Below are 72,089 nucleotides of genomic sequence, written 5' to 3'. Positions count from 1 at the left end.
TTTCTTAGACAGTTTTCTAAAGATCAAACTTACCATGGTGAAATACTGTGACTAGGTTTGGACAACATGACAGACCAACCATGTATTGTCTGAACCCAGCAATTATTTCACTGGTACCCCCAGATCTGATGCAGTGGTATTTTTCGTGCAGCAGAGGGCAGAGAAGAAAAGGGCCATGCCTGGTCAAGACACACCAACCCCTGAAGACGTTCCAACTACCCTGTGCAAACCACACTGAGCACAGTTCTCAGTAGGGATGTGCAAGGAATCCATCTGGGGATGGGAACGTGTTGGAGTCCCTCAGCTTGGCTCCTATGCAGCAGCCCTGAGTCTGAGTTCCTGGGAAGCGTTCCCAGCATTCATGGGGTGCTCGCCAGGAATGCAGCCCCATGTGCTGTGCAAGCAGCATCCTTCTGCCATGCCCAGTGCTGCCAGCAGTGAAACCAAGCAGGGAAGAAGGCAGGTCACTGGAAATGGAGCCCGGCATGCCTGCTGCGTTGCCCTTCTTCCACATGCTGCAGCTGTCAGATACACTATATATAGATATAGATGACAGAGAGAGAGAGAGCGAGATGAAAGAGAGAGATATACTATATATAGATATAGATGGGGGGGGGGGGGCGATATCTGACAGCAAAGCCTGCCAGTTGTCCAGCCGGGCTCTACAAGCATTTCTGGGCTTCCTTTTGGCTCAGCTCACTTTGTGAGACTGGGCCAAGCACAAGTGGAAGTCTGCAGATGCTGGAAGGATGGATTCTGCAAGGGTTTGTCCCAACCCTAGTTCTAACTGACTGACCTAACTTTACCCCCAAACTGCGATATTTCAAAGGCATTATGGCAGGACGGAGGCATCCCTTCTGCCAAAGTGATAGCAGCATAAGAGCAAAAGCCAAGCAGCGATCCAGTACAACGATGTGTCTCTGTGGGACCGGAGTTTTAGGTCATCATTTGTAATTGGCACACATACCATTTATTGTCTGCTATTTTGGACCCTTAATGAGCAACCCCATGAAATAAACCAATTGTCTGAAATCCTGGTGGCTTAAATATCAAAATAATGAAGTCATGAATTACAAATCACAAAGTCATGAATTAAAGAAGAACCTAGGATGCTAGTTCCTGCGGTGATGAGAATTCCGATTTAAACAGGGAACACTGTGGGGCCAGGGGAGGGAGGATGCTTAGGCGCAGGCACAGTTGCTGCAGGAGCTCCAGCAGAGAAGCTGCTCACCTGTTATTCCCTTTCCATTGGCGTTAACACAGGTGGCCCAACAGGGAGCATGAGGTATTGTTGCAGTCAGGGCCAGCACCCAGAGCAGGCATCACTGGGCACCTGCTGAGGGGCGGCACTGCAGCGGGGACTCACTGCCCAGCACCCCCTGGGTGTGCACCCCTCTTAGCCACCTGCAACCTGCTTGCTCGCCCGCCATTGCTCTGGCCCAGGTAACAGGGCTGGCAAGAGGGAGGACCAGAAGATGCCACAGCCTACCAATTACTGGATCTCAGTCTGTTAAGCCAGGAAATGATAGCAACAAAGCAAAACAGGCTGAGGAACAAAAGCAGCGGGCAAGAAAGTCAGCTCATGGGGAAGAGTGTGGTGGGTGTTGTGCCCTCAGAAACTTGGAGGCAGCACCAGTGGCACCGCTGGTAACAATGAAAATCCAGTCCAGCAGGTTTTAAAGTCTCTGGGCTGATTTATACCTGCTTTAGAATATTTGAAAGTTGACTTGCATCGTGTTCCCCCTGCTCTATGCAGTTGTTCCACTGCAGGGCCACTTCACAGCTTGGTTTCAGAAACTTTACAAGTAATGCTGTTGCAAAGCAAATTCTCCCAAATCCCCACAGCAAGATTTGAGCTGAGCCTCAGCTTACGGTGAGTAAATAATACAAATGCGCTACTAGGTATTTACCTCCAGGTTTTCTACCACACACACACATTTTACCATCGACTGCTAGTGAGCTTACATGTTGCTTCAGCCATGCCATGCTATAATTTAAGACGTGGCTGGCATGCAGCAAAGCAGCGGATCAGTTGCCAGAGCAATCAATGTAGCACCTGCTCCAGTCAGTACCTCTGTCTGAAGGTGTTCTGTCTCTGAATTCTGGCTTGCACTCAGCTCACCCATCGCTGGCAGCATTGCATGAGAGATCATGAGTGCGCTTGTATCTGGCCCGCTGCAAGGCCAGACTGGCTGGCTGAAAAAATATGATCCCAGCCTGGCATGAGTATTTTTAATGGCATGAAAACAGAATGCCAAATTTTTATAGAAGGTGCCTTCCACCTACTCCCCCACCCTACCCCCATGCACTTCTGTAACTTTCTGAAAGTAGACAGGTGGTTTGGCCAGATGAAGGTAAGTACACTGCTCAGGGAAGGTTCATCCCAGGGAATCTCTCAAGAACCTGCTGTCCTTCCAGTCCTGACAAAGGCCGTTTAATTATCCAGGCATATGGTCGCTAGGTGCAAAAGAAGTCAGGGCTCTTGCAGCTATCAGAGTTGTGTAAAACAGGGGGTGGGCAACTTGTATGCCCCCCCCCGATGTTGTGGACAACTCCCAGCTGCACTAACCACCACGGCCCAATGGTGAGGGATGATAAGAACCGTAGGCCGAAACAGCCAGAGGTCCACAGATTGCTTACTCCTGGTGCAGAGGAAGGAGTCTGGCAATTATCTCTGGTATTTTTTTGTAGCAAGCTGAAGGCTGTAAGGTCTTGACAAGTCTTCAACCCAGTATCCTGGCTTTTGGACAGTGGGAAAGTCCACTGTACCACTTGTTGGACCTAATAACCTCCCTGCCATTCCTCCAGTAGATCCCATTTAATGCATCCTTCTCCCATCATAACAACAGACATTTTTGCTAGTTCCTTACATACAAACCCTAATTCTATGACACTCCAGTGTGACCAAGAAATAGAATCCAAGGTGGGGCTGTGCTGATTGAATCAGGGCAGGATTTCCCATGATTGGGATCACCAGGGGCAGCACAGGGTTTTAATCCCACCCTTTATTTTATTTTATTTTATTTTATTTTTTCACTATCCAAATGAATGGCTTCCCTATAGTGCCATCCAGGCCTATGAAGAAGAGACTTTCTGGTGGAAAAGTCACCCGGCCACCTTCAACAGGAGCAACATGGAGGGCTGTGATGCTCAGACTGATGCACTGCACATCCCACCCCTGTGCAGGTGTCCTTGCAATATATTTGTGTGCATTCTCTCTTTCCCTCCCCACAAAACACAGACACGTTCCATCCATCATAATGATGGACATGTTGCTAGTGACTTGATAAAGGTTAAAGCAATGCTGAGTTTCCCCCTTCTGTGGGAGAGAAAAACGTTTTGATCCACGTACCGGTGAGGCTGACTATTATTAACATGCACAAAGAGAAGACACCAGAGGGCACAGTGGAGGGAGGTGGGGAGTATGAGCCATTAAGTACATGAAGCTGCTGCCTTATAGAAAAAGTCTGATCATTGTTCAGCTAGTCCAATAGTGCTGCTCTAACTGGAAATGGCTCTTCAGGGGCTCCACCAGCCCAGCAACCCAAGTCGCTTTTAACCAGAGATGCCGGGGATGGCATTTTGGCCCCTTCTGCCACATGCAAAGCAAGTGCTCTGCCTTGGCAGTCAAGTTCGATCATTCCCCACTGCGTTACTTAAATAATTGAATTAGGGTGCAGTCCAGTGGGGATGCCCATAACACTCCAAATGTGTCAAGCGGGGCCCAGCTTTCACATGTTACAGGTTGCTCAGACAGATTCATCTGATTCTGAGGAGGAGCGGGCAGACAGGAGCAGTTGGCTTAGCAGCTTCCAGGTTACATAGTGAAGATACTCAGGCAAAGCATGAGAAGTGGTCCACTTTGGAAAGGGAGAGCACACTTTCAAAACTGGAGGTGTGGGGACAAGATTGAGGGGGACCTTGTGAGAGGACCAGTTGAGAAGTGTCTGGCATTCCCGCCAACTAGCCCTGAAGCCACCCTGGCGTCAGAATCTTTTCTGAAAGGGAAAGAATGGAAAGATTTAGCGTGAATCGAGCTCTTTGCATGGGCAGATGCGTTTCCCACATCTCAAAGTAAACGCTAATAAGCTCTAATGAAAGGACTGTGCTCCTTAAGTCTCATCTAAGTCTGTTGGAAAGAAAAGAGGGAGGGAGAGGCTTGCTTAAGGTGGGCAGGAAGAGTGCAAACATGAAGGTCACCTCCACACTGCTCTTGTCCTGCAAAGCAACTGGATAAATGAGTTCGGTGCTTAGTGGTTAGAGGCTTGGAGTGGGATGCAGGAGATCTGGCTTCTCGTCTACACTCAGTCATGAAGCTCACAGAGTGACTTTGGGCCAGTCACCGACTCTCAGCCTCATAGGGTTGTTATGTGGATAAAAAGGAAATGAGGAGGACAATGTAAGCCACCTTGTGTTACTCACAAGAGGAGAAAAAATCAAGATATAAATGTCATGTAATAATAATGCTAATAGCCGCCGCAGCAGAGGCATATGGCGGAAGGGGGCGTCAGTGCTGCCAGGATCCCCGCTTCCCTGGCAGTGCTGGTCTCCACTATACCCCTTCTGAAGGCCACTCTTGTGACCTCAGCGTAGTTCCTTCTGCATCGCCTCTGGTGTTCGGGGGAGAGTATGCCAAGCATGGAGCCTCAGCCATGACACTTAAGTTGACTCTGAAAAATCCTAGGGCCTTTTAGAAGGCTTCTAGGGGGCATGGGGTTGCTCTGCCAATTATATTAAATCAAGCCAAGTATTTCCCCTTCTCAAACCAGAGATGTGTTCTAATGGCCAGTCTTGAGTTCATAACTCATGATAGACAGTTTATTGTGGCTTTCCTAGATCCCTGCACTTCCACCAAAGGTTAGAAGATGCTACTCTTCTGTCTTAGCATGAAATCAGATGTTGCATTAATAGTGCAAACACTGTAGGACACCATTTTTTCAGTTATCATACTTGCTTTTCTATATATAAGATATACGCAGTGAAAATATGCTTGCAACTGATTTTGCGTTTGCCGACAAGTGTCCGATCATGAGTCTCATGTGGAGGACCTCTATGCCATTAACAAAAATATTAAGAATGACTGGGTTCAGACAACAGGATAGCCCGTATTTAAGCACTGAACATGAGCTGCGCAATCAACAAGAAGATACTAAATGCTGGCTGAGAAGATACTACAAGAAATAGTATCTCCAATTGGCATCAATTTGGACTTTGACTAGTTAAGAGAATAACCAGACAGTTTGCCAGAAGGGTTGATCAACTGCACCAAAGTGGGAATGGGCAGCCAGAGTTGCAAAAGAAAAAAATAACAAGTCACCTCTATTAACAATAAGAGTTATTATGGACAATGCCATGAATATGAGAGTTCCGCATAACAGCACATGTCAGGGACTTTAACCCCAATGGCCCAGTGGGTTGTCTGACTGCAAGAGGCAGACAGATACCATCAAAGTTCAGCAGAACAGCTCTTTAGTGAACCAGGCATACAAACAATAGAGAGCAGCCCACTCCTCTGAGAAACCAGCAAACAAACCAAATGTTCCTATACCTTTAAGAACCAACCCATCAATCAGCGTCATCTTGATCTATCCAGCTACACTTTGATCTTGCCTTCTGCCTGTTGTTAGCCTTTGAAGGTGGGTCATGCTGTTTTACCACATTCCACATTTATCCTAATGGTGGACAGACAAGCAGACAGCAAATCTTCCCAATACATGTCTCTTAGTTCCACTAGGAGACCAAGATTATGAATATTTTGTCTCAGCCAAATATTTATTTATTTATTTATTTATTGAAAACATTTCTATGCCGCCCGCATCACAAATTTATTTATTTATTTAAAACATTTCTATGCCACCCCCATCGCAACAAAGCCTCGGGGCGGCTCACAGCATAATTAAAACATATAAATAACAATTGATACAATTAAAGATTAAAAAGCCCAGTAACATCTTGGCTTAAAAATTTAAAATCCTATAAATACATAATAAGTTAACAATTAAAATAAGTCTTAAATAAAAAGGTCTTAGCCTGGCACTGAAAAACAAATAACGATGGCGCCAGGCGAACCTCTCTGGGGATAGTTTCTGTTATACTAGTATTTCATTCACACACAAAAATTGGAATTTTCTATCCATCACACACATCAAGGATTCCAAACTTAAGACAGATAACAATGGATAAAGCAAACACTCCTGTCTAGTCCCTTTCCCAAGTGGGAAAAATGGCAGGGAAAAACCCATTGGTCATAACTTGGGTTCTGGCTGGGGGGTTATTTTTTATTGTGCAATGCAGAAATAATCAAACCACACCATTAAAAACCTAGAAGAGAAGGAAGATGAAATGGAAGGATGAAATGGGAAAGCAATATTTTAACAGCATTTAAGAAAAGAAAAATATGCAAAGCACTGGTTATATTTATATTGTGTATCCCTATATGCTAGTATAAGATCATACTATCATATTTGAAATAATTCTGCATATACTTCAACAAAGGCACCTCAAAAATCCATAAATTTATCCACTTGTAAGTTACACCAAAAGGCTACCTTGTCAAAAATCAGAAATTTCATTAAATGCTCCACCCATGGCGTTATTATGGTTGGTCATTTATCCTTCCAATGTTTATTCATTATATTTATATCCCACCATTTTTCCTTCTCAAGGCAGCTTACATAATTCTCCTCCTCCTTTCAATCCTACCTTCACAACAACCCTGTTGGGTAGCCTGGGCTGTGGCTGGCCCAAAGTCACCCAGTGAGCTGAGTGGGGACTATTATTCTCAGACCGCCTGAGAATGATAATGAGTAATCGTGTATAAGTGCAATGTATAATCACGCGCACCAGGATGCAAAATTCTCCAAGCATCCACCAAACCAAATAAAGACAGCTAGGACTGGAGTAAAAGCTTTGCTGCTGTTTGATGTTTGAGTGCCAAACACGCTGCAGTCCATGATTAGACCTGAGTTCTTAAGGTCCCCACTACCGTAATCAAGTGATCACAGGCAATCTCAAGCAATCTGCTAAAGTGACCACAAAACATAAAGGGATATACATTGAAAAATAAATAAATAAATTACTTATTTGGGCCATACACATTAGTCATAACAATGACTTTATCATTGTATTTCTCAACTAAAATTAAAAAGTTACTCTCGGGATCAGTTGTCACTTGTTGCACTAAAAAGGAGTATCACTTGTGGTATAAAATCAAAACACGCTTGATCCATGTTGATATGTCTCTTATGTAAGACTCCCAACCCAGTCTTCTCTCAACAAATGATCATCAAGCTGCATCAAGTAGGTTTCTTGAAGCAAAGTAACGCCAGCATTAAATTTGTTCAACTTATTTAAATTACTTAGCCTGTTGACATCCCAGGAAATCACATTAAACATGGAAAACAACATATTTATAGTCCCTCCATACATATAAATCTTATTAATTTTACATGGGTTACCTATCCTAGAATGGTACAACATATAAGTCATCATCACAAGACATTTCAGTGCATGGCTTTCAACACAACTCAGACAAAGATCTGTTATACCGAATCATACTGAGTCTATAGAGTTGGCAAGGATCCAAATACAAAATTGAAAATAGGAAGCCAAATAAATGAAAATCAAGTAACTGAAATGGTGTCCACATCCCTCATTCAAAATGGAATACCCACCAATAATAATAATACAAAATCCACCACTCAAGAATAAATAATTAAAAATTATAGGAAAAAAACCACTTTATACCTTCTAGTTTGTGTATAAACCTAATCATTCACTGCTGATTTCCATTCATAAGAAAAATAAAAAGCAAAGATGCAAAAGAAAAAAAAATACAAGTTAATATGAAATATAGATTTAAAATATAATCACAATTGTATCAAGTTTTTCCTCAAGAGACCATTTTATTTGGTTTATCTATATTATCTGCTTTGTCCAGTTAACTATTTACAATCCACAAATTATTTGTAAAAAGCACGTAGCCTATATTAAATAATTATAAAGTAAATAAAAGTAAGACCATTTTAATGAAGAAAAATGTATAGCAATTGTAAGTGTATTACACAGCTAGATGATCAGGCTTTGGAGGTGAGAATCTGTCAGGTTCTCTCAGCTCGGTCCCACTAGACTGCAGCCCACCTTCTCATGGCCCTGTGTCTGACTTGGGGCTGAACGTGCAGAGCCTTCGCAGGGGCAGCCACCAGGAATGGAGCCTGCATAGACATTGCACAACCGACATCCCCTTTCTGTGCATGTGACTTGCAGACTTGGTGCTGCATGTGCTGCAGAGGAAGGTTGCCAGGTGGTGCAACTGGTGTTCCACTAGTGTCCACAAGCATTTCCAGGCTTCTTCTTGGCTCAGCCCACTTCCTAAGTCAGGGCCATGCACAAGAAAGAAGGCCGACAAGCAGAAGAGGGATGGATTCTGCAAGATCCTCACAACCTTCTATGCAGGTATAAAGATGAGTGATAAAGAGTAAAAAAAAGTTTTAAAATGAGGAGCTTTTTAAATTAAAAAATAATAATGATTTCCCCTTCTTTCTTAGATAAGAAATGGCTGAATGCCCAGAAAATTATCATTGCCCGGTGAGAAAACGTAAGAATTAAACTAGGGTTCTGTCAATTCCATGGGATCCAGCTTGCCTTAGTTCACTGGACTTCTCCCCTACATCTACCTCAGCTTCTGTAAGCAAGCCAAGTTGCAGCCTTTCAGGATTGGAAGCAGGCCCTATTTTGGGGAATCAATGACCCCTAGAGTTAGAGACTGGGCCTAATGTAACTGAGTGTGTTAAAGTTGGAGTAAGCTTCCAGTTAGAGTTGGAAAAACCATGGACCATGTGAATATTAGCATAGAATGGGCAAAGTCAGTAGTCAACAAGAATATCCTGAGTACTACATTTGAGCAAATTGTTATGGCGAGCCTGAAATGGTCCACTCAGCCAGACCATCTTACCCAAGTCCAAGAGACAGAAATCTCCCTTAGAATCGCATTTAAATGTCTACTAAAGCTCAAGGCCGGGCTTCTGGATGCTGGCATTCCAATACAGATGTCCTGCCTGAGGTCATCTCAAGGTCAAGTTCTTCCACGTAGCAAATCTGTTGGTTCACAAACTGTCCGGGTGTCTCCACGTGAAAAATCCCCTATAATCCATCTCAGAGCTCAGGATGAGCGATCACCGGAAAGCCAACAGGCAAAACACCAGGAGATTCGTTTGGAACCTCCACCTGGACAAGTAGGGAGGACCGGAGCACAAGAACTGGAGATAAACATAAGAGCCCTATTGGATCAGGCCTAAGGGCCATCTGTCCCTGCAGTCTAACCCTCAGTGGCCAACCAGCTGCCCACAGGATCCCTCAAGCAGGGTAGGAACGCAATAGCAACCTCCTGCCCAAACTCCCCACCTACAGGTGCATATAGGCACACTGCATGTGATGGAGAATATAAACAAATGTGGACAAGACAAGGGGCCCAGGTTTTCCTAACTATAAACCTAACCTGAAGCTTCAGCTGAACTGTAGTACACAAGCATAATCCTAGTCCAGCAACTCAGCACCCCAAAGGTAGCACTCAAGGAGTTATTTCAGCTGGCTCACTCTTTCTACCTAATCAAGGTGAGTTCCAAACCCCCTGACATGTACAAAACCCAGGTTTTCTTCACCCAGCCGTAACCTGAAGCTCAATCCCACCGTGAACATGCAGGTATGAACCCTCTATATTTGAAGAACATGGTCAAAGCAGCACTCAGTGTGTTTTTGTCGACTGTTCCCTTTGTCTGCCCAATTTAGGATAGTCCCAGGCCCCTGAAAATGCACATGGGCCCAGGTTTTCCAATGAATTACACTTTTCTGAAGTGAAACCATAATCCTAACACAGAATGTAATTCCATACCATCAAAGGCTTAGCATGCTCCTTGAAGTGGCTCCTTGAATGTGTACGGACTGGCATTTATTTTATATTAATTACATTATCTGGCCAACCCCGTGCCTCCAGCTTTCCCCAGAAGACCACGCCCCTTCCTTGGCCCCACCCCGGGGCTGCCCGGGGCATTTTGTTGCCTGAGGCGGAGGCAGGATGCTTCCTGTATTCCAGCGCAGAAGCCCAGTGCTGAACCCTGGCATGGGGCAGCCTCCTCCACTAGGCCCCAGGCCAGTGAACTAGCCGACAGGGGGCACTCCAGATCCAAATGGCACAGAGCACTGTCCTCCCAACCGCACGCCCTGCCTGTGCTTCTTCTGCAGAAAACAAGCTCATTCCCTCAGAGGGCCACCCTCTCCGGCCTCTCCGGTGAAAGGAAAGGATGCCCATGGGCAGCTGAGTTGGCACTGGCCTTTCCTCTGGGGTCTCTGGGTGCCTGCCATGTCCCAATAACCTGCAGGCTCTTTCTTCTAATTAACATGGGTTCCAGAGGCCTTCTTCCCTCCTCATTTCTTTCCCTCTAATTAATCCGCTGTTGCTGCTCATTAGGATCAGCCTGCAGAGCTTGCTTGGGATGCAGCTCCTCTGGTGGCCCCTGGGCTGAAGCGGCAGCAGCTCCAGTGGCTGGTCAAAAAGTCCTCTTCCCCCTCCACCACCCCTCAGCCACAGCAGAGCAAGGGAGGAGGGGAACAGCAAATCATCTTTAGTCAAGGTGGAGCTGAAGATCAGAGAATCGATCCTGTGACAATCCCCTAGAATATATTCTGCTCAGTTGTCATGCGGAGGAAAGGGAGGAGGGGGTGTAATTTGCTGCACAAACATTGCCAGCCCTCTGTGTGTGTTTTTCCTTTTAAGAATTGCATTGATCCTAGTGCATAAAGCACCCATAAATCCATCTAATATCTTGGTTTGATTGATTATTGCCCTTTGAAAAGACTCTGTCCAGGACTGCAAATTTTAAAATGATACCAGTAAATTACACATACAATTGGAAAGGTGGAGGAAACAGGGCTGCTCAGATGGGACAACAAGCAGAGCCAGGGACCATAAAGGCATATGTACACTGACTAATTTTAGGAATTATCAATGTGCCGGAACCTAGATCAATTGCCATACCTGTGTGGAGGCACAAATAATTTAGCAAGAAATGTGATCCAACCAAGGGTACATACAGTTTAAGCACAACAAAATTTCACACACAAAAGCCCAGCAAGCTAAAGAAGGGGCATATACCAACAAAAAGACAGGCATACAGAGGAGGCTGGAGCTGCAAGAGACAAAAAGAGCAATGCAACATGACAAAGCATGCATAAATAAAAAAAAATGTGGTATCGTGTAACTAATTCATCCACGTCATCCCAGGGGAAGATTTACTACAGACCCATGCAAGGACATGGACAGAAACACATGGCAGCGAACATATAAAATCTCTTAAGAAATCTGACCCCATACATAGGGGGAAAGTATTTTGCAGGAAGACTCTAGTGCAAAACCCCAAGACAAAAACCATTGAACAGTGCACAAATATGATGATGTTCTCAAGGTAACATACAGCTTGACAAGAGAACATACACAAAGACCAGCAAGTAAATACACATGCTTGTGTGCACACTGAAGTTAACACACATGGGCTAAAAGGTACATGCAAAGGTTCAGGCAGGAACAAATACATTTCTGTTTCTGCACAGAGGCAAGCACATATATAGAGGCCCCCACGAAGCACACCTATCGGTGCAAGATGCAGCTTCATCTCTTGTTTCAGGAAACCTTCTAAGTGTCTGGATATTACCTTTGCGAGTGCAGATATCCCTTCTCCCTGCACCCCCCAAAACAAACCTGCTCACATCTGAACAACTATTCTGAGGAGAAGGTTGGCAAGGCAGCACACAGTCTTGTATTTTTCTGGTTTCTTTCTCTTTTTAAATTGATCAGAAAATGCAGATTATAATCCATTTTGAAGGAAATTCAGGCTCCTGGGAACTCCAAGGGCAAAAGCTAAATTTTGCATAAAGGAGCAATATTCAGTAAAGAACCTAAAATCCAGTAAAGATAGCAAAAGAGCAGCCATAAATCAGACAGCCCTACTCCTCTGTTAAGAAAATGTGGGAGAGTAAATGACAGCACCTAGGGGCAGGGACATGTTGCTATTGAGATGTATTGGATGCTTTGGGTTGTTGCCTTCTGGGTGAACTGCAGCAAAGGAGAGTTCTGAGATGACTTGGTTTTGTCACAAACAAGAGAACAAATCATTGTTAAAAAGTTGTGCACAGAGACATACATTGCCATGAACTGACCCCAATACACACAGTGCGTGTGTGTATGCCTACAAGTACCTAGGAGGGTTTCCTAAAATAAATTTTAAATAAAAATAAAAGAAATATTAAAATAAGATTAACACATATATCCAGCTAGCAAGAACACAGAGGCAAACATGTATATCCATATCGCACAAAAATATGGATTTACACACACACACATAAACATGCACACATGAAAGCTAATCAACAGCACATCACCAACACTGATAAACTCACAAAGATCCTGACAAAGGCTGGTTGTCTTGGCATTTAAATATTTGAAATTCTTTTTGCACAATGATAACATCAACCCTGCGCAACAGCCCTTCAACTAAGACAGGCAAGATAGAAAAATTGAAGACAGTTCAGAGAAATGCACTAACATGCATACAGTGACACAGGCTCAGTATACAGGATGGAGTTGCACAAGGCACCCTTTGGGGAGCGGGGATCCAGCGGAGGCCCCTAGCCACACAGTGTTTGAACACCCAAGGGTCCCCTGCCAAGCAGCACTGCAAACAAGGGGCTTTCCCACACTGCAGGGAGATCTGTCTGCAGCACCACCCACCCTCCCTCCCTGGCCCAGAAAGGCAGCAATGCTATTCTAGCTTTCAAAATTCCACAGGTGCATTGACCCAATACCCCAAGACTCTGCTTCTCTTTCAGCTGAGTTCCTTCCAGATACAACTGAAGCAAAAGCAAGGATGTACCTAAAAAAATAAACAAATAAAAAAACTTGAAAAGTACACTGTGCAGTAGAGAGCAAAGTGGCTTATGTTCTGGAAAGGCATGCTGTGAAATTTCCATCTGAACCCCACATTAGATTCCTCGCAGCAACTGACGAACTCAGAATAGAACCGAACAGGAAAGAAAGGGCAGAACAGCGCCTCTGAAACCCACTCACGCCCCCTTATTCAGAAAAGTACCTATGTATTGTAGTTCGATGCAAAGAAGATGCATAGGGTGTATTTGTATTTGGTATATATTTATAAAACTGGCTGCCATCGTTCTCTGACTCTCACTGACACACAATTTTGCACATTCAGATTTAAATAAATCCTTAAATATGTCCATGAAAAAGTATCTATTCAAATATTACTGTGTTCACAAATAATATTTCTTTCTAAGCAGACATATGAAATGCTGGTCACATTCTCCTAGATATTTTTGATGACCCATGATTACATAGATTCAGCATGAAAAAATTCCTGTTTTTCTATTCTGCTGGTGGACTACTCCCCGCATAACGTCTAACAAAAAATAAAGTATTGCACTGGATTGTCTGCCGATGCAAAAAACTGTGGACAGACAGAAAGACAAGAGAATGTGCATCCAGTGTCAACACCTACAAAGAGAGAAAGCAATTCATAATATCTCTGTAACAGCCTAATGACAGAAATGCTAATTGCAGCCTCATGGTGAAAGGTGAAATAGGTTTGGCCCTTTTTTGCAATATGTTTTTAATAAAATGCACCCCTGCTATGGGGGCCTGATCCAAAATCTCTTACAATCCATGAAGCAATTCAACTGGCTTAAATTTAAACTGTTTCTCTTTTTTACACACAGGTGTGTGTTTAAGCAGGTGTGCATATATAATCCTTTCCTCTCCTTTAAAATTTGTATCTCCTGATTGTGAACACGAGCCCTGTGTTCCCGCACAGCCATACATCAGACAAGCATATCCATAACCCACATGCTTTAAACATGCATGCATCTCTCAGCTGATACACATATGCAAATGCATCATTATAGATTGACACAAAGACATGACAAATGTCATCTGCTCTCTTTGAGGTGTGTGTGCACCTTAATTACTCACACATCCATCTTCCGTGTACATTCATTAATGATAGCCACATACAAGGTACTAGCAGTTACAGAGAGAAAGAGAGAGCAGGATGCACAAAGAGGACTCTCTCTTCCTTCTGCACATATTGTTAGTTCATCTCACCCCTTTAATTGGTATACATCTATAAGTTTCAAATATGCGTCCTCACCCACCCCATCCCACTCTCTATATCATCTCACAAAACTGAATCACTAGAGCATATGGCACCACTCGCTGTACAGTGTGCGTGCGTGCGTGTGTGTGTGTGCGCGCGCGTGGATGTGATGGGTGTTTGGGGAGAGGGGGGAATAATTGATTAATTAATGAATGTGAGAGCCTGCAGCCCCTCCAGGAGATTCCTGCTGGATCTGTCAGCTGTTAATCAATCTCCGCTGAGAGAGGCAAAGGAGGCACAAAGGTAAAGCACTTAATTGCATGGGGGAAATGATACAACCCCAGCATATAAAACACATCCTTAAACATGACTCTAAATGCCAGCGGGGCTGGGGGCTGCTTGGCTGGCTGGCTGGCTGGCTGGCTGGCTGGGATGCAGGCAGAGTGAGCACAGTCCAGGGGACGGACGGACGGACGGATGGACGGACGGACAGACGGGGGTGAGGAGCAGTGTGAGCACCGAGTCCAACTGCTGTCATTCCACGCAGCGATGCAAGTGCCCAGGCGAGGCAACTGACAGTGTGCCCATCTTTCTGGAGGAGTGCTTTTTCCTCACAGAAAGGTGACAGTGATGCTTGTCCACATGGATCCCCGCCAGCGGCAACTGAGGATGGAGGCCTCTGGCCCCCCAAGCTCCCGACCAGCCGCCCCGGCTCATGCAAATGCGAGCAGGATGCCCAGCTGCTATGGATGGGATGAGACACTTCCAGGCTCCAGGCTCTTCTCTCTCAGTGGCTGAGCCTTGCCTCCTCTGCAAAGCACCAGAGGTCGCTCTGGTCGACTTAGAGTTACTTTTTGCATCTTGGGCAGCTCAGTCAGATCTTCTCTTCTTGAGTTTGTGGGAAAGGTTTTGCATGTGGTGGGGAGGGGTGCTGGATGAACTGGTTGTTGGGAAATCTCTCTCTCTCTCTCTCTCTTTCTCTCTCTCCCCCCCCCCCCCTCTGGTTTTCTGTTGATGGCCATATGATCTGGCACAAGGAGCCTGGAGCTGCTACACGGTCACCAGCTGAGTTCTCAAGTGGAGAAGAGAAAAGAAGGCAAATATATATACTACTTACATATTCACACACACACTCTTCCTTCCGAGCCATCTCCACCCCTAACACATCTTCTGCTGCTGCTGCTGCTGCTGCTGCTGCTGCTGCTGCTCTCAGTGAAGCATGAGCCAGCCAAAGTGTCTCCTGTAAAAAGAAGCCGATACCTCGTGGAGAAAAGGCAGAGAAAGTAGCAGAGCTGGGCAACTTGGGACGGAGTTTGCCTTACCCTTCAACAAGTGCTTCCTTTCCAAAGGACACAGCATCACAGTGGAGCATCACTCAAAGCGAACTCAAGCCGGGACCTCCATCCGGGTGATTGTGGACCCCAGAGAAACATCCACCATTACCTCCAAAAGTGAAGACGATTTCTTAACCCTGGCCGCCTCCAGGCTGAGCCGGAAAAAAAGGGTCATTGGGGCCGCCATTGGGGTGGCCATGGTGCTGGTTCTCCTGGTGGCCATCCCCTTGCTGGTGCACAGCTCCAAAACCACTTCCCACTATGAGATGCTGGGCAGCTGCCGGATGGTGTGTGACCCCTACACACCCCAAACCCACGGGGCAGCTTCGGCAGAGGCAAGCCAGGAGTTGGCCGTCATCTCACCGCCTCCTTACATCTCTGGAGGGAAAGGAGACCCGGGCAGGAGAGGCAAGTCTGGAATCCGCGGGCCACCAGGGCCACCAGGGCCACCAGGGCCCAGAGGGCCAGCCGGAGAGCCAGGGAGGCCTGGACCCCCGGGCCCGCCTGGTCCGGGGCCTGGGGGTTACATCCCATCCTTCTACAGCCCTAAGATCGCCTTTTATGCAGGACTGAAGAAACCACACGAAGGGTACGAGATCCTACGCTTTGATGACGTGGTGACCAATGTGGGGAACTACTATGAACCGTCCAGTGGCAAGTTCACCTGCCCTCTCCCTGGCATCTACTTCTTCACCTACCATGTGCTCATGCGTGGTGGCGATGGCACCAGCATGTGGGCAGACCTGATGAAAAATGGGCAGGTAAGGTGATGCTCCCTCCTACCCTCTAAGCCGGCCTTCCTGAGGCCATCCTCTGCTTGTTTCTCTCTCTCTGCAGATATGCCTGTGTCCCCTCCCATGCTGCATGCAAGCCACACCCTTTCACTTTTCCTAGCCAACCTACCAAAACTGCCCTCTGTTTCTTCCCATTTCAACTGCAAACAGAAGGGCCAATTTCATCTACAATTTCATCTACATTCACAGTATCACTTCTAGACTCTCTGGTGACTGTGCCCCACTTCCCCTACTGCTCCCCATTCTACCTGACTAAACATCTGGCCCCTCCCACTTCAATTACTAACCACACCCACCCTTGTTAACTCCTCCCCTTTAATGCCCTTGCTCCACCCACTCACCTTTAAATTAATTCACCGCGTATCTCTTACCCCTTGCATGCAAATACATAGCAACAGGTCCCCAAACTTGGCAATTCCTAAATTTTCTATTTGTAAAGAACCTTCTCAGTAATGTGCTTGGGCCATATCCCATCTAATTCAGGGACAGACAGTGAAATCCTACACATGTATACTCAAAGTTTCATTGAGTTCAATGGGGCTTCTTTCCAGGTGGAAGTATGTGTAGGATCGCAGTATGAATTAGTAGTTTTTCAGAAAGACCAAGCAGGTAGCCTTTACTCAGAGTTAGAAGGGGGTGATAATTCCTCTAACTACAGAGTACTTTTGAGCTAAAACAACAATTCTGTGCAGTTATTACTTCCCAGGCAGGCTTTCTATTAATTTAAACAATACCAGTATATCAGTATTACAAAGCTTTACATGATTTATTCATCAGAGGCACCACAGAGTTTTTAAAATAACCCTGTCTTTATAAACAGTCATTGATTCTAATATAAAGTGTTCTCGGAGGAAAAGAGAGAGAGAGAGAGAAGGCTTAAATGAAAAATGCATATCAGGTACCATTTCCCACTGAGATTCATTTAACATCTCTTCTCCCATTAAAAAAAAAGAAAAGAAATCCCTTTAGATTTGCAGTCTAGCATTGCTGTCAGTCAAATAATTTTTCCTTGAATTGGAAAAAGCCTTGGGATCCAAATACCTGCCCCTCCTCTTCATGCTTTGAAGTGGTTGTTCTTTTTTCTCTCTCTCTCTCTTTAAGTAAGGTTTTTGAAATTTGTGGATATAATAAAAAGCAACTGACTATATGGAAAACAATTCTATTCACAATTTTAGGATGGCAGAGAGCCTCAGTTCATAAAGGATCAGAGCAAGCTTAACGAATTGTGATTTCCATGTACATATATCTCTAGTTTGGGCAGGAGGGGCAGCTGTTTCCTTTTAAATATTGCTTATGTGAACCCAGTAAGAAACTTTACTTCACAATGTTATAACTAAACAAATACGACCTGCCAGCTTGCAGTGAAAACTGAAATGCCAACTTTGCACAACATCACATCCACCAGCCAGAGCAGCACTCTCCTAAATTCCCCTAAATCCTGTATCTCTAGTTAGTGAAGTTTGATAGGATTTGCACGGATCATGAAAGAGGAAGTAGAATCTATCCGATTTCTGAGAATTATGTGAATGGAGCTTATGAGACTGTAAGTAAATAAGTCAAAGATATAAAATCATTTTTTCCTTCTAATTATGCAATAGTGGGTGAACTTTAAGTTTACTATAATAAAATTATAAGAGGCATTCATTGAATGATGCATTTAGTAAAGTTATGCATGTTCTCATTCTAAAATGCTTGCTTAACAAAATATATAATTGTACTATGCATGAGTATTTTATCACATATTGAAATTGCCACTGCATATCTTTATTTTCTAAAAATATTACAAATAAATATGTGTTTACCTAGTTTCTTATACACACATATATTAACATAGTGCAATGGATGCCAGTATGTACTGGAACATAAAGTAGCATTTTATTACCCAAGATCTATAATGAGCATAATACTAAATACACAAACATGTTTAATTTATATGTTAAATGCTAAATAATCACACACACATATCTGCATTATAACCATGAAGTATTCAGTGATGTGAAGTTGCTGTACTGAGAAAGTGAGTCTTATATTTTATCCTTTGCATATAGAATGTCTCATGGGCTGATTTTAATTCTATATTGAGCAGTAAATATATAGTTATCTAGAGATAATATCTTTATAACCACTGTTATCTACATAATACATAACTTGCCTAGTCATCACGCACACACACCTCATACTGAGAGAGAGAGAGAGAGATTTTAATATACACATAGGTATGTTACTCTTGCCAATTGGTGTGAGTAAACATGATTTACTTTATACATAAATATCTGTAAGATGAAATGTCTGCACGAAGAGATGCTCACTAAAATCCTGATTCACCACAGGGTTATGAACCTGAAAAGGAGGGGTTATTTTTAAAAATGCCAAATGAATGCCACATGTGGACCAATTATTTCAGTATCCTCTTGCATGCAAAAGGAATCCCCCCCCCCACAAAAGCATTTTTCTGCACTTCAAAAACATCTCCGTATTGTTTTACTTCTTCAGTTAGCTTTCAATAAACCAGCTTACATGACCTTTGCCTCATCTTTATATTTATTAGCAACCATTCTGAAGCTGCAGGTAGCTGGAAAGTTTTCAAGAAACTCCCATCTTCAATTTATTAAATTGAATAAATAAATTGTTAGAAAATAGTCACTCAATTCTCATTTTATTTCATAAGTCCCAAAGGCAGGAGTTCAGTGCTATTCATTGGAAGAGGGCTTTCAAATAAAATTTTACATGCTCTTTTTTAAGTGCCTGCCCAGGTTACCCAATTATTAAATGGATAAGGTTAAACTAGACATGTCTCATCTCAGCTTTTCCTGCATGATAAAATAAATAAGCCATTTATCTGAAGTTTTAAAAATGCATCCCTGTTATCCTTCAACAAGCCACCCATTCTAATAAAAACAGTATCTCAGGAGAAAGTAACTGTCAGCTCTCTTCAGTGAATCAATATGCATATTTGCATATTGATCCAGCAAAATGCTTTGGAAAACACTACAATTAAAAATTTTAAATGGTGCATGTGTGTTATATGTACACACACTGTTTTACACCCTATGGATGGAACACAGCTCAACATGTGCAGTATCCGTAATGGGTGAGTTTGTCCTAGTGGCATCTTGGCATGTAGGGCAGAACTGGGCTCTACAGAGTTAAACTGCTCCATAAGTGATTTGGGCCTGCTTTCTGAACATATCTAAGAAAGCACGTGCTGCTAATTTCATCCTTCCATTGTTCTAACTAAAACCTACTTGATAAACTAGAATAGGTTATTTTTGTCAGTTTTGCCATGAAACTGGCCAAAATAATCTATTTTAACTGTGCCAGGTGTGGGGGGTCCGCAACACAATGAATCTTGCCCCACTGATCTTAAACCAATTATATTTGGGGGAGTTCCATTTGCCCCTCATTGTGTTGATTGTAGTTGTTTTGTTGGCTTGTTATTGTGTAACACAGCCAATTTCACATTGCCCTTCAGTGATTTTAATGTTATATCACTGTTCTATCTCCCTTGCCACTAAAAACAAAAACAAGAAACCCCACCGACTATTAATTAACTGTAATATTTGGATAGTAAAAGTATTCTCAAGCATAAGTTCTAAGTTTTTTCCTCACTGGTGCACAAGTAGAAAACTCCATGGATTGGGACACTGACTTCTTTTAATCTGAATCTTTTCCTCCTCTCCTCCAGGTAGTGCTTGGTATGACTTGTGCTTCATAATGCTTTATTTTTTCCTCTCTTCCCCTCCCCTCCAAGACTAGAATAAAGATCTTCCTCTCCTTAAATAGCAGTATAGATTGTAATTGGAAAATGAACATTGGAATAAAAGGGTTAACTCCCCCTACCACTCCACACACATACGCGCACGATACTTTAAAATAGATTAGACACCTTCACAATTTGTGCTTGGCGAACAGGAACAATTGCCTGTTTATTAAATAATAAATAGTGGGAAGGATAGAAACTGACATGGCACCTGGCAATATTGGTTCAGTCAATTCATCCCCTGAGACCTGTTTGCAGTCAATTTGTCAGCAAGGACCTTTCTTTTTTTTAGTTTTAATACCAAAATACCGCCTGTCAATTGAGATCAGGAGCGAGCAATAGCCATATCTTTACCTTTACTCCCTGCCCAATAAAGCGGCCTTCTCTCCGCACTCCTCTTACTCCTTTCTTAAATTTATGTAGTTTATTTTACCAGGAAATTAAAATAGAAAGATCACTGCAGGACTGATGTATAATTTGCAGCTGCCACTATAAATCCAGCAGCAATTTGAGCAAGGATGGGAGGGGGGGCAGGTTGGGGGGGGAATGCAATCTGAAAACAGCACAATGAGACCTCACAACACACACACACACACACACACACACCTGCAAACTGTCCAAAAACATTGTCACAGATGCCAGACGGAGTGAAACATGTTCAGACCTTTATTTGTCTGCATCTCTGAATTTAGTTTCAGCCTACCCCATTCTTAGCCCAGAGTTAAGCGAGGTACAAATTAAGCCTAGGTTCACTAGGATTTAGCACCAGAACCAGTGCGTATGTGCCTGCGTGAAGTCAGGGCTCAGTGCTGCAACATGGGCTAGGATCTGGAACCAAGCACCTTGCCTTTTTCTCCCTTATGTTCATACTGCCAGATGCTAACACCTGGCCTTTAGGGAACAAAAGCTTCAAAAACCAGAAAGCATAACTCTTAGGCAAACTTAGGCAAAGAGTCACCAAGGCACAGATTACTCCAGAAATTAATAGGAAATGTATAGAAATAGCTATTGAGTGGTATAAAATGTAATGAATAAATAACTCAGTGGGAGAGTGCATGCTCTGGATGCAGAAGGTCTTAGGTTTAACCTTCTCTATCTCTGGATAACACGGGGTGGTCAATGTAAGCAATGCTGGTCTAGAGGGCCCAACAGTCTGACTGATTGAAAATAGTTGGACCGATTAAAATCAGCATGATTTTCAGCTCTCCATTAGTTGCCCCAATCCGTTTCCTCATTGCAACACCCCCAATAACTCTCCTACAATAATATCCGTAGAAGTTCACTACGAGAGTGATTCATGCAACTAGTATGTGAATGAGGCCAGTAAGCTTTTGGCTGGCATTGAAAACTGACTGGAAATTCCTATCCCTTTGATGCAGGGTAAGAACTGCACACACACACCCCATTTTGGAAGGATCCAGATGGCTTTTCTTCCTTGGCACTGTTCTATTGGCTGGGAGAAGTACAGCATCACCTCTCTCCCAGTCAGACCCTGGAGCGCTCCCAAGTAGATCAGACTGGCTCTTGCCTTCCTTGGCCAGTCGCTCTCAATATCCATCAATTTGTCAGTCCCAAATTCCACACACAGGGACATCTTCTTGGCTTCTGTCCCTGGGCTTCATGCATGTTTAGAGTTTGCCTTTGTTTTATTTCTGCTCAGCCTCACTTACAAATTTTATATCCACTTCTAGAATGCTGTGAATAATAGACAATGTCAGGTATGGTTTAAAGATGGATGATCAAAGTAGTCCAAGGTTTAAACCTGCCTGGCTACTTGAATCCAGCAGATCTTCCCTTTAATGTCAGATGCAAGGCCCCCGGATCTGGGCATTCTGCATGTGCCTAGATGAACTCTGCTCTTTAATTTGTCTCCAAGCACTGACCACAGAGGCTAGGTCTTGGACCAAATTAAGTCTTTAGATCCATGCAACTCAGAGTCTGGTTTCATTGGCCGAAGGAATAGTGTGACTCACTCTTCCAGAACAGTGAAAAGCTTCCATGTGATCAGCAACGATTGCCACAGTAGGACCTGCTGGGATCTGGACCCCTGCCTTTGGCTGTAGACAGGTGTCCATACTGACAGAACTAATTGGCAACTAGCAGAGGGGAGACGGGGATTAAACAGGCCATGGAGAATTAGTCCTCCACAGTCCCCTTAGACTGGGCCCCTGTCAGGGTCATGGGTGTCAGCGGCTTGCACAGCTGTGCCAGTTCTGTGGACAAACAGAGGAGTCAGCTGTCATTCGAGCATCTTTTAGCAGCTAGGAATCATTACATGTTAAAAGAGAAAGGGCAACACATAAAATTCCACAAGGGCAGCCTGAAAGGCATGGTTTCCCATTTAAAAATATTTTTAAAACCCTAGGAATAGAACTACAAATGTTGCCTTTTTTTCTTGATAAGTTTTTTGATCTCGTGACATTAAAATTCAACAGGTAAAGTCATCCCACTGCTGTTTCTTTGTGCCCAGGAAAGCTTTGTTTGTTTTGCTTTCTCTTTGTTGTAGAGTTTTTAAGGGCACAGAAGCTCTGCCCGAAAAGGAGATGGGGAGATGGTAATCCTATTCTTTTTTAATAATAACTGTATCCCGTACTTTCCCCAAGTAACTCAGGATTCCATGCGTCATTTTATCTGCATAATCACCATGCAAGGTACCCAATAGTAGGTCATCCAATTTCTGTGCTCAGCAGGTCTGTGACCAGCTCCCCATGGTCTAAGCCCAGCTCTTAGTCATCCGCAGCTCTTGCTCAATATTTCAGGGACCATCCTGGTGATTAAAATACCTCAATGATCATCTTCCTTTAGGAGTTGCCCATGTGATTAAAAGGCATGATGCAGTGGCAAATTTAGTTGCAGAAAACCCAGGCTTAATTATATCCCGCCTTTCTGTGGAGTTTGTTTGGGCAAGCCACTTACTTGCAAGGTTCTAATGAGGGTAAGCAGGAGAATTTTTAAGCATTTTAAAATGTTCACAGAAAAGTTCTCTAGAAATCATCACTAAGGAAACAGAAAGTGCTGCAGGAGTTAGAACTCTGGTAGAAGAGGGGGCTCTTACATGCCTAAGCTTGTTCTCATACCAGTAGCATTACTAGAAGAATGTGGGCACAAACAAATGACAACTGGTATGATGCCCCCAATTTAAATTGCATCGAGTTGTCATGGATGACCAGAGATAATTTTAATGAAGAGACTAAACTCCCCAATTTAAGCTTCTGGGACACCAGTTCTGATATTCAATGGTGCATATACACCTTCAGAGCCTCCACTCAGAAGACGCACACATAAAAATGTTGGTATAATAGAAGCCAGCAAAAGCCTAAGGAGGACATGGGAACCCATGCTTAAAAGCAATTCTTAATAACGGCACGTTTCTCGGCAAGACTAAGAGCTTCTTCCCAAAGGACCTGAACTTTGCTTCATGGGCCAAAAAAATCAGAAATGCAGAAACTGAGGTACAGAAGCAGCAGCTGAGAGAGTCAGTGAAGCTTGCATAGTTAGCAGTTCTGACTCTGTTAGGACTGCAAAAATGCTCCTGCAAACTCCTAACTGCCACAGACACCTCTTGCCTCCTGCCACCCCCTTTCCCCAGCTTTACCACAACACTGGGCCTTTCCCCCCTGCCTGTATTTAAGGAAAACACAAGATGTGGGCTACAAAATGGTGGTTACAAACTACCTCACTTGAATGCTTTCCTAAGCATCAGTTCCCAAGACTTGGACCAGATCTACACCAAGCTGTTATTGCAGTACTTTATCATCTGAGTAATTCCCACAGCACATGACACTGCTCATTTTCTGTCCCCACCACATTGCCCTTTTCCCTTTTTCCAGCATATTCATAACCGGCTTTATTCTGACTTTTCTACTTCTTACATTTCAGTTATGCGAGTGTTTCCCCTTTTCTAGTGGTTTTCAGATTCATACTCAGATGAGAGTACTGGAACCCTACACACCCATTCACCTAACACACTCACTTAAACCAGCCTTCCACAGCCTTGGGCGCTCCAGATGTTTTGGGCTGCGACTCGTAGCATTCTCAGCTGTTGGCCATGCCGGCTGGGGCTGATAGGATCTGAAATACAAAGAAGCTGCAAGGCACCAGCTTGGGGAAGGCAGTATTAAACTCAGGTCCTCTTTCAGAGTAAATATTGCCATCCAGCCCAGCCAGATCTGCCCTACCCTGATACATGCTAAACTCCAAATTGTACTGCCCATCAGAAGATGAAGGATACGATCCTCCTTTCCATTGTATTTATATTGCATCCCCCCATTCCCACTCCCCTCCGTGCCTCATTTTAATTGAAATCTGCCCTCAGGAGTATTCTCTCAAGTCTCTGTCCTTCACTCAGGGTGTATGTGAGAAGCACTAGAGGAATTATGGTCAGTTCATCAACAGACAGCAATTCCTTTTGACTTCTCTCCAGAGTCATTTATAAAACACACATACATTCCTGGGTGCTGCGCTGCTCACAAACACGCTGTCATAAACACCCTCATCGAATGCAGCCCTGCCAGCTCTGGCTGTGATCCTGTCAGCTCATCCAAGCTTAACTGCCTCCCGAATTGGACAGGTGGTGCTGAGGAGTCCATGGGTGATCAGCAGGGGGCGCTCTCCCTTGCTGGCAGCAGGGGCTTGGACACTCTGAGGATTCTCAGAGCTCCAGGGGTCCAGGGCAAATCCCTGCTGTTCTCTGACCACCATACTGATGACCAAGAGAGTCCCCTACTTTAATGCCTTCTGGCGGTTCAGAAGTCACTAGACCCCAGTGGAGAGTCAGGTGCATCTCTGTGTCAGAGGATCCATCAAAGAAAGCTCATTCTTAAAGTTTTGAAACGGGAAAACGTCCCTTCTTAAGTGACTCCCACACCTCTGGCAGCCAAACAAAATGCCATTCGTATTAAGATTTCATTTGTTTTATAAATCCGATCTCTGCAAGAAGTTCAAGGATATTTGCAAAGAAACAGGAAGATGCAGTACAGACGGTACCTGGAGCAAAATGTTGCAATGTATTCTCATCTCCTGCTAGCCTGACAGCCAGACAGCTGTGCCTTCAACCAGTGGGCTAACCCATTCCCCCACCCATTTCCTGTTTCCGTTTCCAGCTGTCAAAGTTCTACCTACCTTGCATGCCCTGCCCTTGTTGGGCTGTTCTTGCCCTGTAGGGTTGTGGGATTATAAAAGATCTTTTGTACTTTCAAAACAATGATGCTCCTGCAAGCACACCAAGACCACCCTCTTGTTTCCTAGTTTTGGTTCCATGCCTGCCAGCATTCCGCATATGGATTTACTATAAGAAGGAGTGATGTGCCATTAAGTTCCTTTCTTTTCCTCCTACAGATTTAGGTATCTATGTTGTTCTCCCCAATCCTTCGCTTTCCAACCTGCAATTAACATTTTAACATATTTGCTCCATGAGAACACACACATTCCATAGTCTTCTCTCTGCATATCCCCTCCTACTTTCTCCTCATGTTTCTCAAAAGCTGTATTAGGCAAGGCAGATCCCTTCACATCACTCCCTCTAATAGCAAAGTCAGTTCAGTGCCAACAGGATGGCAGCCAAGTGGGACATGGAGAAACAAATATGGAGGAATTCACATACAGTACTTCAGTAGAAAAGATAAATTCTGGAGATCTGTAAAAATGCAGTAGCAAAACAAACAAGCAAACAAAATAAAAAAGCAAAGGAAGGACAGAAGGATGGAAGGAATCATTCTACCCCAAGGGATGTTAACATGTTAAAAAGCCACAGAAATTCAGTGCTAGTTGGAGAAGAGTCACAGAATATAGAGGGAGGAAATGGAGTGGCTTGCTTGCGTTCGTTACAGTTTAAAGCAGCAGGGATAGGGAAACCGTTTGCGTGCCGTGAGCAACCCCATTTGGAATGATGAATGGCGCAAGAAGGCAGCTCACTCAGCTGGTCAAGCCAAGCACCTCCTTTGCATGCTGCTTGTAGGAGGCTCTTAATTGGCGTTAATCCAACATATATGCTCTTAATCTCAGAATTAAGATCCTAGCATGACAAGAGGGGCATTTCCTTTTCTACTGTTCTGCAACATAGCCTCCAGGTGGCACTATGGTACAGCAGAATAGTTCAAAGACTCTAGAAGAAATGGGGCTTTCTTTCACTTTTACAATTACAGGCCACATTTTTCCTGCTCCAAAAAAACACTGCTGAAAGTGCTGGTTAGACACAGAAGGGCCAAAGAAACATCAGGGTCACATTGCCATCTAAAGAAACTATAAACAATTATGAGCAGAAAATGACAAGCATATCAGTGCTTTATGAGAAAAGCCTTGATTGGATTGGTGAGCAATGTGCAAAAGGTCCAAGTACTGGCCAACTCCACAAGTTTGTGTACGATTTGTTATCCAGAGTAGTACAAACAACACACAATTCAGGATCCCTGCTGTGATTAGAGAGAACAGCAAGGATCCCTACAAGGGCTGGGGGAACAGGGTAGGGATCATGAAAATCAAAATCACTCCCTCTCAAGGAATCCAAAGGGGCTGCACAGACAAGATGACGAACTGGATAAGGCTGGAGATTCCCCATTCTGGTTTACAGTATCCTGCAGGAAAATGTACCCCAGTGGCTGGAACTAGGGAAGGATACGCTGCAAACATTTGCTGCAGATCACACTCATCTATATCCTATTTGCATCTTGATTTGTCCAAATGAGGAAGACTAAAGTGGTAAATTGTGGTGGCCGGGGGTGGGGGTACCAACCAGAGCCAGCTGGGTTACCAGCAAAGACCAGAGATTGCAAAGCCTCTCTGGCCAAGAGGCGGAGAAAGCAGGAGAAGCAAGACACTCAGATCAACAGTGGGTCCTTGGCAAGTGTCCAACAATGTGAGCCTCTGATGACAGTCATACATTCTCCTCCATATGAAACTGCATGTAAGGGAGAAATGTTTTAGCCTGTACTTCTCATTTAGAAGCCAGTTTTCTAGGTAAAAAAAGGTTGTCGTTCTGTGGAAAGCCATCCATTTATGTGCTCCTCCATACCACTGAGGCAGTGATTGATTTTTTGCACGGGAATAACTCCCCTTCCCCATGCAATGGAAACACAGGTTTGCTATCTGCATAGAACTAAGCCATTGGATGCTACAGCTGTTCCATTTTAGCGATCAGGAGCTGCAAGCCCCCAGCACCACCAATCTCTCCTTAACCCACCTCCCATGCAGATTCCCAGCATTCCCAGGCTACCTCTCCCCCACACAGCCGCTTCTCTGTTCCCCACTTTGCAGCCACGCAGATTCTCAGGCGGCATCTTCCTTGCAGCTTGTCCCATTCTAAAGGGTTGAAATGGCTCTCCCAAAGGAGAGCCTTCAAGTAGCATAGCTGGCACTGGAGAACCTCCCCCTTTTCCCTTTGGCCCCACCCATCCCTGGCACTCAATCCTCAGGAGCTTTTGATCCAACAGACCGAAATAGGTTTGGCTCCACTTGGCTAACAGGACTTTGAGAGATGGGTCGGTCTGTTGCTGCACAGAAGTGTGCTGCCCTGTGGAGAACGCCTTCTTTCAGCCAGCTTTGCCAGTCTAGGTGTTCAGGACACGGTATTGTTGTGGAACACAGTGAAGGTGCAAGAGCACGTAATGCTGAATTACGGTAGTGTATTGTATGTATATGCTGCTGTATAAAGTTGAGCAGTCTCTGCCCCAAGTACCTGGTGCAGGAGTGCTGAGGGAGGCAGGGATGGCACAAGAGGCTCTCCTGCCTGAGGCAGAGCAACGAGTAGCAGCCGCCATGGGCGTCAGGCGCCCTTATGTCAAGATGCACAGGATCCTTGAACTTGTGCAGAATGGCCCATCACTCAAATACATACTTTGCCTGGTTCGGTTCTTAGCATCACCAGGTAGGGGAGGAAAGGATCTCACCTGAAGCCCAGTGAGTCCCTGGCAGTATTGGGCTACTAGACTGATGGATGGTTTGGTCCAGTACAAGGCAGTTTCCTGTGCTCCTGCCATTTTATAGCCGAGCAAACCATTTGTCTTGCTATGGCTCCTGCCTCCTCTTCCCATCAGGCCACAGGCATGGATCCTCAAAAGCCAAACAGCTGAGGCAGAGCCAGAAATAAATACACCCCCGGCCTTTGCTCATCTACCCACACGGATTTGCTTGTGCGGCCTGATCCTACCCATGTGGTGGAGGCTTAGGAGAAATGGCTGGAGCAGCTGTTCCCCCCAGCACAGCCTCTGAAGGGACAGTCCTGAGCCTGTGAGCAAAGCCGGGAAAGCAGCATGTGCTGGGCCTTTCTTCACATCCATGCCAGTTCCACCTGTGTTTGTGCATATTATCGGAGGGGTCTGCTTTCTCCGAGGCTGGTGTTGGGTGTGCAAGGACAGGTTTGTGATCCAGCAGTGCAGCCCAGGGTGTGAACTCCATTAAACAGGTGTGCCTGTATTTGAAGAGCAAGAAGTAGGTGCAACACTCAAATACTGATGCCTCAGTTCAGTTGTTTGTGCACATCGGTATTTCCTGGCAGTGTCTTAAATAACTCAGGAGGAACCAAAGCCAGGCAAAAAATGCCTTTCCGCCCATTTTAAGTTGGAGAGGTCAAGCAATATCCACTGCAGTTCTGCCTCTCAGGGTGCTTCCTTATGCTGTAGCCTTTCTCTGACACACGTTGGAGTGAGACAAAATGGTGCCTTGGAGGTGACAGTGGGGTGAGAGGGGTGTTGCAGTGGATTTTAAGTCTATTTCACAAAGGCAGCAGAGCTAATTCCCCAAGCAGCCACCTGGGAAGACCCGCCACCAAGACAACGCAGCAGACTCCCCATCAAATCCTGCCCCACACCCAAAGGCTGCTACCCCATATTTATGGCACCAGCATAAGCCTCCTATGGCAGGTTTATCCCTGTCCTTGCTGAAACAGGCAGCATTTCATCTCGCCCGGTGACAGCTTGATCCGTGTAAGAGCTCACTCTATTGCCAGAGATTTGTTTGGAGAGGCCCAATGCTGGCCTCTTTTGATCTGTCTATCTAGGACATTTATTACCTGGACACGGTCACTATAGCGTCTGAATACTTCACATCATTGACATATCTGTCCTACAGACACACACTGCAGCAGAGCACAGAGAAACAGGAAACTGCAGCATGAGGGCTGTGGCTGACAGCTTTGACCCTTCAGATGTCTAGGCACATGGTCCAGTTGTTCCATGTGCAAAAGGCTGAAGACCGGCACCCACCCAGATTATTCTAAAACCATCCCCACTAAAGTACTTCTAAACGAACCTGCACAGGATCCAGAAGCACCAGAAGTTAACCTCCGAGCTTGGGTGCATCAGCAGCTGTGCCTCCCACAGTTCATGTGGGCCTGTGTATAGATTACTGGTGACAGATACACTGATTCAGAGCCACCTCTTCAGTTTGTCTCCTGTCTTTTCAAAGTACCATTGTGTCTGGGGAAGGAGAAACTGAAGTGGACGAAAACAACCTCTTGACTGGAGGACAGGATTACCCTTCTTCCGCACGGTGTGCCATGGCTCACTTGCCTGAGTGATTGCCAGTGCAAGGCCATACTGTACCTCCTCTGTGCCCACATGTTCAAAATCACTTTGAGCATGATGTGTGTGTGCGTTAAATAAACAGAACCACCACGTCACTGTGGCACAGACTGCAGTTTGTCTGGTGGTGGTGAGATGATTCTGCATCAAGAAAAAAAGATTGACAAGCTGCCCTCCTGCAGGGCTTTCAAATGAGATAATTCCAGTTCTAATGTCCAGAACACCCTGGTGGATTCTGGTTCCTCTGACAAGTATAATTGCCCCTGGTGCTGAACTGAAGTATGCAACTACTGGTCTCTGAGGACAGGCTGTTTGCATCCTGTTCAGCGATTTCCTTGAAGAAAATTTGCTTTTTAAGTGGAATCCTATGTATGTTTAAACAGAAAAAAATTCTACAACTTGGGGAATGCTGGGAGTTGTAGAACATTTCTTCTGTTTAAACATACATTGAACATACATTCCAGGGGAAATGGGTATTATGCACAGGGACTTCAGGGGTTGCTGGCAGGAGGAAGCAAGCAAGAAACCAAAGAGGCAGGTAGGTTAATTTTAAGGGTCACTACCACACTAGATAACTCGGGGAGCAAAACCAGTGTTTTCCTTTCCAGAGTGAATGAAAAGTCTACAGTTTTAAAAAGTTTATTACAAATTTGTCTGTTTAACATTTTCAGATTTATTAAATATCCCTTTTTAAATAAATAATGCCTTTTAATATGAAATCTGACATGAACATAACTATACATGTTTAAATGTAACATTTTAAAACTGAATTGATGACCTTCAATGAAGCACATTATGAATAAGCCCTCTTGACTAATACTCTCTTTGAAGTCATTAGTCCTTTCCTGTAGAAAGGAGTGGGGGCTAAATACAGCCAACCTGCAATGTATCATTTACCAGCATATACAGAAACACAGTTCTGCCTGGAATCCAGCAGCTCCAGATTATGGAGGGTCCTGGGTAACTTGCTAGTCTTGCTTTGTGTCTCTGCATGACAAAACACGGAGAACCAAACAGAGATTTCTAACCATCATCATTACTCCTCTTGGGTTGGATCCAGCCTCACTCACACTCAGTAGACCTACCGAAATCATCAGAAGTAAACTAGTTCTGATTAATGTCTATTTATTTCAGTGTATCTACTGTATTTTGGATCTATCCAAATTTCTCTAAGTAATTGTGTAGTGCTCAGGGCACGTGTACAAAGGTTTTGGATTATGCCCACAGGATGTACAAAACTTCTATTTTGTTGCAAACCAATTTGTTTTTATTGTAGCAGCAGCCAATGACCATGCATGCTTTAAAATAATTGATTTAAAACTGGTCTTTTCCCCTGCTGCAAACTAAATTGCTTTGATTTAAACCAATGTGCCTTGCCCTTGATCACAGGCACAAATCCACTAGCTAACCAACTACATTCCAGCACTGGTGTGAGCGGTTGTAAAGAGAGGCAGTGTGTGCACTCTGCGTCTGCATAGCCATTCAGATGGATTCCACTTTCTGCCCTTTGCAGGTGACTAATCATTCCCAGTGTCTGTCTGTTCTATTCCAATACATGCTTTTTAACCCAACCTCAGCCAAGGATGTCATATCTTTAGATCAGGATAATCCCACAGAAAGGTTAAAAACCACAACATCCTCCCACTTTGGACTCTGAAAATGTTAGCCAGAGTCTCATGCAGCTGTTTTATATATTTTGTGTAATTTAAAATACTCATAAATGTTATTACAAAGACGATGGGGTTGGCTTCCTCTTTTCCTCTTTTAATTTTCATGGTGGAAAAAGAAGGTGGTTCAGTCAGAAGAAGGAGGCAAATGTCCTGCGAATGTCATGTCTTCTTGTTGGCTTGTGTGACAGAAAGCCTGGACAGGTGTGGATGCAGGTGTGTATAACACACTGGTCTGTGCTAGCCCCTGGATATGAGCAGCTTGGCAAAAAGCTGTGTTGAAAGCAAGTGTGGGAAACCACCAGTATTACTGAAAATTTATAATGCAAATATAATTAAACAGAATTAACACAACATGCCCTAATTGCACATCATATAATTTAACAGAGCAGTGGGATGGAATCACTGATCTGCCTGCACAACATTTCCCAAGCTACCCAAACCCATCCGTTTTACTGAAAACTTTAACCTTCACTCCTCAGAACACACACACACACACTTCATGGGTAGTGCAAAGAAGACATAAGGGAAGCAGACAAAGCATACCATTCTATACCAAATAAATAAATAAAATCAGCTTCATTTTTTTAAAAGAGGAGAGCCAGCTTTTCTCATCCAAACTACATTTACTTTTTTTGAACAGAGCAAGGATTCCCATCAAGGACAGGAATTCTGCAGCTTCGTATTAGTTATGCTATTTCAGTCATGGGTAACAAAGAATCTGGATTCCTTTCTTAGACAGGCAACAACAAAAAGTTAATGCACTTTGATTATCTACAACTGGTTTCCTCTCTAAGATCCCCACTCCAGGAAAAAAAAAAATCCTCTTCCTTGGCTTCCAGCCCAGTACCATGTCCTTTTGTCCTAGACTTCCAAGAACCTCTTCAATGGCCAGGTCATCTCTTCATTCCCGTGGTCCCTTCTGCATTTACAATACTGTTGTCTGCTCTTCATCAGTCCTGTCTTAACCCTGCCACACCCAGTTTCCCAATACTCTGTTGCTATCTGTATTTGTTAATTAATTAGTTAATATTATACTATCAACTTCACTTATTTATATTTTTATAAGTTAATTCTGTTACAACAGTAACAATATATATGTTATATATGAAACACTGCATGACAGGTGTTTGCAAATTATACGAGGGGCGTTCAATGTATTCTCAGTATTGGGTTGACTTGTTATTGATGTGGGTAATTTAATTATTTCATTAGCTAATGACACTATCTGAGGGTATACATGCAAAATTTCAAGTGTGATCATTAGTTCCCTAGTAATCCTCAGTGAAAGACGACCATGATGACTGACGTGACAATGTTGAAGAAAATCGAGCGCTACGCTGTAATTAAGTTCCTTACAATACAGGGAAAAAGTCAAAAATCATTCATGAAGAGATGGTGGCCATTTTCTTGGACTCTGCACCTTCATTATCTCCTGTTCAAAAGTGGTCAAGTGAATTTGACTTTCTCTGTCATTTTTAGAGGAAGCATTGAAGACGACCTTTGCTCGGGTGGGCCAGTTACAGCCACTACGAAAGAAAATGTGAAAAAAATTGAGAAACTTGTATTGGAAGATGCCCAAATAAAAATCAAAATGTAAGCAGAGATGACAACCCTATCTGTTGGAACCATATTTACTATTTTTCATGACCATCTTAACCTTTCCAAGGTCTGTGCAAGATGGGTGCTGCGAATGCTCATGGCGCCTCAGAAACAAGTGCGAATCAAGTGCTAGGGAGTTTTTAGAGCTCTGTGGTGAAGATCCATCTAGTATTTTCGATCGGATTGTTACTGGCAATGAAACTTGGGTTCATCACTATGACCCTGAAAGTAAGCAGGAGTCCATGCAGTGGCATAAAAATGGTTCTGACCTGCCGAAGAAATTCAAAGTCACTCCACTGGCCGGAAAAATCATGGCCACAGTGTTTTGGGACTCAAAGGGAATTTTATTGACCAAGTACATGAAAAATGGTGAAACCATAAACGCAGCATGTTACACAACCACTCTGTGTCATTTAAGAGAAGCAATTAAAGAAAAAAGGCGGGGAAAACTGACCGCAGGTGTGTTGCTTCTTCACGACAACGCGCCCGTTCACACAGCACATGTTTCGAAGGCTGCTGTGCGAGACTGTGGTTTTGAAGAAATAAACCACCCACCCTATAGCCCAGATCTGGCCCCCCAGTGACTACTACCTATTCCCTAATTTAAAAAAAGATCTTCGTGGAAAGTGATTTTCTGACAATGAAGACCTCAAGGCGGCAATTAATGCACATTTTTTAGACAAGGAGGAAGGGTATTTTTTACAGGGAATTGAAAAGTTAATTTCTAGATGTAATAAGTGTATTGAAGTTATGGGGGATTACACTGAAAAATAAAAATCATTTCAATTTATTATTCCTTTTTCTTCATGCTGATACCGAGAATACATTGAATGCCCCTCGTAAACACAATAAAATAGAACAACAGGATACTTCATTAAAAATACCTCAAAAAACAAAGCCACCACAGCAAAATAGCCATAAAACATGAGTTGGAGCAGTCAAACTTGAGTTTTCAAACAAAAGTTAAATAAATAGGGTTTGTCTGGGGGTTTTTTTTTACCTATTTACAGAAAACCAGCAGGATGGAGTTTGATAGAATTTGCCTTATCTCACATCAGGTCCTTGATCCATCTAGCCTAGCATTGTTGACACTGGCTGGCAGCAGCTGCTTGAAGTTCCAGCCCTACCAGGAGATGCCAAAGGTTGAAGCAGGGACCCCCTGCATGCAAAGCAAGGGCTCCGCCACTGAGCCATAGCCCCACCAGGTAGTACAGATGTCTCCTGGGAAATCTTACTCTGTAGGCCACTGGAGAAAAGGTAATGCCATCCTAGAAGATGGGCTGTAAAACATAGTTGCACCCACTTCATGCTGGAGCCTCCCTTTGAAGATGCTTTGTTCGTGAACAGCATCCTGGGGGGCTGAAATGTTCTCTGACTGGTGTGATTCATTTTCTAGTATCAAATTGGTGCCATGACGGATCTGTATGTCCCATGCAGAAGTGCATTGCACACATTAACAGAAATGTCTGGAATATTTCTCCATGAAACTTGGGCTCAGAGAAATCATCTGATTTTTGCCAAAGTCCAAAAGAAATTATTTGGAATCTGAACGGGGTAGAGCACTTTAAACCAGCTCTATTTGTCTGCACAGGTATCTGCAGGCAATTTTCCTTCAAGATATATTCTAATGAGGCTTTCAACAATAAACCGCCAAACTACCCATCACTGTTGACAGACGTTAGCAGGAATTAGTCCATACCAAAGGAATCTATACGTAAAAGGACACTATTACTCGTTTGCATGACACATCAAACCATAGTGGGTGTCAAGCCATCATGGTATGCTGGGTCTCGCAAACCTGGATTGATTCTATCAGGGTGGCTTGTTTGAGGTTAATAAGCCATCCTGGCAACCCTTGGGTTGTTGTATGTATGATAAGTTGTCATATCATCATGGTTACTGAGAAGTGGCTAGCAAGTACTGACAGTCCTGGTACCTGGGGGCAGCTAACACTGGCTTGTTGCTGCTGCCCCCACCAGGATCATGAGCCATGGTCCTCCCCGCACCCCGCCGCTTCTTCCTCCCCTCCCCTCAGAGACAGCCATTTTTGGGTTTACAGCAGGCTTTTACAATCCTCATTTTTGACAACCACTAACCACCCCTTTGACATGCCCAGGTAGTTCCTTGGAGGGCCTGTCTATGCTTGCAAACCATTCGCAATTGTACCCTATAATGTGTGCAGATGTATTGGCCTTTCACAAGAGTGCACTTACAGAGACCCAGGACTGTGCAGACTTGTGTGGGCTACGTTCGGAGAGGTACCACCGTGCAGCATGTACCAACCCTGGACGCATATCTAGACAGACTCCCAACAGAATCCTCTCCCTTTGGTTTGCTTTGACAGCTGTCAAAAAATGAGCTGTCAAGTCAAACCAAAGGTGCAAGGGATCTGTGCCTGTGAAAATAGTATGGTGGCATTAATACTCCGTTTGTAACAAACTCCTCTTCTAGGGGAGGGAAGACTCCACTGCCCTAAGGGTCCTCTCTCTTATATTCATTCCCAAGACTCTCACTGCTCAGGAACACTAATTTTTTTTAAGGAAAAAATCACTCAGATTTGCTGCAATCTGGACTCCACAGTTGATACTGTTCCAGTACGGGAAGTGTCCAGAGCTCCGTCTGGTCCATCTTTAATGGATGAGTTTCAGTTATCGCGGCCTGATGATGTGGACAAGGTGCTTGGGATGGTATGTCCTACCACCTGTCTTCTTGACCCTTGCCCTTCCTGGCTACTGAAGGAGGCCAGTTATGGGATTGGTTCCTGGGTCCAGGAGGCTATTAATCGCTCACTGAGGGAGGGCCGGGTCCCAGCCCCCTTGAAGGAGGCTGTGATCCAGCCTGTCCTGAAGGGGGCATCCCAGAGGTGGCCACTAACTTTAGACCAGTGGCCAATATTCCATTTTTGGGCAAGGTGTTAGAGCAGGTGGTGGCAGGACAACTTCAGGCACTCTTGGATGAAACTGATTATATGGATCCATTTCAGTCTGGTACTGAAATAACAGTACCCAGTTATGGTACTGAATCTGCCTTGGTTGCCCTGTATGATGACCTGTGTAGGGAGAGGGACAGAGGGAGTGTGTCTCTGTTGGTTCTCCTGGACCTCTCAGCAGCTTTCAATACCATCAACCATGGTATTCTTCTTGATAGGCTGGCTGACTTGGGAATAGGAGGCACTGCTTTGCAGTGGTTCCACTCCTATTTGGTGGCTGATTCCAGATGGTGGTGCTGGGGGACTTTGGCTCTGCGCCATGGCAGTTTTGCCATGAAGTTCTGCAGGGCTCTATTTTGTCCCCCATGCTATTTAACATCTACATGAAACCGCTGGGAGAGGTCATCAGGAGGTTTGAACTGCGGAGTCATCAGTATGCTGGTGACACCCAGCTCTATCTCTCATTTACATCTGCTCCAGGTGAGGCGGTGGCTGTACTGAACCAATGCCTGGCCGAGGTAATGGGCTGGATGAGGGCCAATAAACTGAGCCTCAATCCAGATAAGACAGAGGTCCTGTTGGTGTGCAGTGCAGGTCTCCAGGTGGGTGGTTTTGACCCAGTTCTGGATGGGGTAGCACTCCCTCTAAAGGACAGGGTCCACAGCTTGGGGGTACTCCTTGACCCAGAGCTGTCACTGGAGTTCCAGGTGGCGGTGGTGGCAAGGAGTGCTTTCCTACAACTTCGACTGATCCATCAGCTGCGTCCTTACCTGGATGAGCACTCCCTAGCAACAGTGATACATGCTCTGGTAACTTCCCGCTTGGATTACTGCAACGCGCGCTATGTGGGGCTGCCCTTGAAAATGGTCCAGATACTTCAGCTGGTACAGAACAGAGCTGCCAGGCTGCTAACGGGGACCGGCCGTTATGTTCACATAACGGCCAGTCCTCTATCAGCTTCACTGGCTCCCGGTTGAAGTCTGGGCCCAATTCAAGGTGCTGGTTTTAACCTATAAAGCTTGGGACCAGGATACCTGAAGGAGCGCCTCTTCCCTTACATGCCCTCACAACCCTTAAGATCTGTGGGAGAGGCTTTGCTCTGGGAGCCCTCTTTAAAGGAGATAAAAAGAACAACTCTCTGGAGCAGGGCCTTCTCTGCAGTGGGACCCAGATTATGGAATGTGCCCCCTGGAGAGGTGCACCTGGCACCGAGTCTATATCCTTTTCAGTACCAAGTTAAAACCTTTTTATTTAATGGCTATTTTAAAAATTAACTTTATAATTAACAGTCACTTTTGTGTTTTTTGTTTTTATATAATCTTACTGAATTTGTTATCTTATCTAATTTGTTATTATTACTGCCTATTGGACCCTTGCCCATCTTGGCTACTTAACAATGCCAAACACGGGATAGGGACCTGGATCCTGGAGGCTGTCAATGCCTCTCTGAGGCATGGCCGGGTACCTGCCACTGTAAAGGAGGTGGTAGTCCGACCAGTCCTAAAGAAGGCATCCCTGGATCCAGAGATGGCCACCAATTACAGACCGGTGGCCAACATCCCGTTTTTGGGCAAGGTGTTGGAGCGGGTGGTGGCGGGACAACTCCAAGCACTCTTGAATGAAACTGATTATCTAGACCCATTTCAGTCCAGCTTCAGACCCAGGTACGGTACTGAATCTGCCTTGGTCGCCCTGTACAATGACCTGTGCAGGGAGAAGGACAGGGGGAGTGCGTCCCTGTTGGTCCTCCTGGACCTCTCAGTGGCTTTCGATACCATCGACCATGGTATCCTTCTGGATAGGCTAGCGGGACTGGGGGCTGGAGGCACTGCCCTGCAGTGGATCCGCTCCTATCTCAATGACCGATTCCAGAAGGTGTTGCTGGGGGACTATGGCTCTGTGCTTATACTTATAAGCTTATATATACTTATACATATATATACACACACACACACTCACACACTTATATACTGCGGAGTCATCAGTATGCTGGTGACATCCAGCTCTATCTCTCATTTACACCTGCTCCAGGTGAGGCGGTGGCTGTACTGAACCTGTGCCTGGCTGAGGTAATGGGCTGGATGAGGGCCAATAAACCGAAGCTCAATCCAGACAAGACGGAGGTCTTGTTGGTAGGCGGTTTGGGCTTCGGGGAAGGGGACTTTGACCTTGTCCTGAATGGGGTTGCACTCCCTCTGAAGGACAAGGTCCGCAGCTTGGGAGTGCTCCTTGATCCAGAGCTTTCGCTGGAAGCTCAAGTAACAGCGGTGGCGAGGAGTGCTTTCTTTCAGCTTCGGCTGATTCACCAGCTGCGCCGTTACCTGGAGAAGGACTGCCTGGTGACAGTGACTCATGCATTGGTAACTTCCCAACTAGACTTCTGTAACCTGCTCTATGTGGGGCTGCCGTTGAAGACGGTCCAGATACTTCAGTTGGTGCAAAACAGAGCTGCCAGGTTGCTGACGGGGACTGGGCATTGTGTTCACATAACTCCAGTCCTCCGTCAGCTTCATTGGCTCCCCATTGAAGTCCGGGCCCAATTCAGGGTGTTGGTTATCACCTATAAAGCCCTTAACGGCTTGGGTCCTGGTTACCTAAAGGAGCACTTACGTCCATATGTGCCCTCCCGCCCCTTGAGATCGGTGGCAGAGGCCCTTCTCCGGGAGCCCTCCATGAAGGACATTAGGAGGGTGAGTACCTGGAGGAGGGCCTTCTCTGTGGTGGTGCCCAACCTATGGAATGCGCTCCCCAGAGAGGTCCGCCTGGCGCCGTCGTTATTTGCTTTTCGGCGCCAGGCCAAGACCTTTTTATTTAAATGGCATTTTAATTGTTGATTTTATTTACTGATTTTAACAACTTTGGCCAGGATGTCTCCAATTGCATTTTATCGTATTAATGATATTTATTTATTTGTAAGCCGCCCCGAGGCTTAGGCAAATGGGGCGGCGTATAAGTCCGCTAAATAAATAAATAAATAACACGTAAAAGTAAGGCCACCCTTTTTAAAAGAAACCACTGTTTTGACAGCTAGCATATTGCGCTTTGAAAAAAAAAATGAGGAGCCCTATCCAAAAGAATAAAAGTTTTGGAAGCTGACCGCAGGGATGGCTCATTCTTTTCCATGTTTAGAATAATTAGAGTCTTGAAACAAGTAGGAAAGTGAGAGAACCCTTAGGGCAGTGCAGCATCACCCCAGAAAAATTGAGGATCTTGCCTCAAGGGGGATGTACATGCCACCATTTGCTTCTTGCAAGCATGGATCACTTGTATTTTGGTTTGGCTTGGCCGCTGTCAAAATAAACCAAAGTGTGGGGGAGGTTATTGCGAACCTCTCTGGGACAATATCCAGCACCGATATTTGATGAATCTTGGAAGCAGGTACCTCCCTGGACATTGCCCCAGTGAGCCTGCCCCTTTTCAGATGTCTGTAAATACTTGGGCGCACTCCTGTGAAAGTCCAAAATAGTTTTTTAAAAATACTGTGTGAAAACATTTGTGTACATTAGGCAATTCAGAACAAAACTTTAAATTGGTTTGCAATGAAGGACAGCCCCTCCAAGGTGCCACACGTGAAGGGGTTGTCACTTATTGTCAAAATGGGGATTGTAAAAGCTGACTGTCAAACCAGAGATTACAATCTCCAGGAAGAAAAGGGGAAAGGGGGAAAAAAGCCTCAGCGAGCTGAAAACATTTTGTAAATACAGTGGAAACGGGAAGACCAGCCAGTCCTGCTGTTATCTCTCCTGCAATATCCAGGAATGACTGAGGAAGAAAGAGGCGGATAGAGAGGGCAAACAACCCACCGTGATCTGATTGTCTCTTGGCCACACTATGGGTGGTTCACCCAACAGCCTTCCCACCCTGGCTTCTTGTGGGCATCTCTGTCAAGTGAATTTGTCTGATGTCTCATAGCATCTGCTTCTTACCTATAGAAGAGGAGGACTAAAAAGATCTGGGTCCGTGTGTTTGGGTATAGATGCCCAACAACTTCTGCTGATTTGCAGTTTTTCTAAACTGCCTTTCCATAAGTAACTAAAACACTATACAGCAAAATAATAACATGATTAAAATTAAAAACAAAGTCCTATTAAAACATGAACCCAGCAGAAACAATTTAAAATGCTAAAATAAAAAGATACTTCTTCACCACTTTTGAAAAATCTGAGAGAGAAGGGTTGGGGGACAATCCTAGTTCTTGAGGGAGCACATCCCATGGTCTCAGAGAGCAATGCAAAAGAAGGCCTTTCATGCATGCACAACAAAAGACCCTCTGCAAGCCACAGTGCCCCCCAGGAGGCCTTTCCTGCTGATCCTAGAGCAAGTTCACAGCAAGACAGGTGGTCTCTTAAGCAGCCATGCCTTCAGCTGCTTAGGGCTTTACAATTTAAAACCAATACCTCGACTCTGAGCTGTACGAAGTAGGAAGATGAAACTTTATCTGCAGGCAGTTATAGAGGAGCAATCTGATTTGCACAAGGATACCACCCAAATTCCTAAGAACCAGTTCAGTTCAGCCCTCAGAGTTATAAAGTACATCACTCTTCAAGATATCAGTGGTTACAGCTTTACAGGCAGCTACATAGAGAAGGCTAAAAGCAGCCCCGGCTATCACAAAGGGCTCAGCTGCAAGTATCGGACTCACCTGCAAAAACTCAGGAATGCCACAGACCTGTGGCAATGGGTTCCAGTTCCAATGACATCTCCCTAGTAGGGAAAAACCTTAGTGCATTGGGGCCGGTTGCATTATAGTTCCATCAAGCATTTCCTCTTGCTTTGCAACTAAATTTCAGGCCAAGAAAATGTGACTGCAGCTTTAACCACTCTGGGTCAGAAAAGAAGGTTATATGAGGAACTTTGTCTCTTGTCCTTGGGTTTCTGCAGCAGCACACCCTCTGCCACCACTTTCTGGCTTGTAGAGTAGGCAGGGCTTCAATCCCCCCCACCCATAATAGTGGAGGCATAGGACTGGAGGCCATCACTCCTATATCAGGGGCAGCAGTCACGCATGCTTGCTCTGCCCAGCCCTGCAATGGAAGTCTATGCAAGCAGTAATTTTAAAAAAGCTCTTCAGAGCATGACGACATGGAAAATGGGAATTTCAGAACGCTCAGGACACCCAGGTCTCCTGTGGCATCCAAGGACAGAGAAGATACACCAAACTGATGAGAGGCTTTAAACCAAACTTGCCCAACCTTGTGCCTTCCGAGGGCATGCTGGGAATTATACTCTTCTACATCTGGAAGGCATGAGGTTGGAGGAAGCATCTTGAAATATCTCCCAGTGTGTCCTTCTCATTTGGCTTTGTGAAGCTATTGCAGCCTCAGCTTGTGTTTGAAGCCAGGCGGTTTTTATGCTTTTTGATCAAGTCCCCTCTTAATTGTTTTCTCACTTAGGTAAACAGCCTTGGCCATCTTAATCTTTCTTCATGCTTTATTTATAAGTCAGAACAACTCTGAGAATCTGGTGGGCTGGTTCACTTGGGCAAGAACACTCTGTTCATACACATTATCTGATGAATGAAGCCTTGATTTGTGTCTCTGCTGAGGAGAAAGCGGCAAACCAGCAGGCATCGGTATAACAATTAAGGCTGCATGAAATCTTGGAGGGAAGAGGCTGCAGGAAAAACTAAGCAAGGTACAAAACTACCCTCAGGCACCCGATGCAGTTGGGAAAATGTATCTTTACCAAATATGCCGTATCATATTGCTGAAACAGATTCCAAAAATGCCAGTTGAAAGTTTTCCCTTCTATAACAGCCCTGAAGCAAAAACCTTAAAGACATGAAGCCCAGCTCTATGGATGCTCTCTCAGAAGTAGGTTTTACTCAATGGAATGAGACTTTCTTCTAGATCGGGGTGGGGAATGTCTGGCCCTCCAAATGCAATTCCCAGCAGCCATAGCCAGCATTGCCAATGTTGAGGGATGATATGAGCTGCAATCCAAACATCTGGAGAGCCAGAGGTGCATAGGCTTGTGGCAACAGCCTGATCATCTTTACACATGTGGCGGCCCATTTTGCTTAGATTAATTGGAATGCAAACAGGAGAGCTACATTGGCCAGAATAGGTAATCCCGCCTTCTGAAATTATCTTGTGCTGTTGTGCAGATGCAGCAAAAATAATGCTGTCTGGTATTTGCAGGTGGTTATAGGAAAAGGATCTCAGGCAGACGTTCCAAGAATGACGTTTCTAGAGGCCTCGGCATATGTGGGACGGGTCGTAGAAGTAATGGCCATTTAGGATGTACAGGCAGATGCCTGAACTCGCCCCAGCTCTTGCCACTGCTTCTCATCATCAATTTACAATTATTCTCTGCTATTGCTAGATTAATAGCTGCTTGCTATGCTCAGAGCTATATTAGTTACACAGGTCTATGATCACACCACCACACAAGTGCGCTATATTATACCTGGAACAGAATTCAGCATCCTGAGCATGTCAGCATTAATGTTTGTGGTTTTTCCCCTAAAGCATCTCAGGCTATCCCAGTGAGGAGAAAAACCTCAAAAGAGACAGAGGCATTGACTGCTTCAAAACATTTCAGAAGCCAGCAAACTGGTCTAGCCGGATGCCAACACTCAAAAGAACACATTACTTCTTGTCCTTCCATAGCACACTGCACAATAAATAGTGGCCCAATGGTTAGCTTGCTGGACTGAGCGTCAGGATAAGCTGGAAGCTCACTGGGTGTCTTTGGGTCAGCTGCTGACTCTCAGCCTAACCTACCTCAAAGGGCTGTTGCTGTGGAGAGGAAGATTCTGTAAGCACTTTGAGTTCCTTGTGAGAAAAGTGGAGTATAAATATAATAACTAAAGAAAATAAATATGTTTGTATTATTTAGCTGTGCAGGATTTGGCTTGTTCAGTTGCACATCACACATGCCCCTGAGAATACAGCACCGCACGGCAGTCTCGGTGCATTGACCGCAGCGGCCAATGCAGGTGGTGGGTTCAGCCATATGCAATAACAGCAGAAAGATGTTGTGATGGAGAAACAGGCAATTATGCCTTAATCTTATGGGTGGGGCAGCAGCTAGGCAGGGCCTTGAAGTTTCTGCTCCTGAGCCTGAGAACATTCTATGCAACCGTCCCTCATTTAGCCATTACTTCCGATTGCAGGCCCCACAATTATCCACAAGATAATTCCAGGTTGCAATAGGAAGCAACATGGAACAATGTGCATTTTCTCTCATGGATTGGTAACTCATAACATATGCGGTAGTGGTTGGAGGTGCCATACTTTAGGAGATGAATGAACCATTTGTAAAAAGGCAAGGTTGAGGCATGATTGCTGGGCAAGGTTAGACATGGTTGCACCATCCAACAGGCTCTTAGATTTGAATGGGCTTGGACAGTGCCAGGTCAGATCTCAGAAACCAGAGGGGTGGCTGCATTCAGTGTTCCCATGTGAGGAGTGGAGACCTCAAGGCCCTGCTTAGTTCCTGCCCCACCAGTACAATTTGAAAGCTCGATTCTACAGCTTGCATTACTAAGGAAAACCTGCATGATTTATCCATAGGATTCAACTTTTCTCCATGTTGAAAATTTCACCACTCCATGCAAGCCATGCTGGTACCTACTAGCCTCCTAACAGCCATAGATTGAATCAGGAGCTAACATGAAGCAACCAAGAACTATACAAAAGCATAAAAAGCACTCTTCAAAAAAGAAAAAAAAAGTACCTTGGGTCACCTTCCTCTTTCCTCTCTCATTTACAAGCTAAGGAAGCTTGAGTGGAGAAAAAGATGGTGCCTGGGAGAAGCTGGGCCTTGGTACATTTCGGCAAACTAAAAACAAGTTTGATATGTGCTCATCCCACTACTTTTGCCTGTTCAAGACCTGTTTAGCAAGAGGAAACAAAGGCTTAAAAGAAATACATGAACACATGCCAAGGGAAGCAACACCTTTCTCAACCTACTTCCAACTCTCTTGAAAAATATCATCCATCTCCCAGGCTGAAGTCTAGGAGACTGTGGGGGGTAGTCAGTGGCCCTCATTTCTACGCACTGCATAGTTCTGTCACTCTCCCCATGGATGGCAGGTGCAAATACTTGCTATCATTTAGCGAGGCCGTGGAATCTAGCTTATTGGCAGGAATGTTGGGATTAACGTGGTTAAAACAGACCCTGCAGCGCCCCAGCCCTTGAAAGAGCTCTGCTCCATTGCCGCCTCACCCCCTCTTCTCTTTCATAGGTCCGGGCCAGTGCCATTGCACAGGATGCTGACCAGAACTATGATTATGCGAGCAACAGCGTGATCCTGCACCTAGATGTGGGCGATGAAGTCTTCATCAAGCTGGATGGAGGGAAGGTGCATGGGGGCAACACCAACAAGTACAGCACCTTCTCGGGGTTCATCATCTACCCGGATTGAGTCATCCTGGCTCCTGTTTTCTCCCCTCTTTTGCCTACCCAAACCCTTCCCCCTCTGGGTCAGCTTTTATTCTCCTTGGCTTTACCACCTCCCTGGACCTCTAGGGGGTCCCTTCCACAAGTTCCAATTAATTAAGGCTGGAACAGAAAAAACTGTGGGGAGGGGGCAATTCTGTCTCCTCCCCCCACCACCATGGGTCAATGTGATGCTAAGAGGGTGGGTGGATTAAGGGAATTATGGTGCATGGGGAAAATCAGGGAGGGGGTGGATACAGGGTAATATCATACATTGTGGGTGGGGCCCTAGTCCGTAGAAGCTAGGGATGCTTAAGATATCCGCAACGGATTCAGATGAGTTTACTTTTCTGAGAATCCAACCTGTGGATTCCACAGTGGACCAGCTTTTCCCAAGATGTGTGGATTCTACAGACTTGCAGACCAGTTTTTCACTTTTGGGGAAAATTGGTGCTAATTCGAGATAGAGCTAATGTGCATTAGTTAATGCACACTGGCACTCATGCAAATTAGCATACACAGAACAACATTCTAGTTTAAAAAAATGTCTGATCCCATCAATGAGTGGATGATGGATTAAATGATGCCTGGAACTCCCTCAAAGGCAGACAGAATGGATCTAACAAAATCTGTACATCCCTAGTGGAAGCAATGCCCCTGAATGCTGCCTACTCGGAAGAGAAAAGCAATGACTGTAGGGTGGGGTCCATCCCATAGCAAATTGATGGTGGGATTCCGATATTTTATCATCTCCTTCCTGAGGCAGTTCTAATGGTCAAAGTTCTGAAGAGGGACAGTTTCACTAGTGCCCTCGCCACAAAAGACAGTGTTCACAGAGCATATTTTAATTGATTTATTGCTTTGTACATCCCACCCGTCCTCCACAGAGCTCAGGGTGGTTTGCGTGGTGCTCCCCTCCTTCACAGGATCCTCACAGCAGCCCAGCTAGATAGTTCAGCCTGGGAGCGACTGACCCCAGAGCTGCAGGTAGTTTCATGACCAAGTGTCGATTTGAACTCTGCTCTCCCTGCCCTTGCCCAACACCCAGGCGGGCTCAAGAAGCCTTCGACATACTCGTATGCACACACAAGTGGAGCTGCACGTATGCCTGCACCCATGCATTTTCCCCGAGACCCAAATGGCCATTCATGGAGCTGGGAATCATTGCTACACAGACCATAATATACCTAATAGAAAGAGCGCATGGGACGGTCTTTCTGTAACTGGGGGGTGCAGCACTTATAGCAAGGGTCTGTGTTTCCCTACTTCCATCTTCCAGTAGAGCTCGTGTTACCCTCGGCTAGCTCATAATCAGAGTAGGAGAGACATTCTTGACTCTGGCGGTGTTGAGAATCAACAGTGGGAAGGGACGAGAATAAAACCATTGTCTGTCTGTTCACCCATTTGTCTGTGTTTATAATAGCAGATTCACAGTCCAAGCCTGCTCTGTTTAATCCGTGGGAGTGAAAAATTATCCTCTCTCATTATTCTCTAGCCCCTTCCGTATAAAACAGGTGCACCAAACCATTCTGCGCACTAACTGGGCTTTTCATTCCCGATTCCCTCCTGCTTTGGAATGTTTGTCCCCGGGTTATCCTGGTAGCTGCCCACATGATGAACCTTTATTCCCCTGCATGAAGATATACAGGTCGCATCCCTACAGGCCTCAAGTAGGGACAAAAGGCCGGGGGTGCTGCACCTTCGTTGTAAACCTCTCTCTGTAGGCAGCATGCACTGGGGACCATGGGGCTTGTGCAATGGCCCCTCTGCAGTCACAAGAAATGGTATTCAGCTGGCATACAAATGGCAGAATGTCTCAGAGAGGGCTGTGATATCAGTTACACCACTGCTGCCAGCAAAGGGACTGGGAAGGGTTTGATGGGCAGTGGGATCTGGTATGTGCCAAACGACCATCACAGCCCCCTCCCCATATGCAAAGCCCACATCATCATTCCGATATACATGGCCAGAAACCGTACTGGTCCAATAGGTGCTGTATCAGCTGCACCTTCCCTGAAAAGCTACAGCATCAAAACATTCCACCAAAAGCAGATCTTGTGTGCTGCCATTCGCCAGCAAACCTACCCCTGCTCCATTACTGCAGCAGCATCAACGAGTGCATTGCACGTCTGACTCCCCATGCCAAATCCCAGGACCTGTGCTCCAGGCACACCCTTGGAGTGCCTCAAGCACCTCAATATGCCCAAATGCAACTCCAGGCAGCACCACAGCCACGCCCCTCCCCAAGAGCAGCCCTGCCACGCAGCAGGCAGGAGCATCTGCCTCAGGCAGTACCATGAGGGGGCAGGACAGATGAAAGCACTATTTGGGCTACCGTTGGAGCAGCAAAATGTCTTGCATCAGGCATGTGTATGGCCCTTAACTCTAGTAGGACTCTAAGTGTTGTAAAGCACCCCTCAGTCAAGTGATGACATCTCTTCTTCAAAGCACATCCAACACACGAATAGACACATGTGCATTCTTAATCCCTCAGCTCACACACCCAAGCACGTAAAGCCTTGTCTTTCTTGTACATCAGAGGCTAGTGCTCTAGCTGTGCTGGGGTTCAGGAGGAACACAGAGCTCCCCCAACACACACACACACTGAACTCCCATCATCAGTTTTCCCAGCAACAGCCTTCCTCTCCTAATGGCAGAAGAAAACACATTTTCATTGCACACATCTCTGTGTAAATCTAGATGCTTATTTCCTGCATGTGGCATTTGCACATGCAATTACACATACACTGAGATGTGAACACAGGCATTTTCATGTGTATATATATTTGTACATGATTTTAGATGTGTGCACATATTGGCAGATTTGTGCTTCCCGCAGGCCTATCCAATTATGCTGATGCTGCTAAACTGTAATCCATAACAGAACTATACCAGTATGGGTGCAAATGTAAATGTGTGTATAAAGCTGGTCACAGTGAAGAGAAGAAATCCAGTGCTTCAGAATCAAAGTCAGATCAGAACTAGACCTGCTTGAATCCTTTATTCAGCTTTGTATACCAAATGGCAATTTTCTGAAGACTCTATGACTGCTCTGGGATTTTTCCAGGCCAGTAAGTATGCGTAGGTGAGCCTGCTTGGGATGGTATTCAGAAGGGCACACACCTCTTCACGCCGATTTGTATGTGCATACAAGTTTGGATTTGTGTGTACATGTGTGCACAGATGCTCTGTATTGAGTTGAAAGCATTGGGAAACGATGACACTATGATGGAAATTATACATGAACATACACAAATTGCACATTGAAACTTACGTGATAAAATATGTGCAAAAATGTGTGCTTGCCTGTGTAAAGTATTCATAGCACATCCATAAAATGAACAGACATGCATAAATATGAGTAAGCATGTATCAGCACACGGACTTACAACACACAATTGATTTATCCATCTATAGGAACACCATTGTATCTTGCACTTAAATATTTCCCTCCATCCTGCTTCCATCTCCCATCTGCTGCTTCAATTCCTTGTCCTTCCAGGGACAGAGAAAAGCTCCTCCACGCTGCGGCTGCGGCCCGTACCCCACTGCAGCCTTGCTATTTTGCACAGTCCCTGCCCCACCCCCATTGCATGCCTGTCCTTTTGTTAGTAGTTTTCAAATCCATTGAGGATCTGGACAGTGCCTAGTACATACTATAGACAGAAATCTGCCAGAGAGGCCCCAGGGCAGGAGTATAAACTCAGCATCAGGATGGCTTTGCTACCAGGTATATGAATGCCACTGGGACCACTTGACTCCGTGTCTTTAAATGATCAGAATCTGTGTTTTATCAGCTAATAAAGATATTCTGGTTTTGGACTCGCATCTTGTCTTTTGCTGGTGTCTGTTCAATGAACATCACATTGGTTGGATGAAAATATTTGTATTTACCAAGCAGTAACATATTTATCTGTGTACATATAAACAATCCAGAAGCACTTACAGACACAGGATCACATGGAATACTCTTTTATATACGGATAACTCCTTTACATACAGAATATTTCCCTCAGCCTATTTCCACTGCTACAAAATTCTTCAGTGGATGTAGGAAGACCCAAACAAACAAGCAAACAGAATTTTAGACTAGGTATGGAATTCAACTTCTTGATAATCTCAACTTTCTTTCATTAAAAAGAAAATCAAGTTTGTAGGTACATATTTTGGAAAGAGTACTATCAACATAAGTGACTGCGAGTCTCTGTGATTGCATGTGTGCAAGTACCTGCATTTTTTACCTTTCCATCCAGAACTCTCACCTGCTGCATGCAACCTCTCTCAGGTATGGGCTACACATGCGACAGAATGAAGTAGTAAAATCTTGAGGAGACAGAGGGGGCGGGAAGAGCTTTTTATTGTTGCCAATGCTCATGTTAAAAATAAAACCAAGATTTTGACAGGGGTGAGGAACTAGTCTAGCCCAGCCTTCTCTTCATCGTTGTTATTCATGTTGCTGTTTTAATGCGGGGGAAGCATTCAAAACATAATTCCCTTAGGCAGCCCAAAGAGGTATGGTCCATCCCACTCTGCCGCACATACAGAGCAGGCTTCATTTCATGCAGTTGGAGGAGGAAAACAGAAAACTCAGAGTCAAATTTGCAGGGGCAGAAGCGATGTCCCCTTAAAATGCAGGTAACACGGGCATTAATGGACCACTGCCCACTTTGCAGCAGGAGCCCGGACTGAAGTACTGGAGCTGCACAGGAGTCAGAGGAGTTTTTCTGTGCCCCACCTGAAGATACTGGACACAGAACCTGGTCCCCCTGCATGAAAGCACGTGCCACTGAACTATGTCCCCTCCTCGCAATAGGGATATTTATGTATATACCATATGTATATCCTATTGATATGACCTGTGCAGAGAGCAACCAGGCAGGGGAAAAGCTACCCTTCTCTATAAATTCCCTCCTGGCTTACCACCTCCCCACCTTGCCCAACCCCATATCTCTAGGGTCCCTTAGCATCCTGGTCCGACCCGACCCTCCTGCCTTTCCTGCATTTTCACGGTCACACACAGTGACGATCATCTCCCTACACACTTTCCACCCAAAGGCTCTGCATCTTGATTGGTGGGGAGCCCGCACGGAGACACATCTCTTTGCATACCCATGGCTTGTGACCGCATGGCAGCCTGTAGGCGGGCCGTGCGCGACCTGCCGTGGGTGGCCCAGCTCACACACTTTCATCAGCATGCACTGCGTGGCCTGCATTCAGCTACTCCAGAAGAGCCACACCTCATACAGAAGGTCTCAGGTCTGGTCCTTGACGTCTCCCAACCCAGGTAGTGTTGGGAAACTCCTCCCCGACACCCTGGGGTGCTGCTGCTGACCAGAACAGAGACAGAACCAAGGAGAAAGCTGCTTCCCAGGTCCCTAAGCCCACAGGCACGTTCCCATGTATGCCCTCCCACATATGGTAGCAAGACAAGATGAATGTGCCTTGCATTGGCCTCTCACTGGAGCATCCTGGCACATGCAGTCATATATACAGCAGGAGCGCACTAGTGTGGATGCACGCGCACACAGGCACGAGAGAATGCCAGGCTGCCGAAATGCCTGTTATGAAGCTTCCTCTGTGTGGACAGAAGGGCGCTAACACCCAGTGGATGCTGCTCTCCCCGGCCCCCTCCGTGTGAGGCGTCCCTCCCCCCGCTCCCCCCTGTCTCCTGCAACCGATGGCGGCTGCGTGGTGCTGCTGCCGCTGCTGGCCCCCTGTCACTGTGGTGACAGCTGATGAGAGACGCGCTTGCCGTAATGAGCTCCCCAGCCCAGCTGAGGTGGGAATCTGGGGATTTAAACTTCCCGACTGATCAGGCTGGGGAAGCAGCTATGAGAAGCAGCCAAGGGCCAGGGAATCACGCAGTGCCTGTTGGGACGAATAATTCAGCAAAATTCATCAATATGATGGCAGGGGCCGGGGAGGGAGGGAAGCTGGGCAGAGAACTCCCTCCAGTCCTGACCCGGCCCCTGCCTTCCCTCTCCCCGCATCCCCGTCTCATGGTCAGAATTTGGAATAGGCAAACGGCGCGCTTGCAGAGTTGTGCAGGGGGAAGGCAAGTACCGTGACAACTTGCAATGAGCGGGTGCCGAAGTGAGACACAGGCTTTCAGGAAGGCTCGTGCGGGCTGCAGCTAATCTTAGAAGTGCAAATAGGACAGGTTATGGAGGGCTGCGAAAGCACAGGGGTGTGCATCTGAGGCAGCGACATGTGAGTGCGATAGACAGCGTGTGAGCAGATGTATTCTAATGTATATGTATGAGCGCTGTGGGGTATGGAGGGGTGGGTGCAGTGCCCACACTCCCATCCTGGCTGTAATGAATCCTGCCACAACCAGAAGAACTGCTCTATAATTCCTGGAAGCACATTATTCATAAAGGAAGTAACCCATTTTCCAGGACTTCCAATGGTGAGGGTTGCCAAATGACCCAATGGGGGGGGGGGGGAACCTGTTCTTTCCATTCCCCCCTTTTGGGCCAGTTGCCAAAAGCAAAAGGGTCAACAGTGCCTTTATTGTACCAACCAAAAGATGACCAAAAAGCGTGCAACCTTCTGAGATCTGCAGAGTTCTTCATCAGACAAGATGTTACAAAAGCAAGAACAGTAGTGTGGTGGGGAAGAGAGAGGAGGAAACTTACTTGATGGTGAAGTCACAGAATCAGCATGCTCAGAGTTCCAAAGTGGGATGGAGGAGCAATCTGCAAACTTCCGCATGCTGTAGGTCAGGTGATGGTTATAAGGTTGGACCTGGAGCTGCTGCTGGAGTCACTGGGAACAAGAAAGAGGGAAATGTTGGATTTCTTCATTCATGTAACACATCAACTTGCTGCATAATAGGATTCAGAGCCAAATTTGGATCTGGGGGCTGAATTTTACCCCCAACAGGTTCTCTGCAGGCTGAATGACATCCATGGTTTATGACAGGCAATAGCTTTTTCCAGGACATTAAAAATAGTTATTTTAATAACACTTCCCAAGGTCAAGGAATATATACAATCTTATCTCTTAAACTGTATAAGATGCATTGACTCCAACACTTCTGGTCTGAGGAGCATCTCAGTAATAAAAACAGTCCCTTTGAACAGCAAAATGCAGATTGCTTTCTGTTAGGACAGTCTTCCCATGCTTGCAAAGAGCAGACTATTAAATGGACAAAGGAGGCAAATGCATGGCCCCTTTTAATTCAGTGCTGTACTGACTGAAGATTGGAGCAGATGCTGCAGAGCGACGTGACAGCATTTCACCTACTTACATAGGAGTAAGTCCCACTGAACTCAGTGTGGGTTACTTGTAAGTAGACAGGTCTGGGATTGCAAGATAAATCTTTTATATACAAAGAAAATCAAATTGAAATTGTGTGGCTTGCTGTAGGGTACACTGTTACATTAATTAACACGGCTACTGTTTGTTCTGTGAAATAAAAGGTTATTGTCTTGCTAAGGTCCAGTTCAAATTCAGCACTTACTTCACACACATCACCTCTTACTAGAATATAAAAGTGCTTCGAGAGTGTCTGCAGATTATTTTCCTTTACAACATGAATCGTTCCCAAACTCCACATTTCATCTGTCATTGAACACCCAAATGCTGTATTCTTGCCAGATTGTCAATGTCCACTTTACAGTTCACTATTTAAAGCATTTTTTCAAAGTGAAACGTTCCATTTTATGAAATGTTACTATTTCCCCATTCAATCAAACCCCAAGCAAGCAACAGGCAGTCTTTTTGTTTGAAATGTTGCTTTTTAAATTAAAGTTGCAGCAACTGAAAGAGAAAACAAAAAAATGGCTCCAAGGCACCGTATAAGTACTTTTATAAGCGGTACCATAATGGCAAGCATACATTAATTCACTACCAGATGATTAAAATATGGCAATCCTTTACAGTGATTTGTGTGAATGAAATGGTCTATTTAAAATGCTTGAACTAATAAGAGACCAAGCTATCAACCAGACACAAAAACCTGATTAATTCTATGGATATTTACTCATAAATATACCCCTATTTACATTAGATTAGAAACAGGCAGAGGTAATTGATCTCTAAGTTAATGCAATAAGCAACACTCAAGGACCGAGTGTGGGTGTTGTTGAAACATGTGTTATTGTGTTGCTTGAACACAGCTGAGATGTAAAGCAAAACAAAAGTTGGTGAACAGCCTATAGTTCACAACCTAACACAGATCACAGGTTGTCTTCCTAAGTTGTTTGCAGTTAACAAGCCATGGCTTGTTAGTGCAGCTGGGTTCAGACCTCCGAGTGTGAGTTATTGAGTTGTCTAAATCCAGTCATTTATTGATTTGCACTAGGCTGCTGAGGGCTTTTGAGTTGATTAACAATAGTAAAAAATGAAAAATATTCCTCCCACCCAAATTACACTGCTACAATAAGGATTTGCAAGAAAGGAAAACCAGATTGGTGTGTGAAAAGAGCTGTGAGCTCACTTCTGGTGCTGGAAACCTACTCTGGCCAAGTGTGTGCTCCACGGAACCTGTTACTTAGTTCTAAGGGTAGATCTGGCCCCTTCTAGCTGGTGTATCTTGCAGTTCTAGCAAAAAACCTAACACAAATCCATAAACTCATATCCTGGTCCCTCAAGTTCCCTGCTTTCTCCACCCATCAGAACACTTTCCAAGGTCAGTTTTCCAACCTCAGCCAGCCAGTACAGAACTTTCCACAGAGGCTGCAAGGGGGCAGTGAACTGGGGGCAAATCTATGTATTTGTGTAGTTTTCTGCCTTTCTAAAAAAAACCCTTTCCAAATTCCACTTCAGAATAACTCTTCCTGTAAAAGGGGTAGCTCATACTTTTGCCCTTTCATGATGTGCCCAACTAAAACAGCTTCATTTTAATCATTTTTGTTTCAAGAGAAAGTTCTGGCCTGATTTAATCTTGGACGCACTTGTTCATCTTTCTCTCAATCCAAAGTATTTGGAAAGCTCTCCTCCGGCACCATATTTTGAATGCATCAGGAATGCACCAACAGCCAACAGGGTGTGGTGGTCAGAACATCGGTGCCCAGGGTGTGGGCAGCAATGCTGGGACCAGGGCACTGGTGCTAGGTGGGATTCTGAGACAAGAATGGGGTGGTAGCCTGCTGGGGGAATCACACAGTCCACAAAAATAGCCCGGGAGTCAAGTACTAGGAGGGCAATCATGTTCAGAAGAAGGCAAGACCGGGGCAGAAGGACATAGGTACCTGGAGCAGCCGGGGTGGCTGGAAACAGGAGCAGGGAGGAACACACAGGGTCAGACAGAGCCAAGCAGGAATGCCGTTCGAGGCACAGTGATGCAGAGAGCCAGAGCATCACAAAGACAACTTGCATCACTGTGGCAAGGAGCAGCAGTGCAGAGAGACCTCTTATGTTGCTCTCGCAGGCCTCCAGCTGCACTGCATAATTGCCTCTCATGCCTGCAAAGGTGTTCCTGGTTCTGCAGACACTGCAGGGTTAGCCAGGCCCTGGTTCTGACAGTCGGATTGGGGAGCTGGGAGACCGGGACTGTCGATCCCACTCAGCCATGAAGGTTGCTGGGTGACTTTGGGCCTGTTGCAGATTCTCACCCCAACCTGCCTCTTAGGGTTCTTGTTGGGAGGAAAAAATGGAGCTATGTAAGCTGCCCTTGGGCTCCTCACAAAAGGAGAAAAAGGTGGGGTATAAATGCAATTAATATTTTTTTTCCTCTCTTCTCTGTTTTCTTCACAGTCCTGCGTTCACACCGATACACAGTGATCAGGAAATCAACAGATTGGATGATCTGGGTCTCGATCTCCTATGAAATGTCCTTACACTTGATTATCTTTTCTAGTTCCTTCATTCCTACCCTTCTAAGTCTTCAGATTTCTTGCCTGCAGGTTCCCTTTGACTTGATGATTGAACCAAGAGATGTAGCACCTTTCACAACTGAGCTACAGCCATGAACTTACTGTCACGGACACAAGGTTTTGTAGGGGAGATGTAACAACAGTGTAGTTTTGCACATTCCTGAGGTGGCAAAAGTGAGGACGTGCTTAGGACACACAAGTAAACGCACAGACGTATATGAGGCTCTTGCCATAGAGGGAGTGAAATAGGTGCCACCCCTCTTTTGTGAGCTGAGATCCCTTTTGCCTTTGGGTTTATCTTTTGTCCCTGTTGAATGGAACCAAGGGGAAAAATAAACCCACCTGCAGCCTCTGCAGGGTAATGCTCAAGGGGCACCCCAGAACACCTGAACATTGCCCTACAAGTCTCCCCATTCCCACTTCAACTGCAAACTTGCAGGCAATACATTAAAGATACATTGTGAAAGTTTGGGAGAACAAAATGGAAAAAAAATCTTGGCACCTACAAGAGGCCCCTCCAAAGTCTTGCCGGGGCACTTTGAAAGAAATGTCCACAGCTGTCAAACTGGAGGTACTAAGTTCCCAGAGGGCAAAAAGCTTGAAGTGAAAAACGGTTGTGGAAAGCCCAAAACAGCTCATGTTTGTGGCAAGGAATGGGAGACACAACTCCATCTTCCCACACAGGTAGACCAAGTGGGGCGAAGGGGGCTGGAGGATTCCAGTTGTCTGTTGGGTGCACCATGAGTTGTCTGTACAACAAGCAATCTGGAATGGCTAATTACCATGGAAGGTTGGTATGGTGTACAGACATATACAATATCTAGGGCCATAGAATTGCTCCCTAAATGTAACTTTCAAAATTTTTCAAATCATTCTATTTATAATATTTCAATAGGAGGGGTTGGTTTTTCTGTTTGTGAAGGTCGAATTTATTATGAATTTGTGCAAGAAAACTTGCTCATTTATAACAGCCTTATGTCTGATGATAGGTCTATTAGATTAACATTTAACTCTATATATATCTTGTGTTTAGGTGGTCTGGTACAAATGCCCATTACTCATTTAGCTTTGGATATAGTGATAGTATATGGCCAGAGCAGAAACACCCTTAACTGAACATGACAGTGCAGACCAGCATATCATATGATCATAGAGTTTGAAGGGAAATCACAGGTGGTATCACACCTTATAGTAGCAAGATTCCCCAAACTGCACCTAACAGGCTGACTGCTTAACTCAAAGCATCCAGGGAATCTGGTAATTCCACAACTTTCCCCCAAAGCAGCATTAAGTGGGTTAGGAAACACGATGCACCTGATTGTGTGGAGAGCTTAATTTCAACTAGAGGCCTCGGTCTTGGGAGCTTGCTGTTAATGCTGGGTCTCAGCCCTGGAACATGTGAAGAGCACTGCTTCTGAGTAAGTGACAACAGTGCTTTTTCTTTCTCAATCAAAGTAATCATTGCAAATTAGAAGCACTTTGACAATGCCATGCAGCCCAGAAGGCCATTTCCTTTCGAAATATGGTTTCTGCATTGATTCAATAAGGAGTCTTGTGGCATCTTAAAGCCCAAATTTATTATATTTATGAGCTTAAATTGCTGCAGGACTCCATTTTTTGCTGAGATAAGACTAACTTGGCTAATCATTCTGAAATCATGAGCATGTTTGTTCAAGCATTTCTAGGCTTCCCAAGTTTAAAAAAATGGCCTATGACAGCTCATGATACACACAGATCTAACGATATCAAATTTTAGACTAAAGTAAATAAACCCAGGAAGTTAAGGAAGATAAACCATATTATGGTATCAAAAAAAGTTGATAATCAAAAGCTGTCTTGAAAAGGAAAGTTCAGCATTGTTTTCTGAAAGCATCAATATTGTAATCCTGTACACACTTCCAAGTAAGTCCATTGCACCCTGTGGAATTGTCTTCCAATTAAGTGTATATAGGATTAGAATGATAAGGCTGTGTTTGGCCAGTTTTCAAAGGGCATTCAGTAATATGGGGGCCACCAGTGAGAAGGCCATCAACTTCAACCTGCTGACCCTGGGAGGGATAAACAAATGATACCTGGAATAGGATGTCACAAAAGGCCAAAGTGGACAGGGAAATATGTACAGAGAACATCAATCTTCAAATGATGCTACCAGTAATGAGCACAAAACTTTTTAAACAGATGCCCTTTCTTAGACTTCTCAGAATTATGTATTAGAATAGAAGCTACTGGATGAGAGAAGCATTATTAACCCATAATTCCCAGAACCCATGTGGAACAGAATGGCCCAAAATGCCAAAAACAAGCTAGCCAAGCCAACCAAATATAACTGCACAGGAGTAGAATAATGATAAATATTCCGCTGTGGCTATGTTTTGATACCCATTTCAGGCTGCAGTCCATGTTTGTGGGGTGGGGGAAGGCCCAGAATGGCAACTTCTAAGTGAGCCAACCAACCAAATTTACCTGGTATGCATGACTAGACTAGACTGGGTTGATATTATAAGCTACAAAATTTCCGCAGAAACCATGTTTCAGTAGCTGTTCTGGGCAATTGTGCACATTCTGGAAAATGGCAAGGCCAAAACCAACTTCCAAGTAAGACAAATTAACTAAATTCATCAGCCACATATAACTGCATGGGAAGGATGGAATGAGCAAACAACAACATGTTCCAATGCACATTTAAAAATCACACAACTGGAAGGGGCAGGATGCAATAAGCTGCAAAATTTCTACAGAATTCACATTCTGAGACAATTAGTTCAAGGAAAGCAATCTGGAGTGCCAATCACCAAGAAAACCAAACCTCTACCTTTAAGCAGAAAGGACTCACTGGAGAAGACCCTGATGCTGGGAATGATTGACTGCAAAAAGAGAAGGGGACTACAGAGGTTGAGGTGGCTGGATGGGGTTACTGGAATAGTGGGTGTAGGCTTAGGTGGACTCCAGCGGTTGGTGGAGGACAGGAGAGCCTGAAGGAGTGTTGTTCATGGAGTCGTGATGGGTTGGACATGACTTTGCAGCTGAACAGAACAGAATGCTTAGGGAAATAGATAAGATTTATATAGCAGCCTTGAATAACACCCACAGAAAACTTGTTGCAAACACCCATTCTGGAGAATAATACACATTTCAGGAATTAGTATGGAACACCAACTTTCCCGTCAGCCAAACAAACCAAATTCACCAGGCATAGCTGACCAGGTGGAATAGATCCTACAAACCAAGTTATTTCCAAAGAAGTGATGTTCAGGATTCTGAGCAAATGAACCAGAACATCCATGCCTGAAATAACAACCCTATCAGTCATAAAGCTTTTAGAGAAGCCCCATTTTGGTTTTCCTTTGGGACAATAATATTCTAGAAAAAAGCAACCTGAACACCAAGTTCCCGGCTAGCCAAACCTAGCTAATTCAGCAGTCACACCTGACTGGATGAGACTGATGTAATAAATCACAAAACTTCCACAGAAGCCTTATTGACAAACTGAAAGCTTATAAATCATCAGACCCAGATTATATCCATCCCAGGTTTCTTAAAGAACTCTTGGGAAATTGCTGATCTTCTAACAAAAATATGCATCATGACCCTTAGATCAGCCTCTGTAGCAGAGGACTGGAGAATGTCTAATGTAAGGCTAGTTTTCACAAAGGGATCCAGTGGTAAACCTGGAAATTACAGGTGAGTTAACATAACTCTTTGGGGTAATTTATTGAAAGCATAATTCGTAAGCGTATAAAAAGACATGCCCTCCTGAAAGAATCAAGATGGATTCTGCAAAAGTAAGCCACACCCCACTCACCTTTCAGAGTTCTTTGAGAGTATCGATAAACATGTGAAAATAACTTGTGACACCTTAAAGACTATCAATGGTATTGTGTTTATCACCCAGGAACTTTTGAAAATAACAACTCCTAAGGTAGTTACCATTTCCAGTACTTTTTGCATTGTCAACACTGTTTAAGGATTTCTCCTCAGCTCTTGAATGCCTATATAGATCAGCCAATTCAAGACTGACACTTCATATATCGTATGAAGTGAATCATGTCCACAAAATCTTATACCAGAATTTGTTACACTTTAAAGTAATAAAAGACTCTTTGTTTTTCCTGCTTATTGGAACAAAGTTTTTGTGGCTACTTAGCCACTTTCTACATCCCTCCCATCCAGTTGGTTATTTGGTTATTTTGGCTCACGGGGAAGTCAGTGTTTGGGACCATTTCCCATAAAACAGATTATTGTTCAGAGTTAAGTTTCTATGGAAGCCTTGTGGCTCATGTAATTACATATAAATGCTGAATGTCTTGTTTGGAGTTTGCTGTTCCAGGTCATTTCATTTTATTCCAGATGAATTCTGGACATTGTGGGGTTAATATAGTGTTACAAGGGTTTGCATCCTAAAACACTGTTTCCAAGTGTCCCTAACACATACCATTCCTTTGACAATTTTAAATAAAAGATGTAATTCCTGCCTGTTCCGTTCTAGCTTTTACACCATCCTGAGCAAACAGCCATAGGGGTATTTATTTGCACCAAGTCTAGCCACAGCCTTTCTGTGGAGTATAACAAGGAACTCAACTACAGAAAAGTGTGACTGAATTTTATTGATCCAGAAGGCTTCTGGTAGTCCTTGTTCCTCTAAAACTGGTGTCAGCCTTCTTCCTATCCAAAAAGGAAGTCTGACAATTTGAAGAGCAAGTGAAAAGAGACCTCAATTCCCAGGTCTGCCTGAGGCCAGGTGCCACATTTTTGCTTCCCTGGACTCCTCCCACTTTGCAGGCTTCACACCCCAAGGTAAGAAAAAAAAAAGTGTCTATAATGCAATGGTGCGTCAAAAAGGTTCAAGACTAACTTACAGGGAACACATACCCTGCCACAATTTTCACCACAGGCCCGCAGTTGCATGGATTCTTCTAGGGGGCAACTGCACAGAGCCACCAGAATTACACTGACCCATAATCTCCCCTGGGCAGTCCTGGCAGCTGCAAAGGCCGTCTGGCCTCTCAGGAGGGTAGGCAAATAGGAAGAATGTGGCATCCCGTAAGAGGCCAGATTTGTTGAGCAGGACAATCAACAGAATGGCCTGTACTTCCTTAGCCCAATATCTGTTTTTATTTGCACAGGAAAGGTACTAAGGGCATATTATCAGGCGCTTTGCTGATAATATCTTCTTCCATTTTCTTTGCAGATTTACAGCATCTTTCTTTTCTCCCTCTCTGTCTTTCTCTGTTTCCTATATATTCCACAATACAGAACAAGGTGGCGCAGTGATATACAGTGAAATTGCAAAAGTTTGTTTGGAATCTGTAGAGAATGATAGTGCCATTTAGGAAAATACCTGATTTTAACTTTCTCTCAACAAAGTTTCTGGAAAGGCCAGGAAAAGATATGGCCTTGGGAAGATAACATTGTGAGAAGGCCCTGCCAACTTCTGTGAGTGAGGGATCACAAGTGCACCATAAATGCAACATGTAGAGAAGGCCTCGCTTCCTCTGGCAGAACACAAGGAAAAACTGCCATCTCCCCCCCTCGTATGTTTACTATCCATGGCCACAATTGTGGTGGGGGGCGGGGGGGGGCTTTTAGCTTGCATAAAAGTGGCTCAGATTTAGCCTTTTCCTGTGCTTCTCATCCCCTTGCCAACAGCCCTTCTGCTCTCTTGTCTAAGCCAGGGGCCTGTTGGATGGCAGCTCCCATCAGCAAGGACTAGCCCAGGGGGCCAGGATGATGACACCAGGGAGTCCACCAGCATCTGAAAGCTGACAGGTTTCCCAGCCTTGGTTATAGAGAAATTCCTGTCAGAATGCTATGCAAGCTGGATACATGTCAGAGGCCAGAACTTATCCTCGTTTAAACCCCCTTTTCACAAATCACAATAGGCCTGGGCTTTGGACCTCTTTCAACCTGAGGGCCAAATCCAATTTCAGGTAAGCTTGAGTGGTGTGTGGGGGGGGGGGGGGAGGCAGAGGCATTCTAGTGGCAGGCAGGAGCGAAGGCAAGAGGAACATCACCAGAATAATTTAAAAATATCAGCAAACTTTAAGCATTCAGTGCCTTTAACTATGCTGTAAGAGAGGCATTTCAGCCTTTTGGAATGGGAAAAAAACTGCACAAAACCTGGGATAACACCAAACAGTTGGGGTGGGAGGGAAAGGGAATAGAACTAGGAGAAATGGTGAGGCCCTCTGAGATGTTGCAGCAGGTTGGATTTGGCCCCTGGGCCGAGGTTATGCACCCATGCAGCAAACACACACACAAGGAGACCCAGAAATAGGACACACATCCTGTTGTCAGAGGTTATAATAATGCCCAAAGCTGCTTTTAGGGTGCCAGGCTATACTGAAAACCCACTGCCCAAAAGTATAGTTATACAAAAATTTTGCTATGCAAATATTACATAAAATGGTTCCACTGCAGCCAAGAATGAATAGGTTTAAACGTGTGTGTGTGTGTGTGTGTGTGTGAGAGAGAGAGAGAGAGAGAGAGAGAGAAATGTGTTCCCAAAAGTAGATATATCACACATTTAAACCATCTCTTCTTCCACCCCTTCAAGGGAGGATTGAACGCTTGTTCTTGCAGGAACAGGCTGGGCCTCTTGGTCTGTTCATGACCAATATGCTGCCTTTGTTTCCTGCATTTGTGTGCTGTTCTCCACTTTCAGCTAGGCTCTGAAGCAGAATTTATAGACCTCCTCAACAAAATGATATAATAAATGTATCACTAAGGGCTAGCTTGGACTTGGCTACCATCTGGTGTTCAGTAGATGCTATGATCCCTCTGTTCTTTCTGCTGTGAAGGTAATAATGCTGTCTTTTTTCAGCAGAAGCTACTCTCATGGGAGTGGGAAGGTTTCAGGTTATGCAGAGCTTTTATGCAGATGGAAACAAGTCTGACTTGCTGTTCTGTACAGTTTATTGGTTATTAACATGTATCTTTCTTGATTCCAGATGTGTGGTGAGGAAATCCGCAAGGGTTTGGTTGGTGCTGTTCTTTCATTTACACATGTGTGTGCACACACACACACACACCATGTGAGGTGGATGGGCCCATGAAAAGGCTGTGTCACCATCAAGCAATTACGTATTACAACAACTAGCTAAAGGGCTGGGCCATCAGTGGTGCCACCAGGACCAGACCTTGCAGCTGAAATCAGTAGCTCTCTACTACAGTGAGTCAGTGGCCCTCCACTGGTTGATTGGACTTAGTACTTCCCATCTGGAGAGTCCAGGCTGGGCACAGAGCCGCTTCCTTATACCATTCATCCATTTAGCCCAGTATGGTCGACAATGCCTGACTGTGGCTCTCCGTCTGCAGGCAGGGCAGGATCTTTATTTATTTAGTTATTGCTGTTCCAGCTGCAAATGCCAGGAATTAACCTGAGACCTTCCACAAGCAAAGTATGGGCTTTATCAGTGAGCTCCAGTGCCTTCCAAAAGAATGCTATAACCTGGGGGGGTAACTAATGCCTCCTTGTAGATGTGGGTGGCTGATGTTAAGTAGTGAAAGGCTTACTTTCAGGCTGAGTACAAGGCCAGGAGTCAACGCATGAGGGAAGAGAATCATACCCTTTTTCTGCCTGTTGTGCAGCCCACTTGCCTAGACTGACTGAGGTTTGAATGCTCGCTCTTGCAGGGTGGGGTGTCTGGGCCTCCCTTGTGTAAGTTTCAGCGGAATCTGGTGGGTCCCGATGGGAGAGAAATGCTTAGACATCAGCTGTCTGGGGCCTCTTCTGTTCTTTGAAGGGCACTCTGAACAGGCATCTTTAAACTTACCTAAACTTACCTGAAACGGGGGTATAGTTAGTGAAAGATCTGGCAAATTACCTCCGCACAACAAATTAGGCTGATCAAGACCGGCTTATACTGTTAAATTTCCTTCAAACTCAGAGGGAGACTCCAAACACAGGAAACAAATTAACCTTGATGGCATCATTGCATCACTGATCCTGGATGGAAGACAACATGGCCCAGGAAGAGGCACGATCTTTTTTCTCTTATTTAAAGCATGTACACACAAGCCACTAAACTATGCATATGGCTCATTTTCAGCAACCCCTTGGAGTCCATTCCTTCTGGTTCTGCAAATTCTGCTTCCTACAGAAGGCCATTCACATGACAGAAATGTTTGGAGAATGTGGGTTTTCTTCGCACATTTTATCTCCCTCTGCCTTGTCCAATCTCGAATCGTTAACTGTTCCTGGCTTCCTGGGGCAACCCGTTTTCATTCAGGAGATCCTCTCACTTCACGGCCTTCTTAAATTAACAGCAGGCACAGGCCCACCACCCCTGTTTTACAGAGCTGCAACTACCATGCTTGGGTCTGCCTGGATTCCAACCTCTGATCTTGGCACTGGGAGAGAAACAGTCCACCTCGCTGAATGATGGAGGATTCTGACTCAGAGAAGGGAGTCTGTGTAGGAAGGGGATGGTCAAAACCTGCTCCCTTCACAGGGTCTACAGGAAGAAGTAAAAGACTCATCCATTCTCATTTAGCTTGGTTGAAGTAAGGTGGGTGTACCTGCATGGACCAATCTGCTGCATCGTTTATCACTACCCTCTCGGTGGGACAACTGCAGCGGAAGAGAACCAGAAAGACTTGCCCATGGCCTCGAATGCAGCCATACTTGGTGGGAAGCCACCACTTTTCCCCATGGAGGGGAAGGTCTTGCCCCAGCAGGCCCTTTCCTCCCCTGGCAGCTACTTGTTCTCCTCACTTGCTCCCCAGACAGACTCACCCGCTAGCCCAGCTTCATTCAGTGATCTTTGTGGTCAAGTAGGGAGCCAAAACCTCCCTGGATGTATTCCAGCACTAACTACTCCGTGATACCTTGGCTCTTTTTCCCATTGTCTTTTTTAACCCTTTGTGGATATATCAGCTGTGACATTCAATAATGCCTTCCTAGTTTATGTTCCAAGAATCAGGAAAGCTGCAGAGGGGCACTTCATAGGCTCTTCAAGGGACAAATTTTCCAAAGACAGAAAGACTGCAGTTATGTGTCAAGGTAAAGAAACGATGCTTATTAACTTTTACCAGTGAAGCCTAGTTGAATGGTAACAGTTTGCAGTCTTCAACTTTACCATATTTTATTTACATTTTGTATTGGTAAACCATCCAGAGACTTCAGTAATGGGACAGTCTAGAAAAGTTTTAAATAAATAAATTTATTTCTTAACCACTCAATAGCCAAAGGCATATGCAAACATGACTGCATGTTTCAGTATTAAACTTAATCTGGAATTTGCAAACTCCTTTAGCAGATTTAGATTTAACATGTAGAGGTACACCAGTAACTCTATTTTCCAGAAATAAATGGTAAAGAAGCCCTTCTTGTTAAAGGTGCTATTTTATAAACATAATTATGTAAGGAAGAAATTAAGATTTTAGATTTGTGTTTCATGGTTTTTATTCCATTTCAATACAAGGTAGAGTAAGAAAACCCGTTCAGGCTGCAAGTCTCTGTACATTTACCTTGGAGTAAGAGTCAATGGACACTTAAAGTAAAGGTACATGGAATCATTATGCTATCAGTCCTGTGTACAAGTCAGCAAAAGTCACACACCTTCCCTTACGTCACCAGTGACCACAGCAACCTTGTCTTTCTTGAAGGGCCCACTCCAAGCTGGTCTGGAGCTCCAGTGGTAGAAACCAAATCTACCAGCATCCTGCCACTGGTAGTCTTGGGGGCGGGCAGGCAGGGAGTTTGGCTCACATACTGATGCTTCAGACAGCTACAGTACTATTTTCCAGCTGACTCTGAATCAACCAAAAGCTTTCCCTTTCCCCTACTAGGGACTGCAAAGATTTAAAAAGAAAACAGTACACTGATCACTTTCCTCAGAGTTCTTGTGTTATAACAGAAAGATTCTGGTTCATTAAAAGGCCTACTGAAAATTAAGAGTTTGGCTGTAGTCCTGTCTTTAATATCTTGCCCCAGCTTTCCACCTGCAGCCAAAAAGTGACCAAGCTCTGCCCCCACAAAGATTTACCAAAACAACAAGCAGCATTTGCATGCAGAACACACCTGTAACAAAATTTAGACAAGCTGGGGCTGCTTGTTGGAAGGCCTTGCTAGGAAGCCTTCTGATCTAAGGAATGAGTTGTTAGCAAATGATTACCCTCATTAGGATACAGTAAAGTTATTTTTATTTTTTTAAGAAAAACCTTTTTACACACAGTTAATACAGTGATAGTGTACAGTTTTTATAGCAGTAACTTGCAGGTCAAAGAGGCACGGATTCCGTTCCCTACGGCCAGCCTTCCCTTGGCACAAGTACCAGGCACTTCTTTCCACCAAGCACCACATGCTTTCAGGCAAGAGGGGGGGTTTCAGCTCCCGGCTCCCCCAGCCAAGACAGATGGGATGTCTGGTCCTGGTGAGACTTGCTAGTGGTCAGAAAGTGGGATCCAAGGGTAGCAGCTGCGGAAGGCTCTAAGTCACCAGGCTGGCAAAGAGGAATGTCAGTGCAGCCCCTGTGCAGATGGGCGCCTGACGAGCAGTGTCATGGCTCAGGCCTTGATGAGGGTGAAGACCTCTTTCCTTCCGTGAGTGGTGGGGAGAGAGGTGCAGAGATGGGTATAAAGTGCTGTGAAAGAACAAGAGCAAGAAGCATTTTAAGGATTTCTTATTACTAATTTGCTAGTTTTATTTTTTTGTAGTCAGAAGGATGTGAGAGCCGATGTGTGCTTTATTGTATTTGGTGTGTTCAGTTTTGTAAACCACCCAGAAAGCACTGGCTGTTGGGAAGCAGAGAACTGGAATGAATGAAGTGGACTTGTGCACCTTGTAAATATGTTTCCTTGAACATTCCACCTAGAACAGATTGAAGTCAGATGCCCAGCTTTTAAAGGGATCCCTTTCAGCTCAAGGAATGGATTCCATTTCAGAACACATTTCAGTGGCAGGTAGGACTAAAGGCAAAACAGGCAAGGCCAACACATTAGGATTTTAGTTATGCCACCAGTAAGCAAACTGTAGGAGTGCTTACATGCTTTTCAGAATTCCAAACAAAATGGTATAAAAACCAGGAGAACACAAAACAATCAGCACTCAAGGTGAGGGCTGGAGGAGCCAAGGGAAGCAGGACCACCTGGGAACCCTGGAAATCCAGACTGGAAATCCATGAGGACTGGATCTGCCCCTGGGCGTGAAATTCCTCACCCACACTTCAGCATTATAGCTGAAGTAAAATTAGGAATGTAGTGTTTCACCTTTGGCTCTCAATGTCAGCAGCCGCTATTATAAATCTAGGACAAAATGCTTTTATGGAGTTAATGCTTTCGTGCAGCATGGGTTTAGACAACCATGTACATCAGTTTATATATGCAAACCATAAGTTTTTTGTGGCATAAGCCTGTCTTAAAAGGGAAAAAAAGTGCTATACAAGGAGTTTTGTTTGCCGTAGAGAATAGTTCTGAACCTACCCTTTCCAATAAATGTTTTGGTGTGCGTGTGCTCAGATATATATGTATGTGTGCATTTATACCACCTGCTTTTACACACATGCACAAACAGAAGAAAAGTGGAATAAATATGGAATACACTGAAGGGCTCCACCTCACAGACTCGTTAAGCCCATGAATCTGGATAGAGGAGGACTGGCAGGCAGGGACCATCCATACTACGAACCCCTTACAAAAAATGCAGGGTGAAATTCCAATCTGGAGCTGGGAAGCAGGTTCTCTCCACTTGGGGAGGCTGGGGCTGAGGAGGCCTCGGGGGACCAGCAGGACCCCCAGCCTGGGACCACATGCAGCAAGGGGGCCACTGCAGAAGAGGCGAGGGCCAGGGCACAGCCGCCTACCACCGCTGGGAAGAGACGGCAGCGGGTGATTGTTGTTGGGGGGTCCCTGCTGAGGGGCACTGAGACAGCGGTGTGCTGCCCTGACCTTGAGGCAAGGGTCTGTTGCCTGCTGGGCGCACGCACCCGGCATGTGAAGGATAGTGTGGAGCATCTTGTTCACTCCGGGGATCACCAGCCACTTCTTGTGATCCATGTGGGGACAAATGACGTAGCCAGGCAGGGTGTGGGTGGGTTCACCAGGGACTTCAAAGGCGCAGCCAAATGTAGATGACTATTCCCCGAGCAGTCGCTCACTGTGGCCTCCCATGCTGCCAACTGGAAAGCCAGCCTTCAAAAATGTTCTACTAACCGGCAAGAAGGGTTTCCCCCATGGCATCTCATCAGTTGGAAATCCAGGGAATAACCAAGTTCCACTACTTTGCAAAACCTTACAGACCAGTAACTATGGCATCCTAGGATACAACCGTTTTATGAAAATGGGATCATCAAGGTTTTTCAAGCCCAGCCTGTGCTGGAATATTCCTAAGTGCAGCACACCTCTTTGTTCCATAGGTCTGAGCGTATCGAGACCCTGCAGTCTTACCATGGCCTCCTGAGCGTCCAGCATCGCTGCCACAGGCTCCTTGCACCGCTGTACTGGGGGCTGGGTGGCAGAAGGGATGCGGGCAGTATAGACGGCGCACTCATCGTTGAGGCAGGCCTCGTGGAAGCGCTGAGGTGCACCGAGCAGGGCACGCAGTTGCTGCTTGGCCTGGCCTGCTGGAGCAAGGAGAACAGCCGGTGGCACATGGGTGGTGCCACAGGCCAGCAGGAAGTCAGGAGGAGAGGCAGAGCCTCTCTCTGGCTCTCTCTTTCCCATTCCTTAAGGCTCAAGGCCAAGTCTGTTGTGTTTGCCCAGGCTTTTAATAAGGACTGGAATAGCACAAATCCGAAGTTCATTACTGTTCATTTACTCTTTTGAAAGTTTCTATAGTTATCCTTATTGCATTTATAATTCATACCTTGCAATCCAACTTGAAAACTACGTGGAAAGACAAGGTGTTAATTTTTTTAAACACATTCCCCTAACACACTAGTTTTCAAAACCAGCAACAATCATTTCCTAAAGGTGTTTCCCTCGGTATCCTATACACATACCCAGGAGTCCTTACAACCAATCCTGTAAGGAGGACCAGTAGCATGACAGATCGCCAAGAGGAGCCACCGCAAATATGACAGATGAAGAGGCAAAACTGAAGGCTCGTGGCCTTCCTAATGCAATGTAGCCCCGTCATGGCTGAGGCACCTGCTTTCAGCCTTGCCCTCCACTTGTGAGCCAAGGAGATGCCAGCTCAATATGCCAGGCCACATCTGTGTGGCAGCAGGCACACTGTGCAGCAACTAGGACCGAGCAGGGGTGGGGAACCTGTCTTCCCAAAGTTTTGGCCTACAACAACTCCCACATTCTCTCACCATTAGCTATGCTGGCTGGAGCCGCAAGGAGTTGTGGCCCTCCAGAGATTCTGACCTACAAGTAGCTTTCTGCTGTTCTAAACCTTCCAGGGGTGCTTCCAGATGAGGTTTTTGTGGCACCATCACCCAGAATTTTGTGGGCGGCTCCAGACGACCCTGTCTTCACTACCTAGCTCTCCCATGTCTTTCCACCACACCTTCCATCTTTTATCTATTTATTTAGAGAACTTCTATGCCACCCCTGCAGCAGAATATCTGTTACAGAAGAAATGCTGGAAGAGCTCCACAGTGCCTTCCGATTGTCAGTGCTAGGACTCCCTCCACCAAGGAGTACACGAAAGCGTGGGAACCCAGGCATCCCACCCCATCTTACCCGTACGGCTTGCATGGCATGGAGGTGGCTGAAGCGAAGGCAAGGAAGGGCAGGGGCAGGCAGGGAGCTGGCTGGAGGTGGTGGCCATGGCAGGAGATCCCGGTGCTGCTGCAGCCGTGGACACCGGGGCCAGCTCACAGGCGTTTGATCCAGGATCCTGCTGAGGGGCAGCGGGCAGGCCAGGCGTGGGTGACTCCTGAGCAGGCAGGCAGTGAGCCAACAACAGTTTGTGCAATCCTTCCAGTGAAGGGGCAGCATCACAATCAAGAACACCATTCATCTCCTTCTGCAAGAGTTGGGCCAGGAGCTCAATGCGCTGGGGGAGAGAAGAGAAGAAAGGGTGACGGTGGGGCAGACAGCCACAATCGTTACAGTCCAAAACATTTGGAAGGCACCAGTTGGGAAGATATCCTAGATCCTGAAGCCAAACTGAATCATATACTTTCCCCCAGCATTGCGAGTTACCCAGCATTCCCTATTTTGCATCTACAGCAATATTTCAAATCTGCGCGTCTTTGGCGAGAGCTGGATTAAAGGAAACACATGCACACAGGCACACCCACCAGGAGGCGGGAGGAGACATTTTCAGGCTTCTCTGCAACCAGAAAGCTGGAGGGCCACACATCTGTCCACTGCTGCCTTGCAGCCGGGTTCAGCCATTCTGCCTCCACAAAACCGCCTGCTTGTCCCACTATGTTTAGTTCCATGATGATTCCCACTTCTTGCCATGTGGGTTTGGTCTGCCCTGTAAACTTGCTGGAGCAGCTTCACCACCTCTCAAGTTCACAGACCCAGGAGTCACTCAATATACTAGAATTTGCAAGTAGCATAGGCTACAAAGCAGCATCCTCTTCCAGCCCAGGAGACAAACTCAATTTGGAGAAGCTCCCAGGGGCCACAGGCTAGTGGTGGAGGAGCTAGAATACCAGCATATCACTGCTAGTAAACGAAGACTTAGGAGAAGCTTCATCAAGTTCACCAAATATGAGGACAGCCACGTAAAAACCGAGAAACAACCACATAACTGGGGAAGGAGGTGCAAGGAATGGGCCTGGCTGCCTGGGAAAACCCAGCAGGTCTGATCCGGCCCGTGGGCCAGAGGTTCTGCACGCGTGCCAAAAAGGGATGAAAGGCATTCCCTGCTACCCTCCCGCAAGCCTCCATTTCCTACTTGGAGCTTTTCCATGCCTGGGGGGATCACAGGAGCAGCGTGTGCTTTCTTCACCGACCCTGCCATCTCGTCATCAAAGAGCCGCACAGCGATCTTCTCCTGCAAGGAGAAAAATGCCATATTACTTCTGTGGCTAAGCCCACACAACGCAAGTTGCCACGAAGAGCTGGCCAAGAGGAGGAGGAAAGATGGAAGGCGGTCCTCTCTGCCACCTGCCTGAAAGTGGCTGACTGTTCCCAACAGGTCTTCAAGGACAGGAGCACTGATCAAAGGAATGAATCGAGTTTGTGAAGGCTCTGGCTAAGGGGCAGTTTTGGACTCCTGCTGATTTAGTTCAGAAGTATAACAAGCCAAATTACCGAGAAACAGCATGCTGCATCTGGCTGAGCTGAATTAATTAAGTCAGCAGCTGATGCAAATGGTGCATCAGTGTCTGGATGGCCAGAGAAAAACCAGGCACGGATGAGGGACGAGTCAGAAGGGCTGTGGGACTGTGTGTGTGTGGAAGGCATGCCGCTTGCTCCCCACACGGCCACTCACCCAGGGCACAGCAGTGCTTTCCTGCTTGGCGCTCACCGGGCCCACCTTCGGGGTGGCCCCGCCTGTCCTCTTAACCTGGGAAGGACAAAACGGATGTTAGCACACTCCATGGCTGATGTCAAAAGCCACCCTTATCCCAGCCTGACATTTCTTTCCAACTCTACAGCTGTGTTTCTTTAAGGATGAAGAAAGGGAATCAAAGGTTAGGAGGAAGAGGGAAACTATGTGCATGTGTGTATAGTCATTGACAGCGGTGTGTACAAATAAATACATGTCCACTGTAACTCATGGGACTGAGAACCCTCCTGTTCCCTGCTCAGAAGTCAGCAAAGGCATATTTTCCACACAGCATAGTGCGCCATCTCTACAGTTTGGAACAATTGGAAGACTTCATAATCTTTTATTAAATAGGGTGTTGCCAATTCTCCTTCCATGACAGATCTGTATTTCAAGCTATTTATAAATCTTAATTTTTTCTGATTTCCTGAAATAAATTCCTCTCCCCCTACTCTTTTTTTGCCGCACCTTTAACTTATTCATTTCCAGTTGCAGTGGTAGACTGCAACATTTAAAAAACGTTGGCAGCATATGAGCTTTAATCACTGCTATTCTCCCTAATAACTTTATCCCATTTCTTAATTTTCTCTCTTATCTTGTTATATATGTATTTATAATTTGTATATGTCAATTGATTTCTACTTTTTGTTAACCAAATTCTCAGATATTTAAAACTAGACTAGCACAAGTCTAAACCTGACATCGCTTTAATCTCCCTTTGTTCCGATATAGCGATATGGATTTGTGGCTCCTCCAGACTGTAGTTTCCCTCTTTTTGTACACTTGATGCTGCCAGGACAGGCCCTCCCATGAAGGGCCACAGCTTGCAGGAGCAGCTCTCCCCTTCCAAGTGCTCCCCCAGTGCTGCCACGAGGCCGGCTCTGCGGAGAGCCCCACCAGCTATTGCCCCGGCTGTAGCATGTCCCCCAGACGGAGAAGGGCACCAAGGCTGTGACTGCAGAAGCCCCGGAGCGCTCCGACAGCTCTGCTCCCCATTACAGTCAAGGCCACAGAGGAAGCACCACCAGCACAGCTCCCCAGAGCAGCCATCTGCCCGTGAGCTTGCTCCAAGGATCCTCCCGGGGGCACCCGGTGTATGGAGGGCCTCTCTGAAGACTGTATTGGCCAAGAAAGATGGTCAGCCCACCCTGGCCAAGCCAAAATGCCTCGCTCTGTGGGGTCCTTCCTCAGGACTAGCATCGAGGGGCACGGGGGAGAGAGCAACAGCTGTAACAACACTGGTGGCAATGGGGAGGTGGAGAGGAGAGGCAGAGCACGATGGGTGGGAAGCCGGTGAAGGCACGCCCGTGTGCTCCCACCTCAGGTGGCAGGAGGGGACTGGCTGGCCCCGGATATCACCAGGCGCCCGCAAATGTAGATCATCTACGGGTACCACTCCCGCTTGTGACAATCTGGCAGGCCAAAACAAGATGCCTACTTAGAAACAGAGGTCTGGTTTGCCACAAAGAGTTTTCTGATCCTCCCCTGCTTTGCCTGGCACTCAGCAGTCAGTGGGAGTCAAGGAGGCCTCCAGCCTGCAGTTCATCTCTCAGCTGCTACTTGCTGCAATGACAGTGTCCCCAGAGGAGCAGCCTAGGGACTCTCAGATGTCCAAACCTGTTTCCAGTGGCTAGCCATCCGCAGCACATTTGAGAAAGCCACAGTCCGCCCACCTTCTCCGATTCTGATGGATGCAGAGTACCCACCCTTTTGTCCCCCATGCAGGAAGAAACGGGCATCCGGTTGCACGACCAGGGACTGCGATGCTGGTCCAACATAAGGAAAAGGTTTCAGAGCATGAGCAGATACTCAGTGAACTGCATGGTGCAAAACTTGGAGGAGGATAAAACTAACAACTTCAGGTGGGTTCATAGCTCAGTGGTAGAGCACATGCTTTGCCAACCTGAAGCTTCAAGTTCAGTTCCCGGCATCCCCTATTAAAACGATCTTAAGCAGCAGTGCAAAAAAAGTACCCAAGACTCTAAAAGCACAATCCTATGCAAGTATGGACCAAAAAAAGCCTACAGTGCCCAGCAATGCTCCAGCCAGCGGAGGATTGTACCCTGAATCAGAGCAGACAGTACTGGACTTGATGGACCGATGGGTTAGTTCTGCTTAAAGACGTTTCCTTACATTCTTTTAAGAAGAGTTTCTACCTCTCTCTGCTTTTTCAGTCCAAGAATTTCCAGGGTGGCTTGCAATAAAGTCACTAAGCAATATGTTAAAGCAGAGCTGATACAAACAGCTCATAAAAAGTAATATCATCATTAAAAGCTGTTATTAAAACCATGGTTCTATTATCAGGCAAAAGGAAGTGCTGCCTTTGCGCTTAAGATGCAATATGGGGGAGGGGTTGCCAAGCAGGCACCTTCGGGGCCAGTATGCCCTGAGCAGGGTGCCGTCACAGAGCAGGCAGTATTCACAGGGGGTATCTGCCCAACTTCTGGATGCAAAGGCACCCAGAGAGAGGCCCCCAAAGACAACTCTGATACAAGTCCGTCTGGGAGCAGGGAGATACTCTTGGTCTCAGGCAGGCAGGTTTTTAATGGATCAAAACCAGTGCTTTGGAGTTGGCTCCTGGAAACAAAGAGGAAGCTGACAAAAATGCTTTCAGTACTGGTGAGATGCCTCCAGTAGGGATGCAAATCTATTATTTCCAGGCTGTTAAGCCCAGGACAATGGAGTACAAGAGGGGGAGCCCTCAACTCCCAGGCCATAACAGCCCTAGCTTC

General features: G+C 45.4%; 2 protein-coding genes across 2 annotated transcripts in view; one reads left to right on the top strand and one right to left on the bottom strand.

Annotated features, from left to right (window-relative positions):
* Positions 1–15,687: 15,687 nt before the first annotated feature.
* Positions 15,688–44,128, top strand: C1QL4 (complement C1q like 4). The gene is made up of 2 exons (XM_044449564.1): positions 15,688–16,251; positions 43,949–44,128. Exons 1-2 carry the CDS (start codon positions 15,688–15,690, stop codon positions 44,126–44,128), a joined length of 744 nt encoding a protein of 247 aa, XP_044305499.1.
* Positions 44,129–64,089: 19,961 nt separating this feature from the next.
* Positions 64,090–72,089, bottom strand: part of LOC123033157 (trophinin associated protein) — a 21,948-nt gene continuing 13,948 nt past the window's right edge. Inside the window, exons 12-17 of the mRNA XM_044449589.1 lie at positions 71,064–71,123; positions 69,301–69,375; positions 68,761–68,859; positions 67,590–67,905; positions 66,348–66,520; positions 64,090–64,546 (exon numbers count right to left, since the gene is read on the bottom strand). Of these exons, the coding sequence (XP_044305524.1) occupies positions 64,463–64,546; positions 66,348–66,520; positions 67,590–67,905; positions 68,761–68,859; positions 69,301–69,375; positions 71,064–71,123 (807 nt within the window). The 3' untranslated portion in view covers positions 64,090–64,462. The remainder of the gene's footprint in view (positions 64,547–66,347; positions 66,521–67,589; positions 67,906–68,760; positions 68,860–69,300; positions 69,376–71,063; positions 71,124–72,089) is intronic.

The sequence above is a fragment of the Varanus komodoensis genome, unplaced genomic scaffold (assembly GCF_004798865.1).
Source record: "Varanus komodoensis strain SLA01 unplaced genomic scaffold, ASM479886v1 scaffold59_1, whole genome shotgun sequence".
NCBI classification, from domain to species: domain Eukaryota; kingdom Metazoa; phylum Chordata; class Lepidosauria; order Squamata; family Varanidae; genus Varanus; species Varanus komodoensis.
Note: the sequence above shows the minus strand (reverse complement) of the source record. Positions and strands in the feature narration are given on the sequence as shown.

Coding starts and splice junctions, on each gene's coding strand:
- C1QL4 (XM_044449564.1), top strand. CDS start 15,688: ATGGTGCTGGTTCTCCTGGTGGCCATCCCCTTGCTGGTGCACAGCTCC. Junction 16,252..43,948: donor ACCTGATGAAAAATGGGCAG/GTAAGGTGATGC, acceptor TCTCTTTCATAG/GTCCGGGCCAGTGCCATTGC.